The following is a 72,089-nucleotide window of genomic DNA, read 5'->3' on the forward strand; positions in this document are numbered from 1 at the left end:
AAAACAAAAAAATACTTTATGCATACCAAGTTGTAGTTTCATAAAAAAATCAAGCAAGTAAAATTTTGATTAAACTCACGCGGACTTTGGCCTGCAAACTAAATTTTACCTACATTTTACAAAATTTGTCGTTCTTTGATTTAAAATAACTACAGCTGTTTGAGAGAACAAGTTTGTTAGTTCAAAAATAAAACTTTGCATTAACTGTCCAATTTTTTGGCGTTAAAACAAGTTTGTCGATGTGGTCTTATAATTGATTTAGACTAGAGTTTGAAACTAAATGTTGTTTATATTCAGTTTTCAATCAGTAATTAAAAACAAATAGCTTAAGTAGCTTAGTATTTAATTTTTTGGACATGATGTAGTATTTTATTTAAGACATCACAGTTTATAAAATATTTATAATTAAAAAACTAAGTTTATAAAACTAAACAACAAAAATTAAACATAAAAACATTTATTTGTAATAAATTCTTCGCTTTGAGTTTGTAAAAGAAGTTTTCTAAAAAAATTAAAATAAATATTGTTTAATAGTTTATAGCGATAAACATTGGTTTCAATAAGCTTTTACCATATTCGAAGCGTACAAATAATATTTTATATAAATATACAGTTGAATGCAATTATACTATAGAATTTAGCTTTTTTATCTTTACTTTAAATTATTTGTTACTATACTAGAAAAACTAAGAGTTAAAAAACTGATTATTTTTCATTCAAAACTATACGGATGAAATTAAAGTATTAACTTTTGTCAAATTATAATTTTTATTCGAAAGGACAAATTAAACCATTCGCTTATTAATAACTTTGATTTAATACTCGCACACTCAAACAATATACAAACATTTATTTTCAGACTTTAAGGTTTAAATTTAAAAAGAGCAGGCTAAATAGATAAAGAATTTTATTAACTTGGGAATAAGAATCGAAAATCTGTCAAACATTTACATTACAAGACTTGTTGCTAAATTTTAATAAAGATGAAAGCAAATAAAAATCATTGTAAGTTAACTTTTTCATTGTTAATTTATTTATATAAAGCGCTGAATTTAATTGAACGGTTTTTATTAATGTTGAAAATTTAATCAATTTATTTTAAACATCGTTTGGATACTTCTTTTAATAAAATATTATAAAACTTTTCTATAGTTTTTAACAAGTTTCTCAAAATAACTAGTTGTGGTTTATTAATGAAAATTTATACTGTGACAGAAATAGATATTAGATTAGTTACAACAACGTTTTTTTTCAATACTACTTGCAATTTTAAGTAAAATTTCGAATTATAACTGTATGTTTATTGCACATTATATGTTACATTTTGTTATGTTAAGTATATGTATTTATTTAATTGAATTTTTGCATTCGTTTTATAACTTTCAAAATAGAATATACAACCTTAATAGTTTAACTTAAGACTAAAAGAAACACAAACTAATTCGATTTACTTGATTATTTAAACGAGTTTATTTTTAGATACTGTTAACTCAAATTTACGAAGTATACAATTTAAGTTTGTTAAATAAACTTGAATAATTCTAAATGGCCTTTAAATTTTGACTTGTAATCATAAAATACTTCTATACTCAAGATAGAACTACAAATATTAACTTTTAATTTGGAGAATTTTATGTGAAAATGTAACCTTAATTTAAAGTCAAAACTATTAGATTTAATGAATTTATATATTTGGTAAGCAAAAGCTATTAGATTTTTTAAAGTTAATTGATTATTTTACAAAAATACAACCAGTAATTATATTTGTAATACAGACAAAAAATAATAAAACTTATCAGCTTTTGAAAGCAATTGTTACTCTGTTGCATACTCTAGTAGATAACTGTTTAAATAAAATTCGATAATGAACTTTGAATTCAAAAGAAGATGTTTTTCGATTACTAAGACATAAACTTAAATTTAGAAATGGTTATTAATCATTATTAAGTTTTGATATTTTAAACTAGACATCATTGTTTGTAATTGTTTTTGAAAATTCAGTTTATTAACACTAGCTTGTTTTGTATAAGTCAAATCTGTACCTAACCAACCTATACTTAAAGAAACGTTTTTTCTTTAAAACTTTCACATGTTTTTGTTTTACCTTAAAACTGTTATAAAAGCTAAAGTTTAGGACTGTGTAAATAGTTTTAATAGTTTACAGACAAATGTTTTTAATCTTTTTCTTATTGTAAATAATACAGTATTTCATTTGAAACAATTAGCTTATTCAAGGTTTACCTAAAAATTATGCTATATGGAAACATTTACTGCAAATATCTATTAATTAGTATGCTGCTTGACTGATCTTCAACTAAATTCTGAGTATTAGTTCTCGTAAAAAACATCAAAAATATTATTAAAGTAGAGTGTTTATAGATAAAACTTTTTTTAATCTAGCGACTGTAATTCTTGTAAAAAAATAAATTATAACAGCTTTTGAATCATGGTATATCACTAGCTCTGTTCAAATTTCAAATTTCTAATTTTTGCCCATTGTTTGTTAGAGTTCTCTAACAAGCGTCATAGCATGGTTGCAAAGAATGAACATTTGAAAATTTATCTGTTGTGAGTATAATGGGTTTTTACTTTTTTACTATAGGTTGATCGTCACAAGTGTAATCTTCAAAAGTGGCGTAAAAAGCTGAAAGTTTTAAAACTGCTAATTTTCAACGAAGCTTCATTTAATAACAATGACTTGATTTAATAATTTACACTCGGCTCAAAACTGTGAACTAAATATTAAAGTAGTTACAAAACTGTACAACTGATAGGTTTGATTGAGCTTCATTTATAAATTATTTGATTTAAAAGGAAACTTAGATTTGGCTCAAAACTGTAGCTTTGGTTGACTTTAAATACTGCCTAAAAATTATTTTACTGTCAAACATATCAAATAACTAAAGAGTTTTTAGCAAATCTTAATATCTTTCAATATATTCTCAAAGTTGAATGTCAGTCTCATACGAAGTTGTATATGTTTCTCTGCTAGGTACAAATATGTATTTTATATGTATAATTTCATATACTTGTTGAATTATTTCATCGTTGTAGTAATTTTTATTATTATAGATTTACTTATGTCCTGATGAGCTAGTTCTGTTATCAAGCTAAATTTTACCTTGAAGTTTATCAACAAACATAGATAGAGGGCTTACTTTTTTGAGTTAGAACCTTTACTGTTGCCCATACACCTAAATAACTACAAATATGTCAAATGAATATCATACAACTGAAATTAAATACAACAAGTAGTAAACTTATGAAAAAATTACACAACAAAAAAGATTAAATGGTGGTTTTCAGTATTTAAATAAACTAGCTTTTGAACTTTAAAGGTCATTCTTAAAATTTAGGTCATTTTAAAACTAACATAAATGTTTGTACTATTTTTACAATAAATTTTAGTCAAGAAAAAGTTTTGAGATTAAACTATTTTCTAATTCAATCTTAAACTGTGTTTTGTATCTTTAAATCGTTTTCTAAAGTTTTATTTTACACAAGCTAAATTTTTACCTTGAAAACACCAAGCAATGTTCGAGAACAAGCTAAACTTAATTTTTTACAAAAAATGGCGGAGGTATATTTAAAAACCGAAAATTTACTTTTTACTTGAAGTTTTTTTAGTTTTACTAAGTTTAAACTTTATTAAGAACGTGTTTTTTTTTTATTACATTAGCAAACAAGGTTTATGACGAAGATTGAGTTTTGATTTAGTTTTATTCAAATAATCCTTGTTAACTGTAGTTTTTAAAATCTTAATACTATCACTCTTATAAATTGTAAGTTAAGATTTAAATGTTTGAAAATTATTTTCTTATTCTTAAAATCATTAAAAACGTACTCCACTTTCACCTTTAAGACTTTGTACATTATAGTACAAATTATTAAAGTTAAATAAAACCAACTATGATCAATATTTAGTTTGTTAATTTTACTCTATTTATAATTATTTTGTTTTAATTAAAAATTATTTACTTCAACTTTATAATTAATACATATAACTACATTTGTTTAAGAGAGTTCAAAGAAGTTTTATAGTTTATAAAGTTAGTGAAAAACTAGATTAAATATACTATTTTTCCAAGCAAAACACTTTTAAAATACTAAAAAAAATACTATTTTACAACTTGACACAAGCTTTAATAATTAAAAAACTCAAATCTAAAGAATTTATAAGTTGCATATGCTAAAGAAAACAAAAACTGTACAAAAAACAACAAGTATACAATATGTTAAAGAAATATAAAGTAGTAAAATTAGTTAAAATAATTGTATACAAAACATTTAAATGTGCAAAAAAGGTAATACCAGTGCTAATTATTTTTAGTCAGTATTTTATGATTAACTAGACATATTCTAAACAAGATATAATAAGAAATCTTAAAACAAGAAAATAATTTTTTAATAAAGAAAGTTAATACAGTCTTGTTTTCAACAATTTCGATATCTACATCTGTAGTCCAAGTAATTTAAAAACAGGTTGAACTTTTTAGTACACCATATAAAACACAAACACACAAATACACGAAAATAAAATTTCTAAAACGTGTAAAGTATTTAACTACAAAAACACACGTTAGTACAAAAAAAACAACTAAATAAAGTTCTAATTAATAGAGCGTACAAAGTAAATGGCGGACTATACAAAAAAGTCATGAAGTTAACAATAAATTACAGTTTAGTTTATTGTGCACAAATTAAAACTATAAAAGTTAATTTCGTTCTAATTGCTAATATTTTCGACATACATTAAAAAAAAATATTACATAAAATATATCGTTTAAACAACTTGATTAATTAACTGACTGCATCAGAACGACTTGAAGTGTATAACTTACAGTAACAAAATTGAATTTCAAAGATAAAACATTCCATAATATAAAATTTATTACTCTATATAGTCCTACAAAAAAAGTTTATTATGAAAAAATTAAACATGTACTCACAGAGACTACCAAGTATTACTCGGAATAAACAACTTGAAATGAAACTAGGTAAGTTCAAGTATAAACAGGTAAATTATTAATATCTTCTTCATATTTATCTTTTAATAATAATGAAATTAAATTTTACAAATAGGGTTTTTGTAGTTTAAACATATTTAAATATTTCTAACAAAATATGGATATACCAAAGTATTTATCCAAAATAATCATAATAAACTGCAAATTTAATTTAGGTCGTTTCAACTGCAAAAAGGTCACATAATATACAGAACGAGGACACATAACCAATACGTCACAATCACATGATAATGACGTCACAATCACGTGAGTTGTACGCCTCTAGTGTTGGGAAGCAGGAATGTGACCATCCCACCAGTAAGGTACACAGCAGCGTTTAGTACCAGCGAAACGTTGCAGTTGGTGAACACCCCCATCGCCAGGTTGCCTAGCAACGCTGCTACCCTCGACCACGCTGTGTGAAGTGTTGTTAATTTGAGGTTTGTAAATAAATACAACGCTGTGATTTATTAAACCGAAAAATTTGGATTACTATTTTTGATGCAAATAAGTTTTGTAGGTTTTAAACAGATTTGTAACTTTTATAACTGTTGATAACAAAAAAAAAAAAAAATAAAATGTTGAGAAAAATATAACAACTTGAAATTTTTGCTAGATTATGTGTTGATTTTAAGTGCAAAATTTTGTGATTATTTTAAGTAGTAAAACACTTTTTATGAAAAACATAACAAAATACATAGTATTAAGTTTGAAAATATAATGTTTTTAAACTTTACTATGAGTGCTAGTACCACTAAGTTTTAAGTAGAAACTCAAAAAATAAATGTATATATAAGTTTAACTTTTCTTAAATAGAATATTTCAAATATTATTTATTAACCTGACAGAAACCCGGTAGCTGAAGCCCTGATTTTGGTGTCGAAAAGTTCAGGTATTATGACGTCAATTGCGTCCCAGGCGATAGTTTGTGCGCACTGGAACGCCGCGTTCACCAGTGTGATCTGGAGAAAATAAATTAATGCGGGAAAGATTGTAAAAAGTGTTGTCTGGTGAAAATAAACAAAATACATTTCTTATTTAATGATGAAGACTTATTTTTTTGAGCTTATGCCGTATTCACCATGGTTCTCTGGTTTTAATTTAAAAAAAATTATACTGGGGGAATTTTGAAATTTAAAATTTAAAAAAATGGAAAAATATTGTAGTCTGAAAAAAAAAACTGTAATGTAGAAAAAATTTATTTGCATTAACTTTAAAAAGTATTAGTTTTGTAACGAAGACTTTATTTTATTTAGACCAAAAGGGCTTTGTTCACCGTTTCAAGCATAGTACAAAAGTTTTAATTTCATACCTTTGTTGAATTAAACTTTTTTTTTTAACTTAAGTTAATTTATAGTAAGCACTTTAAAAAAAATTTGTAGCTGATTACTACTTTGGGTGAAACTCGGTTTTATAACAAATTATGAAGTAAATGTCACAAAACAGTTTTGCAAATTTTATAATTCTTTGTTCGAATAATGAAACTTATCTTAAAACATATTTTATAAACCAATTTTGCATAATTACATTTACTACATTGTTTAATTGATTTTTTTGGTATAATTGATATTATAAGAGTTACAACTAGAAAAAACTGATATTCTATTGCTAAATAACAAATAAACAATTTTTTTATTAAAAAATATTTCAACATTATCTGTTATTGTACTAACACTATATGTGAGAACTTTAGCTAAAAATTTAAAGGTAATTTACTAAAATGTGCAAAAAAAAAAATTTATGTTGTGACTATATTAAAAATGTTTTTTTTTTCGTATTTATGATAACATGTAAAAACATTTCCAAACTTTTAAACTTTGTAGCAATATTAACAAATTCTGCAATATAACTTTAGTGAAATAACTTTAAGATGATTTCAATGTAAAGCTAGTTTTGGACAGTTTAACTTTTACCAATTTGTTTATTTTTAATTTGCTGTATAAAAGTTAAATTAGTTTATTAAAGTATAATTAAAATAAACTTGCTTAACACTTTTAAATAAAGTTAATTAAAATTAAAAAATCAAAAATACAAATTAAGTTGCATGGAAGTTTAACTTATGTTACACTAAATAAATATAAAAATTATACAAAAATAGACATGCTTTGTAAGAATAATTAATAGTTTTATGATTAAAACTAGACTTGTTTTACCTCAACTGGTTTAAATGAATAAATAAATAAACATTTACAAAAAAAAAACGACTGATTTTGTCTACTAGCCATAAAACTAATTTCAACAACTAAGAAAACTGTTTTGGTCAGTTTGAAAACCGTAGCTCATATTTTTGTTTTCAGATTATTACAAAATTATATTTTTTTGATATGAAACTCAGGATTTCACTCACTAAAAATAAATAACTATTTTCTATTAAATTGGATCAAATTCACTTAAAAATTACTGTTCATGTTTTTAGCTAATTTTTTTCGATATAATTTTTATTTCTTTAAATGTTATTTTCAGCTTCACTCGTTTTTTTTTAACGAAAATTTTTCAATCAGAAGAACTAATAATTAGATAAACCCAAGAAAAAAGGCTAAATAATTTTTAATAAAAGTATATAAAACACTATAGCAATTAAAGGTTTCTCAAGTTTAAAAGTAGTAGTATTTTTATGAAGCTAATTTCACTTAATGAAAAAATATAACCAACTTTGTATTAATTTACTTTTGAATGAATATGTAAAAACAATAAATTTATTTTAGCTTAAAAATAAAATCTTTCTTATTAAACTTAACAGAGTTTAGCTTTTAATAGATTATAATTAAACAAAGTAATTTAAAACATTATAAACTAGCTATAGTGAAACCTTTTTTTGTGAAAAAAATTTCAAAGTTACAAAGTATCGATAATGTCTGATTTTTTTCAATTCGTCTTTTGTTTTGTTAAAAAATAAATAATTAAATTAATTTTTTGGGGTACAAATTTTAATAAAAAGTGTCGACAAATTCATTGCATAGTTTTATTAAGGAGAAATATTTTTTCAAAACACACTTACCAACTACTGCTGTGTTTAACTAAGCTATAAAATATAATATTAACATGTATAAAAGCTAGATAATGGAAGTTTAAATAAAAAATGTGTATAAATAAATAATTTAAACTACGAGATTAAATAATCTCAATTAAAAATTACACGCAATACTAGTTTTTTATTTAGCTTGAAATCAATCAAAAGATTTCCATAAATTCATAAATTTATTAAATATTCTGCTGTTTATGAAATTTACACAAAAACAAGAAATGGTGTCTTCGAAAATATTTTAAAATATGTTTATTTTTAGGGTCATACCATTAGCATAATTAGCGAAACAACATTCTTTTGAAATCATAAGTTAACTTTTACCAGCCTATCAACAATAACAACTTGTGCTGAACATTTTTGAACATAGTCACTATATTCTAGCAGGCTATTAGTATTATAAGATATTTTGTTAGTGAAAATTTAAATTCTATAAATTGTAGTTTAACACTAATTTTTCTGACAAGCTTGTTTTATTTGATCTTTCGTTATTGGAAAGTTTAATAGTGTTTATTTTATTAATTGTTTTAGCTACTTATAAATGTAAAACCACCTGAAAAGCGTTTCTTGGAAAAAAGAAAAGAACAGAGCTTGCTGAAGTTGCTATGAAACCGATCACTGTGAAAAATAATAAAAAGTTGATTAAATATCATATTTCAGAATTGAAAACTTGTGTACTTCTTTTCAATAATATAGTTCTTCTAAAAATGTTTTTAGCTAAACTATCTATAAATAATTTATCATTTTAAATTAAAAAAACATGTTAATTATTTTAATGTTTGCACTAAAGCCATTTATGCATAAAAATTTAAACAGCATTTTAAGGTTAGTATAACTTCTTATCTTAGAAGTTATTTAGTTATATTATTACAGTAAAATAAATTATTATATTACAACAAATACAAGTATGATGTAATAGTTTAAAAACCAAAGTGTTTTAATTCTAAGATATAGTTTAAGCTATTATTGTTGTAGATTACTCTATTCTTACATCATATTATTGTAGATTACTCTGGGCTTAAAAAGGTAAAATACTTAATTAAGAAAAAAACTCATCGGTTAAAAAAGAAATACATAATAAATTGTAAAAAAGTCACTTAAGTACTTTAATAAGATATATTTCAATCACTCAAAAGTTATTAAAAATTTAAACGTTTAATTATTAATGGTCGTCTAGTTTAAGATAAATCTCTTCCACTATGTCGCTAAATTCTTAAGTGGAAAAATTTACTTGTTTAAATAAAGAAAGCGTACTAAAATATTTGAAAAGCTTTGTTATGGTAGCAATATATTCATATTTTAAAACTCAACTATAAACCAATAATAATTAATCTTGGTTTTGCTTCAAATCCAAACTATTACTTATAAAACATAGACTTGTTATACTTGCTTTTTCAATGACATAATGATTTTAACAACCTTTTAGAACAACCATTTCCACACAGTTTAGTCATTAGCAAACTTAAAATGGTAAAGGCCAAAACGAAAATAATGAAAACTTACAAAACATTATGAAAAACATAATTTCTAACATAATTTTTCGGGTCAAAAAACACTGCTGAAATTATTTCTAATAGTTTCTCTAATAAATATATGTTTAAACTAAATACACTAGAAGTTAATCCAACTATTTTACAGTCTACTGTTATAATTTCTTGCTTTATCAAATTCTTTTTATGTCGGTAAATATTGAACCTGAGTATGACTGAGAAACTAAAGTATAAACAGCATGAAATATCTGAAACAAAAAATATATTTTAATCACGTTTTCGTAGCCAGATGCAATGTTTAAAAGCAGAAAGTTATAAACGAATGTTAAGTATCAGTTTTCTAAGATTTATATAACTTTTACACTAGTTCTTCAAGACAAGAAGCATGACAAAAAATATAGAGCCTACAAGAGCCAGATTTGCATATTTTTGCTTTATTTTAACAACTAGGGTTATCAATTTGAGGTCAAGGAGACAACTGCTTAATTATCATTTGAAATATTTTATTCACAAATATTTTTACTCCTTGTAAAACTTTTCTTTTACAATTAAGTTGTTATCTAAGAAGAGATATATTACAGAAACTAAAACTATGGCAACTGTGATGTAAAACTGATGTAATTTCATAAAATCAACTCTCATTAACCGGGTATAAGATTGTGACTAAATGACATCCCTTAGCAGATTTTGACAGATAACATAATACTTAACATACTCAACATATTATATACTTATTCCAACCAACTCAAACTAACCGAGTATGATTTTCCCGCCAATTTTATCGATGAGCAGGATGGCCAGCAAATTGGCGGGAAGCTGCATCGCCGCCCCAATGAAAGCTTCCACGTAAATATTTCCGCTGACCGGCGCTGTAGAGTTGTGGTTGCCGTGGTCACCTTGGTCGTCACCGTCAACTGAACACAGGGATTCCCCGGTTAGTTCGGCTCTTTCAAGCATGGTCGGTATCCACATGTTCAACCCGTAACTATGGCAACGATTAAATTTATTAGCAATTAAATTTGAAAGTAGATTATTTATTAAAAACTCACCGGATAATTTATCCTTTTTTACTTAATTTAGTTATTTTTCAAATACTTACTGTCTCCAGTTTAAACCGTAATTATTATAAAAATGAAGCTATTAAAATATTTGTTAATTGAAAAGTATTTTAGTGATTTAATACAACTAGAAAATGGGCTAAAATTATACTAATTATGATTATATTAGAAAAAAGTATGAAATGTATTGAATAACATAAAGTACGAATATATTGAATTTAGGATCTGTAAATTAAATTTCTATATGTACGTGGAGTTTTGTTCAGATAACTCACTAGCACAATCTAGCGGATACATTGAAAGTTTACTAAAGATATCTGAATTATAGTTTATATAAGTATACGCTATACAGTTTTATAAACTTAAAATTAATACACTAGCACACCTAGCGGATACATTAAACGCTGTTCACATGTAACTTTAATGATTTGTTTTTCTAAACTAAACTTTATAAACTCATTATAAACTTTTGGTTCACATTGTTAACACTAGATCAGTACTTTTCAGAAAAATACTTAACTTAAAATTTTATGATGGCATTAACCATCAAAATAAAAAATCAAGGAAACTATAAGAAAAATTAAAGCCTTTTTTGCTGCCATGATTTATAAGCAGTGGGTAGATAAAATTACTTAATTTCGCAATCTATCTAAAAAGTTTTCTTAATATGAGCACAACTTTACGTTTCCTTTAGTTAGAACTTTTTTTTTTGAGAGTTAGGCAATAAAATACTAGAGAGCTCCACAATTAAGGAGCCTATATAAATATAACTAAATCTAATATTTTCGAACTACTGGCTAAAGTACTTTAGTATTTGAATTTAATTGCCTAAAAGTGAATAAAAACATGATAGAATGTATTTTAATCAAAGCTTTCTGCTTCGTGAAAGCCTAATACCAAAATCCTCATTCTTGTTGGATTACTTCCTTTTTTGTTTGTAAAAATCAATTTTCTAGATAACAAAGTTATAGCTTCTAAAAATGTCAACTATAGTTCCATAAAGTTAGCTTATAACACGAATACAAATGTAAGCCAAAAAATTAGAGCAAAGGTAACAAATCTTCAATCTAAACTTTGTAATCACCTTTTCGTGCAAAGATTTATAAAATAAGCGTGGAAAAACCAACACGATAATTTATTTTAAACTAGGGTTTAAACTTAAACAGCAAGATACATCAGTCTAAATTTTTACAAACTAACTTAGCCAGCCTGAGATCACGGAGTAAGCATTAAAGTATTTAAGTTTTATAATTAATTAAATAATTTATACAAATACTTAAGTAGAAATATTTACAAGATTTTTTGATTACAGTCTTTCAAAATTACTAAGTGAAGGACAACTAAACAATAATATAATTAAAAAAAAGAAAATAATGTGAGTTGAACTTCATTCAAATACAAAAAAAGACATTTTTAGACTTTTTTTTTAATTCAAATTAGCCTTAGTTAGCTCGAGTGGGTGGCAATTCCTTTAGTTAACAAAAACTAAAAACTTATACTCAACTCTAAAATTGCATAAAACAAAGTTTGTACAAAAATTAACATAGCAGTACAATAACAATATTCCATGAAAATTTCTCATAAAAATTGTAAATATCTCAATTAATCATCGAATTATTAAGTTAATTTTACTTATAGTGTGAACAATAATTAAAAACCAAACAAATTAAGAACACTAAATTCCTCTTCCTTTAATTTGAACAAGTAAGAAAGTAGATTTTTGGAAACACACAATTTAAAACACCCAATTCAGCTATAAGTGGGTTGTCACTCACTGAGACAAAAAAAACCTTAAACGATCAAAAATTTGTTTCAAAAAAAAAAAAAAAATTTGATAAACTTATAAAAACTAGTCTGAGTTTTGCAAAAAAAAAAATCAATTTAGCTTTAGTGTTTGGCAACAATGTAAGTATAACCAACTGCAAAACTGTAAAACATGCGAGTATCTTTTCTGTTTAAGAATGCTACAAATTGTTGAGTAAGTAGCTAAGTTTTAAGCAAACATTACTAATAATTTAACGAAACTGCTTATAAAAATTAACCTACAGAAAATAGTCGTGAAAGTTGACAAGTATTAAAACTTGCTTTTGTCTAAAATACTTAAAGAACACTTAGTTTTTTTTTTTAATTTTGACAGGTTTTTAAACAAAAGTAAAACTTGTTTTTATTAAATATTTCCAATTATGTAGCATTTGCAGTAAACTGGTTGACAATATTTTTTTTGTAGTATCAGGCTCATTTTAAAGTCAAAACTAATACTGTAATTTAATGTTTTAAAGCATTACTAAGTTATAACACTTTATAAGGTCAAATCTATCTTCAATGAAGAACAATCTACAACTCGGCTTTTAAATCTAATATTAAAGCAAAGTGGTATTAAGAATTGAAGTATATTAATTCATTAGTTTTCTATATACCAATTTTACTATTTTTTCAACGCAGACTTTTTTTCATAGAAAACACTTTTACTAACCTAGAAAAACATTAATGACTTTAAATAACCGTAGAATATGTTTACTAAGTACATTGAACAACCACTGAGATATATAATAGAAATTTTTAAATATTTGAATATTACAAACACTAACAAACATAACTTAGTTTGATATTCTGTTTAGGATTAACAGTTTCCGCTTGACCTAACATTTTAGCCAGCGTGCGTGATAAAAAGTAAAATTAACCTTAATATGATTACAAGCTGTAAATAATTAAGCAAAGAAAAACAAATGAATAATATTTTAAATATCTGAATGATAGAGCATAACAAGCCCATGATTGCCAGTGAAATTAAAACTAATTAAAATATATAAACTACGAACAATTTAAAAATAAATATATATATATTAAATACCTGAATGACAAAGCACAACATGCCCACGTTATTGCGAGCGACACTTTTCTGTTGCTCTCCTGTGAAAACATGTCTCTCCACTGCTGCTTCAATGTGGTAGTTATTATCAGTAGGTAACTGTTGAAATATTAAAACTTTATTAATTATAATGTTTTAATGTGTAAATATTTAATTTCATTGTTGTTTAAGTTAGAAGTTATTATCAGTAAGTAACTGTTGAAATATTAAAACTTTATTAATTATAATGTTTTAATGTGGAAATATTTAATTTCATTGTTGTTTAAGTTAGAAGTTATTATCAGTAAGTAACTGTTGAAATGTTAAAATTTATTAATTATAATGTTTTAACGTGTAAATTTTTAATTTCATTGTTGTTTAAGTTAAAAGTTATTATCAGTAAGTAACTGTTGAAACATTAAAAATTTATTAATTATAATGTTTTAATGTGTAAATATTTAATTTCATCGTTGTTTATGTTAGAAGTTATTATCAGTAAGTAACTGTTGAAATGTTAAAAATTATTAATTATAATGTTTTAATGTGTAAATATTTAATTTCATTGTTGTTAAGTTGAAGTTATTATCAGTAAGTAACTTTGATATATTAAAATTTATTAATTATAATGTTTTAATGTGGAAATATTTAATTTCATTGTTGTTAAGTTAGAAGTTATTATCAGTAAGTAACTGTTGATATATTAAAATTAATTAATTATAATGTTTTAATGTGTAAATATTTAATTTCATTGTTGTTTAAGTTAGAAGTTATTATCAGTAAGTAACTGTTGAATTGTTTAAACTAAAAAACTATTTTTAATATTTAATCTTTTAAGATATTTATTTTAAATGTTGCTTAAGTACTACTTATTATTAGTATGTAACTATTTAAACATTTATTATTATCATTTATTTTATTTATTTGTTTTGAAGTTAATTAATAATATTTATAATTGTTTTTCTTGGTTTTTTAGCTTAGTAGTTATCATTAGTAACAGGGTTGCAAAAGTTTATTTGTACATTTTTTCTAGGTTTTCTGAATTTCTTCCAGGTTTTTGAAAGTACAAGTTTTTTAGTCCAGTTGTAGCAAAAAATCAAATTTAAGGTAAAAAGTTGCTTTAATTAGTATTAAAATATTGAAAAGATACTGTATGCTGTAGCAAAACAGATACATTTTGTTGGACCCTCTACTACAATGCTACTTTAAATGTGTTTTATATTAAAAAAAGTTGCAAATAACACAAATTTTTTCAGTTTATAATAGATTTTTTAACTTTAATCTAAATTTCATCACTTTACTTGTTAAAATTGTTCAAATTTTAAGGTTTTTCCAGGATTCCAGGTTTTTTGGCAATCCTGTAGCAGGTAACTGTTGAAATATCTATTATATGTACTAATCATAGTTGCCACTGATAAAGCTGAGAAAATTTTCCTGACTTTTTACCAAAATTTTCCTGACTTTTCTAAATCAAACTCTTTAATTAAACTTATTCTAAAATACATAATCTAACACTTGAAACTATATAAAGCTGTTTAATATGTTAATAGAAAATTTTTGCAGTTTTATAAAGGATATTTTACTAATTTATACCAGATGAAGGCATTGGAAATAAAATTTAAAAAATTTGTAAATTTCTAAGGAATTTTGGATTTTTTTCTGACTTTGAGGACTTTTAATTAATTTTTACCATTTGAAGGCTTTGGAAAACAAGGAATTTTGTAAATTTAAACTGACAAATTCTGACTTTTTTTTAAATTTTATCAAATTTCCTGACTTTTTTCAAAACCCCCCATTTTTTCCTGACTTTTGTCATTTTTTTAAATTTTGCCTGACTTTTCCTGATTTCCTGACTTTTCCAGACCGAGTGGCAACCTTGACTAATATTTTAATAATCATGATGTGAAAATATGTTTTTTAACTTTTGCTTTATGTAGAAGTTAAAAACGGCAAATAATTGTTTGAACATTTAATCTTATTACCAGTTTTTACAAACTGTAAATTACTTTGTTTTAAAATGACATTAACTTTCAATTTTGTTTTATTACACAAGTTGTTTAAAAGTATTATAGTATATATTAAACTAGCAAAAAAATCATACTTTGTCATTGCTAACTGACTAAAGTTTGTTTTCGTTTTATTTTTAGAAATATTATATACAGTCTTGAAAACATAAAATTGCTAAACTGTTAAAATTAAAAGCTTCGTGTAAAATTTTTTTAGTCCATTTGTAGTAAAAAAATAAATTTAAGGTAAAAAGTTGCTTTAAATAGTATAAAAATATTGAAAAGATACTGTAATTCTGTAAAAAAACATTTTGTTGGACCCTCTACTACAATGCTACTTTAATTGTTTAACAGAAAACTCCAAATAGCACAAAAAAAACTTTATAGTAGATTTATTATTTGAGTTAAAACTCTAAAAAATGTTTAAGGAAGCGCAATATCTACTAACGCGCAACAACTGCCATGAATCGTTAAAACAAACATGACTCACTTATGCTTGCATGTAATTTCAAAAAGGTGTATTTATATTTATTATAAATTTAACCCACAAAAAATATACTAAAATTTAAATCAATATTGAATAGTATACGCAAAAAGTTACTCAAAAAAACATTTGTACTAATTATGCTTTAAAAACTAACTATTTACAAAGTGCTACTATTTTTTCTTTTCTTTCACAGCTTTATAAAATTTACACTTATAAATAAACTTAGATTAAGTAACAAGAGTTAAGAACTTTATACCTTAATAATTATATTTACTATAACAAAACAGAAAATAATAATAAACGATTTTAACGTTTTTTTTGTGATTAACAAAATAGTGTTTAAAAAAATAATTTTATAACTACTTAACAAATAAGTTTTCAAAATAGCTGTAAGTATATAAGTGAAAATTTGTTAAAAAGTTTATTAAATATTAAAAATTCACTAAGCTTATTTAATGTAAAAGAAAGTTATGTAATAAAAGGTAAATATATATAGCTTTAAACTTTATCTGTAAAATGCTACTTAGGTTAAATTCTTAAAATAATAAAAAACTAACTAAAACTTGAATTAATTTTTTAAATGTCTTGTAATTAAAAAACCAAAGTGAAAAAATAAACTTGTTAATGGAAAGAAACAAATTTATAATCACAAAAAAAACATATTTTTTTTAGTATAACAGTTATCATTACTATTCTATAAATTACCAAACTTTGAATTTTTGTATATTGTTTGAATCGGAATTTTTTAGGGAGAGCATTCCGTCTTCATTAAAACTAATATAAAAAATTATAAAAAAACATTTAAATATTTTGGATAAAGACGGATTTCTCCCTCAAAAACTCGAAGCAAACAACGAATAACAGTTCACACAATTTCAAACCTGATATTCAATGATTTTTTTATTTTTTGTATATATATATATACAAACGTGCGAATTGATACAATAAAACATATAAAATAATATAAAATAAATAAACAAAAACCTGCAGAGGGAATTCGGTTTGAAATGTCTTTCCGTTTTCGAATGATCATCTGTATGTATTCCGGAATACTAGAAAAACAAATGAATAGATTTTATAAACATTAAGTAAACCACGTCAAAATATCATTAAAGTATTTTGGTTTTGTTTAAACGCCTACATAAAGAGTACCAAATACTGTTCACAATTTAGCAACTTTGTACAAATTTTCGATGCTAGAGCAAGCTGATATTTTAACTAAATTTTATCTTCTGTAGTAGTAAATAGATTTATGCAAATTGTATATTTTATTCAAGACCGGTTTCGGTGGCAAGAGATTGCGACCATCTTCTGTAGTAGTAAAAATACTATGTGCTTCAATTTATTTGAAAACACATAATATTTTTAAATTGTACCGAAATTAATTTTTAATTTCAACAAAGGAGCATTATTTATTCTATAGTATGTACAAAGTCATGTAGCAGTAAAAAAGTGAAGTGAAATAAAATTTCAAACTAGTAGCATCATACACTAAAAGAACTGGTATTTTTGTTAAAATTTACTATAAAATGATAACTATATCCAGAAAAAGAAATATATAACAACTGATTTTTTATATTTTTATAAACTAAGTATAAACTTTTTAGGATTTAAACCGTTTTAAATGTATTCTTAATAACTCTTTTTAATTACCTTGAAAATTTACTTTTTCACTATTTTTATTTATATGTTAAGTTACTGTACAACTATTGATAGTTGAAAAGTTTCCTAAATTATTAATTTGTTTATTAATTAAAGTTTAAACAGCATTATTGACTGGGACATAAATTACATTTAGATGATAACAAAAGGTATATTTTCAAAGACAAAAAACAAATTGCATATTTAGATAAAATATAAACTATTAAATATTTAAATTGAATAAAAATAATCGCCAACATAAAATTTTCTTAGGGTTGGGCCAACAAGGTTTATTTAAGTAGTAAAATTATATTCTATGCAAGACATAGACTTCAATTTTATATTTTCTAAAGTAAAACTTTATCAGCGTTTAAAACTGCTGTATACTGCGCAAAACTTCTACTTTTGGTTTTAAACTGAACTAATTTAGAAAAAAAACAGTATTAACTCTATATTTTGAAGTACTAAAACATAAAAAAGCTTTTATAATAAAATGGGCTGGAGGCAATTTGATATAATAAATAAAATTTTTGACCTCAAAAATTTTGTTTTTAAAAATCTTATTTTTAATGAACTCAAAACACATTCTTGTAATAAAAACAAGATGCTAGAAAAGGTAGTCAGAAAAAACAAGAAAATAGCTTGTAAAGATTTTCAAACGATTTTTATTAGGGGAGGGCAACATTATTACAACCAAATAAAATAAATGACAAATTTTAAAGTATTTGTCATGAAATATCTAAAATAAATTTGTTTTTTGCACAACTGTTTCCAAGTCGCGGGACAAGGTACTCACCCTACCCTGGAAGTAAATAAAGTATATATGACTTCTACTGTGTGTTATAAAAACCATAAAAAAATTTTCGCTGTTTTATTAAATAAACAGCAAGATTTCTCTTTAGCAAAAACCTTGTGTTAGTAAAGTGCAATAAAAATTGCGCACCATTTAAAGTGTACGACCTTCAGAAAAATTTTCAAATTCAAACACGGACAATTGTCGGTTGTTTAAACTAACTATTTACTAACTCACTAGAACAAGTACTTTTGAAACTGTATTGTTATTTTTCAGAGGACTAGTTATTAAAAAAAAACATATAATAAATTAAGTTTTAAAAACTAAAAAGTTTTTTGACTAAAACTAAAACCAACTGTCAGTTCCTTTTTGTTCCACTTTGCCACTTTTTTCAGCACGAGGAAAGCACCGTGGGAATTCCCCGTTTTGTGGAGATAAAGTGGGCTTTCCGGCATGAGGAGGAATATGAGTGAGGAGGTGAAGGAGGGGAGGGAACAAATGAGGAGGAAGAACCTCCACGGTTGCCATAGCGACGTTATGGAGGGGGAGGGCAAAATCAGCCATGCGAGACCTGTGAAGGTGGGGAATTTTATTACCTAATTAAAAACTTTTATCGTTTACTCAGATTCTTTTAATTAAGGTATTTTTAAATAAGAAAAAATAAAATAAACCAGTAAACTATGTGCTAGACCTGCAAGAAAGTTAAAAAAAACATTTTATATATATTATTCGTTTCATTTTATACTTTAAAGAAAAAAAAGAGCTTTTTTTTTTAACAGTATAATACGTTATTAAATTTTTTATATTTAAGATTTGTTGTAAACTTTTTTTAAAAGTTTTTAAACTTTTTAACAACTATAATTTTTGTAGTAAAAATATAAAATGTTAAAAGTTGCTTAGAAGTTTGAGTTGCAGAACTTTTAATACTGATATTTTAATCAACCAATAATATCCATATTGTTTTGATTTTACTACTTAATTTATTGAATTTTAACCTAAAAACAAACAAAAAGGTGGTGCTTTATGTTTATTATGCAATTTTTTATCAACAATCTCTTTTTCGAATAGTTAAATAATATATTAAAAGAATGAATACAAAGTGGGTTTGTAACTTTTTGTTTAAAAAGTTCATCTAAAATAGTCTTAATAAAATTTAGAAAAGAATATTATAAACTATTTTTAAAACTGCTAGAAACATAGAACTAGTTATTATAATTGAAAAAATTAAAACCAAGTATTAATGTAGAAAAAACTTAATATATAAAATAATATAAAAGTAGTATATACTTGTAGAGAGTAGTCATTAAGAATTTAAACAAAAAACAAATAAAAGTAATCTAAAAACGTTTAAACGTTTAAGTAATTCAAAAGTAAAAACTACTTCTTTTGAACCAAGAATAAGTGTATAACTAAACTTTTATTTTTTTTTAAATTAGCTGTTATTTTTGTGTGCTCTATTTCAAAATAAATGTTAAGTAATAAAATTTTTATATGAATTAATAAGCTAAACTACATGTATTAAAAACTATATGAAGTAGAGTGCTCTATATAAATAGCTTAATTATTAAATATAATTTATTCAACAACTGTCAATTCAAGCTGACATTCAATTGTCAATTTAAAAAATCTCTGAAGAACCTTCTAGGTGAAACGACGTAAGCTTGAATCGACAATTGTTGAATAAATTATACTTAATAAGCTAAACTACTATAAACTAAGGCAAGTTTGAACAAGTGTTATTTTATTTATTGACCTAGTTTTATTACCTCAGTCATGTTTGAAAATATTGATAAAGAATAAAATGTTTTAAAACTGTATATTTTAGAAATTTATACAAACCAATTTAGCCTAATAAAATATATTTGACTTTCACTTTATATCTCTACTTAATAAATAGTACAGGGTTTCCACTCGTTTTATCAAAAAAATTTCCAGGTTTTCCAAATTTCTTCCAGGTTTTTAAAAGTACACATTTTTAAGTCTATTTTTAGTTTAAAGTTATATTTAAATCAAAATTTTACAACTGAACATGTAAAAATTGTTAAAATTCGAGGTTTTTTTTTGCCTAAATTGTCAAATTCCAGGTTTTTACATGATTTCAGGTAAAGTGGCAACCCTGTATGTATTACTGTACTTTATTCCATGTTAAATTGTTTTTTGTGAAATGTTTTATTAGTTGTATGTTTAGTAGAAAAATAATTTTAGTTGATGTAAGAACAAAAAACAAAATTTGAAAAGCTTATGAAAAAGATACTCATTTAGTATTGTAAGGTAACTTCATTTTATTCTGGTATAATTTCTTAATTAGTTAAAAGTTTGCATTTATAGGAAACTATTTTAGTTGTTTTTTAAAAGCTTTTTAAAATAAAGTTATATATTTTAATTTGTAGTTTTCTAACTTAACTGTTAGCATTTACATAAATTATAATTTTTAGCTTAAGCAGGTTCAATATAACACCTTTATACTGTTTTTAGATTAAACTTTAAGCTTTTAATTTTTATAAATATAGTTTTGTCTTTTAGATAAAAACTTATACATATTTTTTGCATTTACAAATGTATGCTTTTTGTAGTAAAAACTTCATCACATATATTCATAACTTAGCATAATCTTTACTTGAACGTTAAACTTTTACATATTATGTAGAGCACTTAAACGTCGTCAGTGTTTGCATACAAAAACAGTTGTTAACTTAGTATATCAAGTTAACATGAAATGCAATTTTAACAGTTATGAACTTTCTTTTTAACGTTTGTAATTAAAGTACAAAGTAGAAAATTTTTGTAACGGATATTATACAAGACTTGAATTATATATATTATTTAAGGATTTCAGAAACAAATAGACTTTAACAAAACTTACAAGTTTTAAAAAGCCAAGTGACTTTTACAAAAACTAAAAATATCATGAAACACTATTTAAGTATTGAGCTTGCAAATATGAAATAATCGTAATGATTTTTAAATTTGTGCGGCTTTCCAAAAACTGATAAAATATTTTTACCTTATATATTAGATAAAACTGACACTTTTTTTTGGCTTTATGAACAAAATTCTTCTCAAAAACTTGTAACTTAAATGCAATAATTTCAGAAACTATTCTTAATTTAAGCGTGACAGAACATTTACAAAATACAAATAAATACACATACCAGAACACGGCAGCATTATATAAATTAACAAATATTTAACAATGCGTTATTTTGCAAACACCAATTGCAGCTTTGGTGAACCAAATCAAGATAAGATAACAAACTTAATTTCTTATCAGTAGCATTACCATAAACGTGATTTTAAAAACAAGATTGGAAGCCTATTTAATTTTTATCAGTGCTTATATGTTTTTATTAAACTCACAGTTGCATTAATTTCAAACCATTTAAAATAACTCTTTAACATGCTTGTCAACATTAAGTAACTAAACTCAACCAAACAACATTCTATATAGGATAGATTTCAATGTAAAACTTGCAAAAATAACACTTACGTCATCATATTATTTCTAATATATGGTGCAATGCACACACTTTTGAATAATTAAATAGTTGTATGTTCTGTAACGAAGTGTCATCCATAGATTGCAATATACACAGTGATGGAACAAACAAAAAATCAAATTGTAAAAACTATTTTCTGGTAGTTGCATAAAACTTTTAAATTTTCTGATATTTATGAGAAAGTTTTAAAAATTGTAACATATTTTTTGTTGAAGTATAACAAATTTTTTATATTTACTAGTAAGCACATAACTCTTTATTCGCAGTATAATGTATACAAAGTTTTTTCTAATCATTATATATATATATTTAATTATAAGTGTGCCAGGGTTACCACTTGTTTTTTTTTTTAAATTTCCAGGTTTTTAAAAGTACACATTTTCGGGTCTATTTTAGTTTAAAGTTAAGTTTAAGGTAAGAAACTGTGTTAAATAGTAACAAACATTGAAAAGATACTGTAAAGATACTTTAAATATGTTTTTAATAAAAAAACTATTGAAGATGACAATTTTTTTTTTATTTATATGCTAGATTTTTTGAGCTAAATCGAAATTTTACTATTGAACATGTGAAAATTATTAAAATTCCAGGTTTTTCCAGGTTTTTTATTTTGCCAAAATTATTAAAACTCCAGGTTTTTTCAGGTAAAGTGGCAGCCCTGGAATACAGACTTTTAGAAAACTGTAAAATAAAATTTATCAACACTTTTTTAAAAACTAAGTTGTTAAAAAACTTAAAACTAAACTTCTAATTTTAAAACATCTAATACTAATTGTTCACAAAGTACATTTATTCAAGCTGCAAAGGTATATAAAACTTACAAAAACATGCTACATTTATAAAGGTTAAAAAAATAAGTCGTATTTCTGGTTTATCAAAGCAAATAGCTTATTCTTTTAAAAAAATTATAAAGTTTTCTTCTAAAATGATACAAAATATTTACAAGGTAAAAATTCCAGTTTGAGGTTTATGGATTAAAAGTTACTATTTTTTATGATAACAATTTATAAATTTTAAAGATCAAATACAACTTTAATGTCAACTATTACTATTATTGATAGATATTTAGAGGCTTAACAATAAAACAAAATATTAAAAAATTACTTGTGAAAATATAATTAGTTCCAAACTAAATATAACCACTCTAATATTTACTTTTATTCTACAAAATAAATATTTTAGTTTAATAAATTTTCAAACAGAACATCAATATTTAAAGTAATTTTAAATGTTTATTTAACGTATATTAGTGCAAAAATTAGACTTCTTTCAAAATAAAAAACTAAAAACCACAAAACCTCAAAAAAATGACCATAAAATTAAATCGCTTATTTGAGGTTTTGTAAACTTTAGGTGTTTATTCGAACGAACTTGAACTTTTGCACCGACATATGCCTTGAGCGAAACTTAAATTAAATTATAATCTTTTTGTTTTTGTGCAATTTATTTACTTCTGTAATGTACATTTGAGTCTTTGTTTCCGATTTAAATACCTAAGGATTGTAGCAATAAGTAACATGAAACAACTTTCTTATGAACTTTTCACTTTAAATAAAATATCTAAAAGGCCTTCCTAGCGAGCTCAGTGAAGATTGATTTAACTGAATAAATCTAATTCTATTTCATATGTATATTGTATGAACATATGTAGTGCAATTCATATTAATCAACTACAGTGCAATTCAATTCGAACTACAGCTAAGGATTTAAAACAATTTTGTTGTTATAATGAATCATATGTGCTTTTCTTTTTAATTTCAAATATTCGCAATAAACTATTTAAAATTCCTTTAAGTAGGCTCTGTGGAAGTTGATTTAATTTATCTAATCATATTCTTTTCTATATAAATATCTATATAATTCAAAATTTTAAATATTTAACGTAATAGCCACTTATTTGTAGTTTTCTGAATTTTAGTTATTTGTTTAGATAGAAGATCAATTTTTGTACTGAAAATTTGTACTCTACAATATTTCATAATTACGTCACAGTTTTTTTTTGTTGTTTTGTATAACTTTTGTGCTAATGTTTAGCAAAGTGCAATTCATTACGAACCTACAGCTGATAATTAAAAACAACTTTATTTTTTTATGCAATATATGTTGTGCATGGTTGCCACTGATCAAGCTGAGAAAAATTTCCTGACTTTTCCTAACTTTTTCCTGACTTTTTATAAAAATTTTCCTGACTTTTCTAAATCAAACTCTTAAATTAAATTTATTCTAAAATACATAATCTAACACTTGAAACTATATAAAGCTTTCAATTAAATTTTAATACAGGTTAAAAACAACAGTCATCAAACTATCAGTACATCACTTGAACCATCTGTGTATGATTGATGTTTGTAATAAACAGCTCTATCAGCAAAATACTTGTATAATTACCTTATAAAAACAGCTTGTCTGAAAAAAGACACATTTTTTTAGCATTTCCTAGCATAAATTTATCAAGATAAACAAACGTTCTACTCCGGAGACTTTCAACGGTTTTTATAACAAACACTCTACATTCTTTATTAAAATTTAAGATCTTTTGTTCCTCAACTAGGTCTTTTTCCCTCAAATTTGAAAGCAAATTGGATGCTGCACAACCAAGATCAAGGGCAGGTTTCAGGGAGGCTTGATCATTCAATTCAATCTTGAATAACTTGGGAAGGCTGAGGTTCGAAACTATCCCGTCTTTCATAAAAATACACAGCAATTTAATCACCAAGCACGAAATGTCCTCATGCATAAAGGCAACAATAGGCTGAGTACTCTGGTATAGTGTCAAAAAAGGTTGCATGAGAGATGCTACATAACTAAAGAAATGCATCTTCAATAAGACAAGATAATCAGCCACCGCATCCCTTACGACTCGGTAACAACTGCTGTCAGAACATTTACTCTTTGGATCTAACTTCCAAAAATGAAAAAAATAATAATGTTTGGTTAAATTTCGATGGCACAATCAGCCACTAATACCTCTCTTACAACTTATTTTATAAATTTAAACAACTTTGAAAAAATTATAAAGAGGTAAAGTAGACACATTAACTTGTTACATAAAATACTAAACTAACTGCTTAGTTATAAAGAACTCAATTGTTTACTTAAACAAAAAACACTTTGATTCTAAAATTATGGTAGATAAACTTTTGTGTATATATCACAGTTTCACTATTGAAATGTCCTTGCTACAGATCATCAATACTAAAAAGCTTACAAAATCTGCTTGTTCAAGTAGGGTACTTGTTCAATATGTTAATAGAATTTTTTTGCAGTTTTATAAAGGATATTCTACTAAATTATACCAGATGAAGGTATTGGAAATTAAATTAAATATTTTTGTAAATTTCTAGGAAAATTTTGGAAATTTTTTTCGACTTTAAAGGACTTTTAATTAATTTTTACCATTTGAAGGCTTTCGAAAACAAGGAATTTTGTAAATTTAAACTGACAAAATCTGACTTTTTTAAAAATTTTATTAAAATTCCTGACTTTTTTTCAAAACCCCCCATTTTTTCCTGACTTTTCCTGACTTTTGTCATTTTTTAAAAATTTTCCTGACTTTTCCTGATTTCCTGACCGAGTGGCAACCCTGGTTGTGTCCTTTTAAATTTGAATTTTATCAAAAACTTATATAAATATATTCTAAGTATGGAACTGTACTTTTATTTAGCTGGCTGGTTTTTAAAGTAGAGCTCTGTGTGCGGACAGACTCTAAGTTTTTATAGTTTCTTAGTCGAATACATACCAACACAAACATAAATAACATTAATTATTCCAATTTTCTGTAACAACATAGTAAAACATTTTAAGTAAGATAGTTCCATATATCATACATAACTTTTTAATTTAATAAAAACCAATATAATATTTTTTATCGCATTAACTTAGTTTATTTAGTTTATTTCATTCTATTTAATTATATTGTTACTTTGTATTTATGTTTGTATTGTGTAAAGATTTTGTTTTAAAGTTACAACATTCCCGTAAAAAGACCATTTCTGTTTTCTAAAAATCCCCTACAAATCTTAGTATTTACATTTTTTCAAAATCCTAATATATTAAATGCTTAGTAAATAAATAAATTTTCTAAATATATAAAATCTATAGTTAATAAATTATTTAAACTAAACTTACCTATATTTCATTTTAATTTAACTTAACTTTAAAATTTAACTTTTGTAAACCACATATTATTTAAAACTCATATTTCAAATGTAAATATTATTTTCATTTATGTGTGTATTTTTATTTATTTTCCAATTCATCGCCCTGTATACTTTTGTTTTCAGCTTTTTTTAGCGTCTGATGAACTGCTCTGCAGGGAAACGGCGTAACGCAATAAAAGTTTAACAATAAGTTTATATAATTCATATCTCCCACCAAGGATTGATAACTCTGTCTAGTTCTGTTTTTGTATCAAAAAAACCAATATACACATAAATAACATTAATTATTCCAAACTTCTGCAACAACATAGTAAAACATTTTAAGTAAGATAGTTCCATATATCATACATAATTTTTCATTTAATAAAAACCAATATACACATAAATAACATTAATTATTCCAAACTTCTGCAACAAAATAGTAAAACATTTAAAGTAAGATAATTCCATATATCATACATAATTTTTTCATTTAATAAAAACCAATATACACATAAATAACATTAATTATTCCAAACTTCTGCAACAACATAGTAAAACATTTTAAGTAAGATAATTCCATATATCATACATAATTTTTTCATTTAATAAAAACCAATATACACATAAATAACATTAATTATTCCAAACTTCTGCAAGAACATAGTAAAACATTTTAAGTCAGATAGTTCCATATATCATGTATAGTTTTTTCATTTAATAAAAACAAATATTCACATAAATAACATTAATTATTCCAGTTTTCTGTAACAACATAGTAAAACATTTTAAGTAAGATAGTTCCATATATCATACATAATTTTTTGATTTAATAAAAACCAATATACACTTAAATAACATTAATTATTCCAAACTTCTGCAATAACATAGTAAAACATTTTAAGTTAGATAGTTCCATATATCATACATAACTTTTTCTTTAATAAAAACCAATATACACATAAATAACATTAATTATTCCAAACTTCTGCAAGAACATAGTAAAACATTTTAAGTAAGATAATTCCATATATCATACATAACTTTTTCATTTAATAAAAACCAATATACACATAAATAACATTAATTATTCCAAACTTCTGCAAGAACATAGTAAAACATTTTAAGTAAGATAGTTCCATATATCATACATAATTTTTTCATTTAATAAAAACCAATATAAACATAAATAACATTAATTATTCCAAACTTCTGCAACAAAATAGTAAAACATTTTAAGTAAGATAGTTCCATATATCATACATAATTTTTTCATTTAATAAAAACCAATATACACATAAATAACATTAATTATTCCAAACTTCTGCAAGAACATAGTAAAACATTTTAAGTCAGATAGTTCCATATATCATGTATAGTTTTTTCATTTAATAAAAACAAATATTCACATAAATAACATTAATTATTCCAGTTTTCTGTAACAACATAGTAAAACATTTTAAGTAAGATAGTTCCATATATCATACATAATTTTTTGATTTAATAAAAACCAATATACACTTAAATAACATTAATTATTCCAAACTTCTGCAATAACATAGTAAAACATTTTAAGTTAGATAGTTCCATATATCATACATAACTTTTTCTTTAATAAAAACCAATATACACATAAATAACATTAATTATTCCAAACTTCTGCAAGAACATAGTAAAACATTTTAAGTAAGATAATTCCATATATCATACATAACTTTTTCATTTAATAAAAACCAATATACACATAAATAACATTAATTATTCCAAACTTCTGCAAGAACATAGTAAAACATTTTAAGTAAGATAGTTCCATATATCATACATAATTTTTTCATTTAATAAAAACCAATATAAACATAAATAACATTAATTATTCCAAACTTCTGCAACAAAATAGTAAAACATTTTAAGTAAGATAGTTCCATATATCATACATAATTTTTTCATTTAATAAAAACCAATATACACATAAATAACATTAATTATTCCAAACTTCTGCAAGAACATAGTAAAACATTTTAAGTAAGATAATTCCATATATCATACACAATTTTTTCATTTAATAAAAACCAATATACACATAAATAACATTAATTATTCCAAACTTCTGCAAGAACATAGTAAAACATTTTAAGTAAGATAGTTCCATATATCATACATAATTTTTTCATTTAATAAAAACCAATATACACTTAAATAACATTAATTATTCCAAACTTCTGCAAGAACATAGTAAAACATTTTAAGTAAGATAGTTCCATATATCATACATAATTTTTTCATTTAATAAAAACCAATATACACATAAATAACATTAATTATTCCAAACTTCTGCAACAATACTACCAGTCATCCACAATGCTCACTAATCATTGAAGAAACACCTGAAATTTAAGTAAACTACCACAAATCTTGATGCTGCACATAAAAATATATACTAATACATACAACATAGCTAAACACAAACAGTTTTCAATTTGCAGCAAAGATGTTTCCAGCCATCCAGAAATATATATACATAATATATATCTACACACACTATAAAATTAATTACCTGCAGCCACGATGTTTCCAGCCATCCAAAACGTTGCCAGCCCGCTGATCATCTTGCCTCTGTGCTTGTTCGGCATGAACTCGCTGAAGTAAGAAAACACGACCGGAAGTGAACCCCCTGCCCTGTTCGCATGAGAAACGTTTTAACTCTCGAAAAAAAAAAGTGTTGTATAATAATTTGCTTGAAAAATTAGATGACATTGCTTGATTAAGTTGAAAAAAATCTTAAATCGTCATCAAGTTTAAGGTGTAGATTTTTTTGAAAAAAGAAGAAGCTTGTGATAAAAAAAAATTATTTCTTGCTCTGTTAATTTTAAAAATCTTTAAACTGTGATGAAAAATTCAAGTTTTGTTTGAGGTTTAAATTGGAATAATTGAACAGAATGCTCGATTAACTTGAATACACATTAAAACTATGGAATAAAATTGAAGTTGTATGATGTGTATTTAAATTCAAAACAATAAACTGTCAAGTTTGAAGATATATTTCGAATTTTGTGGTAAAAAAATTAAAAGTTTTTCATGGTTTTATTGTAATAAATCATCCTTAAGTGAAAAAGTTGTTAATTAAACAGAATGTTTTTTAAAGTTGGAAAGATATCAAAACTGTTTCGAAATTTCTAACTTTTGTTTGATGTCTATCTAAACTATTTTAGTTTCAACTTTTCAAGATGTATATTGTGGTTTGTGGTGAAAATTTAAAGTTTTTTACGTGGTTATGCTTGAATTAAATCACTGTTGATTGCAAAACAACGACGTGTTTGCAGAAATAAAGTGTGTTTTATGTGTAGGTGTGCTCATAGAATGCAGTATTAGGTCAAAAAATTAAACTAACTTCGCTTTGTGGTAAAAATTTAGTTTTATCATTATGAAAGCTTTGCATAAGCATGCATTGAAACATTATTACTTTATCTAAAAGAAAATTAATCTAACAAATTTAATTATACGCTTTAACATCAAGTAAATTACAACGGCAACTGAAAAGTTTGCATGAATAAAAAAACCGTCTGCAAATTCAAATAGTAAGAACCATAGTCATGTCCTTAACCAAAGGCTTCTTAACACGTAATAACATATAAAAAATTAAATAGCAAAAAAACGACAACTTAAACGCTCATATTAAAGCCAAAAAAAAAAGCATTAAACTTTGTTGTCACTTTTAAAATGTTTAACATAATTAACCTGATATCGCTGAGGAGTCTGCACATTAAATATCAATGTTTTCAATACAACTAAGGATAAGTAATTTCTAATACAACTTACAAGCCAATAAAGATTACCAAATACTTACAATGCTTTTTAATACAATTTACAATACAACAATTTTAAACAAATTATTTCATACAACAAACCCGATCCCGCTGAGGAATCTGCACAACACTGTGGTCCACAAGTTGGGCATGAGGGCCGAGAGTGCGGCAAACACGGAGTTGAAGAGAAGCGAGTAAACAACAATCTTCCTCCTTCCGTAGTGGTCCGCCATCGTCCCCCACAAGTATCCTCCTATCATCATGCCTGTGACGTCACAATAAATTTAATTAAGTCATAATATTTGTACCCGATAAATACTCTCCTATCATCATGTCTGTGACGTCGTAATAGTTATTTCATAAAGTATATACTTTGGTACCCATAAGTACCCTATCGTCAAGCCTGTTTAATTTGTAACGTCATAATTAATTTAGTTACACCATAATTTAAACACGTGTTCTCAAAAAATAACCTCCTATGATCATGCCTGTTTATGATGTCAGTTTTAAGAGTTAAATAGCAGAGATAAATAACAAAAAGTTTTTACTTGTGAGCTACTTTTCAATGGCAAATAAATTATCTTAAGTTAATTTCAATTATTATGCAGAGACTCTTTTGTATTTCTAATTTATAACCTATACGCAGACAAATTATTACAAATGTTATTAAAACTTTTTTTAAATTTGCACATACATTAATATACTAGTATACACATACATTAATGGCATATACTTTTCACCTATTTACTTAACTTTATTGTGGATTAATGCTTTTTATTTGTAACCTGTATAATAAAACTTTATATGAACTTGATTTCTTTTGAAATTTTCTTTTATTCTTGTCAAAAATTATGTGACCAGTAAAACAATATTGCTGCTCACTAATGTGCATACTTTGAGAAAAAAATTAAAATGGGATGAAGGTAGTCTTCCTCTTTTGATTTTAAAGACCGGACAGGATTGAATTTTAGATAAACATAAATAAAAATGGTAAGAACCATTAAAAAAATCAGAATTGAAAATGTTTGTTTTTTAATAAACGAAAGATCTATTCTAAGTGGTTGTAAAAGACTGTGACTGATTTTTTTAATGGTTCTTACCATTTTTATTTACTTTGAGAAAAAGTGCAATAATTGCTGTGTTTGTCTATTCATAGTTAAAAAAAATTCCTGCATAGTATTACAAACTGAAAAAAATCATATAAAGTACTAACACAAGAAGCTTTGAATGAAACAAAGCTTAAACTAACAAACACACTTGATTTTAAATAAATATTTTGTAAGTCAAGGTTTTTATGATTCAAAAAAAAAACACTGCAAAAACATTTTAAAATACTTTAAAATTGAATTTCCGATTAAACTTTCAAGGTCTTTCTTGGTTTCAAATAAACCAACCAAGAAAGAGAGCAATTCCAAGAAAGAAGCATTTGAGTAAAATATATCTAAAAACCAATAAAAACATAGAATTTAAATCAAAATTAGTAAGCTAAAGGTTTTGAATGATTTTTTTAAATTTTTACTACAAAAAAAATACTTTGAAAAAGAGTTTATGATAATACCTAAAAATTTTAATTTCGTATGAAACTGACAATCAAAACAAACCAACCAAGAAAGAGAGCCATTCCAAGAGAGCTTATTTGCGCGCTGGAAACACCAAATTCTTTCATCATGGCGGTGGTCGTGTAAGATATGCACATTATTTCAACTGCATCACTGGCGTTCGCCCATCCGCACTGTAAATAAACAGAAAACTTATATTTAAATTCATTTATTTCGATTTTACTTTGTTGTTTACAACTATTTAACTTAATCAAAAGTGTATCGCAACTGTAAGAATTATATTTAAAAATTGAAAAAAATATATATTTACGGTGTCCTTTAATTTTTATTTAATGTAACTTATAAACTTATTTCTTAAATATTTCTTTATTTCAATTCCAAGTTGATATTTGTAACTATTTAAGTTAAAATTAGAAGTATAAAGTGACAAAAACCTAAACTATTACTGGGACACGTTCAAAATCCACCCAATCAAATTTGAGAAACGCTTACCGAACAAGGTTAAGGGTTAGGGGTAACAGTGATAGTAAAAAATTAAAAATAAAAATTCAAAAAATATATAAAATAAATTAGTAAATAACAAAAATGTAATAAAAATTGTGATGATTTTGAACGCGGGTGGATTTTGATAGTATACCCAATTATTACTTTGCCCAAACACACCGCAAGTATTATTTTAAGTATATAAATATTAAAAGAATTAATCTCTACACTTTATTCCTTTAACTTCAAGTAGACCTTTGTAATTATTTAACTGAAGAATTATACAGTACTTATATAAATGAGTTTTTTTTTTTGTAAACAACTGGTAGTTTACCTTTTTACGTAAAAATAAGGCTAAAGTGAAAAAGAAAGAATTAAAAAAAAACATTATTAACAAAAACGTTTTAACTTATAAAAGCTAGGAATTAGAACAGCTTAGGCACAAAAATGACTTTGTGAACTTGTGACCTGAGTTTTTTGATAGTATGTATTTCTTAAATAATTGTAAACATTTTCAAGTAGTTTAACCATTTTGCACTGATTTATACGTATAAAAATTATTTACTTCAATTCAATGTTACAACTAAGATTTATAATGTGTAAGATACTTAGAATAGTCAGCAAAACTTACATTAAATTAGGGAGAATTTTTTTTGTTACATAAAAAAGGTAACTTAGACAATGATTATGGAAAAGTCTGAAATAACCCCATATAAATTTAACCTGTCCATTAAAATGTTTTTGATAATAATGAACTAATTCAACTGCTGTATTTCAATTGAATCAGTTGATAATTATCTATAAACATATATTCAGATGTACAGTATAAACCCAGTTATACTTATCAAATGGTGTAAAAAAGAAAATAACTTTTTGTTCATCCAAATATACTTTAAATGAATGTTTAAAATTTCAGAGAATCAACTCTTTGAGGCAAAATATCTAGCTTGAGAAAAATTTTCAAAATCAATAAATACCAAGTTTTTGAACAAGTATGGTTATAAAATATCAAAATATCAAAATATTAAAATTGAAATAACTAAATCTCATTCAAAATTAAAAAAACTGGACTGAGATTTCAAAAAAATTTATAACTATCCTGACTTCATTATAAAAAAACATACTGGCCAGAGTCATCTTGAGTGTTTTTAAATATCAAACTAGCCTGAGTTATCCTGAGAATTTCAAAAAATTTAAATTGTCCAGAAATATCCTAAGTATACTAGTGTGTGGCAACCCTGTTTATAAAAATCTCTTTAAAAAAATTTAAATTTTAAAACTTGAATATTCAGCAATGACTTAATAAAAAGTATTTTTTTTTAGTTTGTTTTCAAAGGTTATTTATTCAATGAATAAGTTTTTATAGATACAAATATTAACGTTTAAGGTTTTGCATCTCTCAAAATAATCAAGTTACAATGAACAAAATTTTCAACCCTACAATAAATAGTTTTTTATTTTATTCATTGTTTTACTAAAAATCTATCACTTACCAAACTATTTCAAAACATTATAAGTTGATTAACTTTAAGTTTTAGTTTATAGCCTAAGCATAAACATCTAAACTTAAATTTAACTTTTGGATAACATGTAATTGTATACAAGTATTTATTGTTTTAATACAGCTATTTTGGTAAAGTAGGCTGACAAATTGATAGCTTTAAACTGAACCGCACAACCATCAAAAACAATCCATGTGACATTCTACAACCTAGTTTTGTTTGCACTAGGACTCATTAGGCATACATAGTCACAATGAACTGCTAACCAGCTATTTACTACAAAACAATGATTTTGGCCATTATTAGCGAAGCCAAACATTTTTCTACTATCAAAATAAACAACAATTTCACTTGAACAAGTGACTTTTTGCATAGTGAACAGAAATCCTTCAATAAATAGTTATATTTAACATATAAAATTAAATCTAATAACTTATTATTAAGATTATATAAAATTAAATAAAATATTCTCACCTGCGCCAGAAGCAGAAACTGCCACATTCCAAATCCGGATTCATCAAAGACTTCTTTGTAGCTTCCCTTTGCTTTTGATAGCTCTGTTGAATACATTTTTCATTACAAAAATGATAACTTTTAGTTTAAAAAATCTTTACGTACTTACAAACTTGCATTATTAAAAAAATAGCTTGATTGAACTTAGCTTTTTTATTGGTTATAATTAAAAGGTTTTCTTTTTCTTATTTTTTTAGCTAATAGACTTTAATTTTTTGAAAACCTGAAAAAGCCACAAATAAATGGCATTGATTTCAAATAAAAATAAGTATGAAAGTTGTTTTATATATCTGTTATGCATTTGAATAAATTAGCTAATAATGTTTGAAATTTTATGAAAGTTGAAACATACAAGCTAAGTTTTTTTTTTGTAAAACAGTAGAACTAAATGCTCTTTAAATACTTTGTCAGATTATAATCTATTCAAGCTATTTGTGTTAAAAATACTAAGACCTTTTTTAATCTTCATTTTAAACTTTAGAACATCTTTGTTTTAAGTATTTGCTTGCTACTTGGCCACATTTTACCTTTTGAATCGTATTTTACTATCCTATTTATAGTGAGAATGATTAAAATTTACGGGCCTTGTTTTTGATGATATTCAAAAAAAAAATTTTATTTGGTTTGTGTACAAAATTTTTTATATAACTTATTAAATTTCGAAAACTTAATAAAATATATTGTTGTTTAAAAAATACTTAGACTATGTACTTCAAGCTTTAATATACAAGTCAATTTTAATTTTTTAATAGTGCCTTGAACTTCCCTTATTAGGTGAAGATTGTACTAAAATACAGACTAACTAGTTTTTTGTTTACACAAAGGTTGTTTATAAATAAAAATAAAGTTTTGTTTTAAAACTTATAAGTATTTTAAAATGTTTTCACTCGGTTAGCAATCTTTGAAGCAAAAAAAAAACAACCTGAGCTCAAACTACTCTCCTGATTTAATAAAAAAAAAGATTTACACTAGCAGATTTTTCAACACTTTTTACGTATAACATATGTTGGAGCTTCTAGTACTTGTAGTAGTCTTTCAAAAAAGTATACACTATTTAAAAAAAGAAATTAATTTTAATTATATTTATTTAACTAGTGACCTTTCAATTTACAGAACATTGAAAAGAGTATATTGGGTTAAATTTTATATAACATATAACTTTAGTTATTTTAGTTTTTTTATAAAAAGAGTTATTTTTAGTGTAAGTCAAATGCTATTAGCTTATATATTAAAATGCCATTACACCTGTTATTAATTTTTTGGTAAGTTCAAACAGTGGTAAATCAAAAAATACAGAATTCAGTAAAAGAGAAATATAATAGTTTTGTTATTATAATTTATTAAACAACAAGCTTGTAAAGTTTTAATTGTTTATATAAAGGTCTGTTTGTATTAGAAATCACATAATACTAGCCTACAAAACTCTAGTCTAGAAAAATTTAGTCAATAGAGACACCAATAAAAAAACTAATTAGTTTTTATTTAAAAAAAATCAATTTTTATGTTTTTTTGGCATATAACAAGGAGTCAAATTTTCAAACCTACTTTTATGAACTCTAAATTTTTTCAAATTATTTTTCTGAATATAAACTTTTAACTCTTCTTATATTATTTAAGTTTATTCCAAAGTTTAGTTGTACATTAAAGATATAATTTTATGTATGTTTAACAAGTTTCTAATACTACTCTTTTCAGATTTTATTGATTAAAGCTAAACTATTAAAATGAAAATATAGAAGTCAATTAATTACTAGTTTGTTATAAGTTTTTACCTACTTACAAGCACGTATACTTGATGTTTTAAATTACATTATGCTTTTACAGTTTTTTGTTTATACTAAGCAAACACATTTTTTATAATAACATTGATATTTTCCCCTTTTTGTTTAGCATTGTGTTGTTTGTTGCATTTTATTAGTTGCTCTTATAGAAAGAGCTAGAAAAATGTGAAGGTTTAGAGTAGTGCTAATGGTAGACTATGGTTTTCATGGTTAATAGTGGCAGAAATGGGTTAAAAAAGAGTGTTTACCTTATGTTAGTTTGATTGTATTACTTAGTTGACTTAAATAAAAATGTGTATATAATAAATTTTATAGTATCTTTTCTGATTATAGTAAATTTAGCTCAGATCAGTGTTTACAAGCAAATGGTGTGCAGCTTAATGACAATTAGGTTTTTATCCAATCCAGCCATTGACAGTTGTGAGTGCTAACAGTCAACTATGTTTATTTTAAAAATTAAAAAATAATATTTCATAAAAATATCAAAGAAAGAAATTTAAACGATGTAAAATGTAAAAATTGATTGGTGTAGATAAATACCTTATATTTTTACTTGAAAAGTTTGTACTTGAAAATTTTAGTAAGTAGGCCTGGTGTAATACTTTACAGAAAAAAAAATTGTAAGCAATATGTTACCTTCATTTTTTTCTTTATCATCATCGTCCATAAGAAGCGAAACAGCTTCATTATTATTTGCACTAGTATTACTCACTTTCATTTCCATAGTCTACTTATTCAAATAAAATACTATATAAATCCCTTTTTACATTGTATACAAGCATCTGTTTGTTCTGCTTTCTTTAGAAAAAATTAGGTTAGGGGACTCACCTAAAAAGCGTTTAGTTGTAACGTTTTTGAGTTTATAATTGCAACATTTAGTGAAACAGTAATTATAGTATATAAAAAACAATAATAATATCCAGAACGAGTCTGAGAGAGATAAGTATTTCTGATTAAGTTTTTTATAGTTTAAAATGTCATAGTAAAGTAATTAAAAGCAACATTTTCACCGCCACAATGGCAATTATGTTCAAGAGCTTTTCAAGAAAATAATTTTCACTCAAGCGTGTTTTATTTTGTTTATTTATTTTTTTCCAAGTTTTTTAGATTAATAATATTCTTAAAAAGTAAGAAGAATTGTTTAAACAAAATTATTTCTGGCAACTTTGCTGCAGAGTATTGAATCTGTAGGAGAACTTTATTATGTCGGGTCAAAACAAAACGAACCATAAAAACACTATTAAAAAAATATAAAGTTTTGTTTATTCAAATTAGTTTATTATTTTGATCTAAAATAAATGTGAAGATCAAAATGTTATTTTTAATCAACTAAAAAATCTCTAGTTGATGGAATCTTCGAAAAAAAAGTCACATGTGATTATATAGTATAAAATAAACTTCTTTTTAAACTTTAGCAAATCAGTCTAGATTTAAAGTTCTATTTTATTTTATGACGTCACAATTAAGAACTATTTTTTAAGCTAAAACCTTTTTTCCTTTATAAAACTTTAATGACACTTCAAAAAATTTTTATTTACAAACAAAACAATTTATCTCGATAACTACGAAAACTGCTGAGTTGTTATTATTTTAGTTTGAGTTTTATATCTAATATAAAAAATGCTAAAAGCTAAAACTTGTTTGAAAAAAATTTAAAGATCCAAACTTCATTACAAATAAACTAGTAAAAATATTTTTTTCTATCAAGTATGTTATAAATTTACTTAAGTAAATAAAATTGAAATAAAGTTGTGGCCCATGTTTGTAATTATTGTTTATTTATAAAATTAAACATACTCAACAAAATAACATGTAAACAAATACAAAAACTTTATTTTTATTAAAAACCTTAGAATATTGCTATAATGTCAACACTTGAGTTATGTGTATTGTATATGTTTTGAAATACGATAAACAAATTCGATAAATCTACGTTGAATTATTGTTTCTTAAAAAATAAAAATGATAATAAAACTAACTTATAGTTCACGTTAATATTATTTAGCTTCTCTTAAAACGTGTATAATTAAAAAATACTGTATTAAGTTTAAAAAATAAGTGTCTTACCAATATAGTTTATAAAAAATTTAGCTAAATACATTTTTTTACACTTTTATGAAAAATTATTGTTTATGGGTTGTTGACAACAACTTATTGTAAATAATTTAAATGAACTTTGTTAACAAAATTTAAAGAAATTTCTATATAGTTTAAATACAAAACAAGTAGAAAATTTAAAACAAATTCTTATTATAAAAAAATATACCAATAGAAACAAGTTTAAACCAATTTTTTGATCCATACTTCCAAATTTAAAAACAAAGTTTTAACGCTGTTTATTAAAACTGTAATAATATTTAGAAAACTATGTCATTTGTAGTCAAAAAAAATCGTAAAAATAATTGCAAAACTACAGAGATTTTTATAAAGTATTATTGATAAAGTTTAATTATTTAGAATACTTCTATAGAAATTTTGGTAATAAAACTTGTAGATTATAATAAATTTTTTGTGACCTTAATTATTCTGAATATTTCAAAGACTAATTTGTACTACTAATGATGTTGAGAAAAAGTTCAAATAAACTTTAAAAAAACTTTTGGTTAATTGACCCACAAAATGCGAATTGTCCGACAAAGGTTCATTTAAAAAAAAACAGTTTTTATTTTTTTGACGTTTTTTATTACTTATCTAAATAGTAACTAAAAAAATCAATAACTAAACTTTTTTTTGTCAAACCATTCCTCCATTTAAGACAATAATCCTATTAATACAATAAATTTTTAAATATTATTTAATAAATCTTAATAAATCAATAAATTTTAATCCTATTATTTAATAAATTTTAGAGTATTCTTTTTTGTGTGAATTTTACTACGTTAACAACGAAACATACAACAAACTTCAACCAGGTTATCTCTCAAATTTAAGACGCGCAATTTTTTTCAACCTTGACCCATAGAAATTCTCGCCTCCCGTCGCTACTCACCCGTGACTGCATCGCCACTCACCCGTGACTGCTTCCAGATCACGACGACCTCATCGCCAACGGAAAACGCTTAGGAAAGAAAATTTATCTTTCACCTGCTTCGGCGCCGCCAGCACTTGCCACCAGAGGCGCCGTACACATCGCACAAGTCCTCTTCGCACGCCGCCGCGACCAGCTTACTTTTGCGGGCAAACAGCTTGTTCTTGTGGGTGACTTTTCCTTCGACCAGGACCGGCACACCAGACCGTGTCACGTGATCTACAGCTCAACGGTTTGCTTCTTCGCCTGCAGAAGCCAACGACGCCGCTCGAAACTACGACTTTGCGCTGTGAGCCCTTGCCTTGCCAGCCAGCCTCCCACGTTCCGCGTCGAACTCGTGGCGGTGGCAAAGGCGATGTCATGCTGCCAGCCGAAAGCGCCAAAGCGGTGAAAAAATCCGGCACCGACATGAAGTTGCCCGCAAAGGCGACGACGTAGAAGCTCCTAGTCCGGCAAACCTGTGACCTTCCGTTTGGCGTCGCTTACTTCAAAACGGATGAAAATGTTTTGCCCGAGTGCGGTTTGGAACTCACACACACCCTCTCGAGTAAACCGCGAACGAGCCCCGGCACCCGAGCGACGAGTTCAGAGCCCTCCAGCTTTTTTATATCGACCCTCGGCGAGTTTTCAGAAGTTTTTAAATATTCACTTGATAACCATAGGAGAAGATAGATTTCAGTAACATAATCTTCAAAGGTATTTTAGTTAGCAACTATAGTAAAAATTCTTCACTTCAGATCTTTTATATATTAGATAGTATTTCAAGTTTTATTAATATGACCTTGATGATTTTGTAGTTATTTAAATAGGTATCTGTATAAATTGCACGAGCGTAAAAATTTGCACGAGGGGACAAAACTGCCCGAAAATACTTTTGCACAAAGATAAAATTGCACGAAGATATTTTTGCACGAGGGGATAAAATTGCACGAAGATACTTTTGCACAAAGGGTCACTTTTGCGCGAAGATACTTTTGCACGAGCGGACAATTTTGCACGGAGACAATTTTGAACAGGTTTTTATTGTTTTCTTTTTTAATTTTCATAATGTTTTTTCTTTTAATTAAGTTTTTTTTCTACCACTTTTACCCCTAATCCTTACTCTCGGTCGGTAAGTTATTTTTTGTTATCTAATTTTTTTTTAATTTTAAATTTTTGTTTTTTCTTTTTACTACCATTGTTACTCCTAACCCTTACCCTCGGTCCGTAGCTTCTTTTTTAATTACTATTTATCATTATTATTTTTATTTTTTAGTAACTGTTTTTTATTTTATTATCACTGATGCCCCTAACCCTTACCTTCGGTCAGTAATTTTATTATTATTATTAATTTTTTATTAAATATTTTTTTTCCTTTTCTTTTTTCTTTATATTTTTACATACGTGCAAAATGTAACTCGTGCAATTTTGGCTTTATGCAAATTTGGCTTCTTGCAATTATGTGCACTCGTGAAATTTCGTTCTCGTGCAATTTAGACCCTTCGTGCAATTTAGTAACTTCGTGCATTTTTGTTTTCGTGCAATTTAGACCCGTTCCCATTTAAATATAGGAATTTATGTCTTAAATTTAGTCATACTAGTTTTATAAATGTTTCAAGAAACAATTTATAAACTTTAAGGCTACATTTTTATTTTTCCTAAGAATGGATATGTTTTCATTACTCTACATACTTTAATTTAAGACGACATTTTCTAAGTAAGTTCAATGTTTTATATTTTGTAAAAAGCAAATTAAATCTTGTTTAAGCTTTTATATAAAACTGTTTACAGGAGAGTTAGAATTTACAGCAACTGCTTGGGTAAGTTTTTTAAGCAGATATCTTGTTCCCTATACCACAAACCGTTTTATAAGTAAGCCATTTTGAACAGCTTAAAACAAAGTTTATCCAAAAAAGAAAAAAAAGGTAGTATTATTTGAGTTGTGACTAATAAAGAAAAACTAAAACGCTTTTTATCATATACCATTAGTTGAGACAAAACTTTATATCCTTTTAACTTAAAAAAGAGCAAAAAAAATAACGTTTTAGAAAATCTGCTGACCATGTGGTTTATTGTAAAAATCTTTAAAAATGAAAAGTTAATATTTTAAGAAAAATTATTTTTGATTATTCTCGTTTGCATACCTGAGCACAAACTTTAATAAGTATTTTAAAGTAGTTTAGTTGCTTATTAAGTATTGAATTAAACTACGAAAAAGTAGGATTTTTAGAGACTCTTGAAAGTTTAAAAAAATATAGTTTAAAACTTATTGACAAGCTTTTAATATGAATTGTTAAATAGCTTTGCTAAAATGGATTGCAGAAGCTTTCAATATTGCCGATGAATTACATGAAGTTTCTAAATTAAATAAACTTAACGGAATCAAAATGATGTTTGCATGCCAAAGAAGAAAAGTTCAGTACAATGTGACACATTTTATAGCTAGGAGGGCTTTTCTCCTGAAATTTCTGCGGCCACAACTTGCGATGAGGGTATCGCCTAAAACTACTCGAGCATGACGTTTAAGTTTTAATTGAAAACATAGAAAATTTTTAAGTATTAAGTTTTCAGAGTTATTTATTTCCGACACTACTGCTTAAAGTTACTTATAAAAGAGAAAACATAGATTATTCTTAGAATAAGTGATTAAAAAACTTCATTAATCTAAGAAATAGTAGCTATTTTTTGTTGAAACACAGGAAAGTTTAAATTATTAACATTAAACAAACTGGCATGTCTAGTTTAATTTGACGGTTAATGATTAAAAAACTTCATTAATCTATGAAATAGTAGCTATTTTTTGTTGAAACACAGGAAAGTTTAAATTATTAACATTAAACAAACTGGCATGTCTAGTTTAATTTGACGGTTAAGATATAAAAAAACGAGAAAAAAAAAATTATTTACTAATAAGCGTCATTTTTTGTTGAATTACTTTTAATAAAAATCATATAGAATAGTTTTGTACCGTAGTAAACTAAAATTAACAAAAGTAAAAAATTAACAGTTGAGTTCTTTAGTTTAAGATGCATAATAAGACAAAATCTAATTTTCAAAAGGTATTCTTCAATTCTAAAAAAAAAGTTAGAAAAAACTGTAAGTGTTTTTAAAAAAACTTTATTAAAACGTATGTCCAAATATACTTTAGAGTGTTAGAATTATTTATGTAGTAAAATGCATATGATCACGTAAAACTAGTACGTAGAATGCAAAATAAAAATTATAAATAACTATACGTCACACTACTGTAAAAATAATAAAAATAGTAACAATGATTCAAAATAGTTGAGTTTTGTAAGCTAATTTTATAGCTTCAAGCTACGGTACAATTATAAACTCAGTTTTAACTAAAGCATAAGAGCTTTAAAAAATTTAAAATTTAAATACTTAAATGTTTGAAGCAACTTAAAAGTACACCAACAGTAAAAGTTTTTGCAAGTAACACAGGCTTTACATTATAAAATAATAACATAAACGTATTCTTTGAAAAAATATTGGAAAAGATATAATTATTTCAAACAACAAAGAATTAACAAAATGCTTTTTTTTTTATACCAGTTTGCCTAGTTTGGTTTAGTTTTAAAAAAAATGTCAGTGCTTTCTATACAAGACACAAGCCTGCAAACGCTTTGTACAGAACTTATCCTATCTTGAAAAGTCTCTGGAAATTATTTTTGAAAATAGCTCGTAAAACACGTTAAAAATTTAATTTAAAAAGTTTCATAATAACTATAATTTTTCATAAGGTACTTTCAAAGTATTTAATGATGATGTAGTTATAATTGAATATACAATTGAAATAAACAACAGGTTATTCAATTGTGCTAAGTGCTAATTTTCTGAACTTAGGTTTTAAGGTTTTGCTTTTCAAAACTAAAAGTAACATAAGGAAAACTATAAAAACAACTCAAAAATCAAACAAGTTTAAACATCTCCCTGCCGCTGCTCTGTCTACTTTCAAATTTGGAAAGTTTAATAGCACGGATAAAAAAGAATACTTTAAATTAAACTATAATGTTTATAGCATCCTGATAAACACTTTTAAATGTTAAAACATATGTTGTAATAGGTAAATAATGTTTACAATAAAATCTCGCTATAATTATAAATGTTCACTCAGAAATCAGAAAACTTTTCGTATTCGGTGCCGCGGTTGTGACTGGGCACCTCGTGCTTCAAAACGTCATAACCCATCGCTCCCTCACTATTTGTGACGTCATTTATCATGGTGACGTCATCGAAGTATCCGTGGCTCATGTTCAGCAGCAGCCGGTCCTCCCTCCTTTCCCGCCATCTCCTCCGCATCAGTGACGTCACAATGGCGGCAATTAGGAGAAGCAAAAGGGAAATCCCCACGACTATGAGGAAGGCTGAGCCGTGGTGGGGAGAAGTAGGTTGTGACGTGGTTAGTGACGTGGTTGATGACGCGGTTGGCGGGAAAGTTTGTGTTTCTGGTGTGGTTGGTGTCACTGCTTCAGTTTGCACTTCTGTTGTTTGATTCGCTTCTGTTACTTCTGCTGCTGTTGTTGTTTGGTTCTGAGCTGAAATTTTTTTATTCTATTTAACGTCAATAGAGAGTATAAGTTCTATGAAAAATAGTTTATAAAGCGTCTTGGTGTGTTTAAAGGATTGAAAATTTAGCATTTCGCTGTTTACCTTTTTTTAAATTTATACTTTTGGATTTAACTTAGACAGTCAAAGTCCCTCATAAAAGAAATAGGAGGGTTTCATGTTCAAGTAATGATAACTTTAGTAAAACGTGCATGGTTCATGTCTTACATGAAAACAGTTTACATAAAAAAAGCGTAGACCATATAAAATAGTCATAATTAAGTGTATTAAAGTAAAAAAAATATTTTTTTTTGCTACAGTGACCGTTAGAAAAATGAAGCTCTTTGAAATTTACAATCGAGCACATTTATATATATAATTAAAATTCTAGAAAACTGAAAAAAAAAACAACGACATTTGAGAACACAGCAAAGTAAGAATACTAAAAGATAAATAAAAAGTTTTATTTTCTGGCTAAAACATCGGTTAGAGTAAATGTTCCAAAAAAAAAACTATTTCTAACTCAAAAATTCAAACCCCAATCCAATGATTATTTTAATTAAAGGCAAATGACCGTTTTCTAGAATTTAAAAAAAGTCTTAGTTAGCTTTTTATATAAGGAAAATAGTTGGATCTAAAGTTTGGACATTTTCTAAAAAATTCAAAAATGCTAATCGAGCTAAATTAAAATATCGTGTATAAAGTTTAAATTTGAAAAAGAAGCTTAAATGCTGTTGTAAAAATATATAGGTATATATTTTGTAGATTTTATCATAATTTAAACCGGGTTTAACTGTTAGTGATATTGTTTTTAGTTTAGTTAAAATACGGAAGTTATATGCTATTAAAGAGAACAACAATTCTTTAATTTTAAACAACTTTTCGAAACTAAATGTTTTTTTTTGAAACTCTTTTTTAATTTTTTATAAGGTTTCTTCAAGACTATTACTGTCGTCAAGTCACATATTCAACGCATTTAAATTAAACTATTACTTACAATTTTATACAAACCAAAGCATGCGTGGAAATTTTAAATAAATTTTAAATTACATAACATTGACGTAAATTAAAAACATTAATTTTTACCAAAAAGTCGTATGCTTAAGATTGCGAATAAAAAAAAACCTTTTTGTGGACAACACATGGCTTAAATACTTTTCTAACAAAGGAAGTTTTTACGCTGTAAGTCGAATTTTAAGGCCTTTTGTTAGATAGATTCAAGTCACTTTTTTAAACCTTTATAAAAGTTATGTATTGTGCATCTAAAAAGCTGTGGTGTTGTGGTTTGCAGTTTACACACAAAATTATATAAAAATATAATTTCCAGTAAAATAGTTATTCTTTATATAAAAAAAAAGCTTTTTTTAAATACTTTTTTTTCAACGACAGTAATTTTAAAATATAAAGTATATATGTTTACTAGGACAATTTTTTAATAACCTAAGTATATGTAAAAGTAAACACACGGTTGCTAAAAGTACCCTAAGAAATCAAATTATCCCACAAGTTAGCATATAACAATTCATACGAACATAGATTGAAAACAAAATCAAAATTTTATACTTTGAACCAAATTTAGTTTTAGCTTAAATAAATTATTCCCAATACTCAATCAACTGTTTTTGTGTGTTTAAAAATTTTAATTAAACAGTATAGAGAATAGAGTTAACAAAATATAGTTAACATATTAACTAATTTCCTTATATAAAAACATTAGCAAGTTTTGGTAAATATAAATAGATTCCAACTAAACAGAAAATTAATTTAGTAAATCAGCTGTTAGAAATTTTCTTTAAAGTAAGCTCTTTATAAAAAAAAACAAAGTTATTTAATACTCTACTTAAAAACGTTCACAAAATAGGAATTTAAATTTCGCTTGATTAGCTTTATATGAGCTCTAAATTTTGTTTGCCCTTATGCTTCAATTTTAAAACTTGTTTCACGTTTTACAAAGAAGTTTAACTATACTTGGCTGTTAAGCAGTGTTTCTAAAAGTGACAATTTTTTAGTTTTACTAATCAGAAGATTTAGCGAATGAATATTTACAATATGTCAGTTTTAAACATTAAACATATAAAAACTTAGAACACTATATAAAAAAGTGATATAAGAGAAATAACCTTAATATTTTTTCTAAAAACGATACTTTAGATAGTATGACCAGAACTTAACAATTAAAGTTTTAAATTTTAATAGTTTTCAAACTTGTTTTATAAACTCTAACCTTAAGTTTAATTAAATAACAATTTCCAACAAATGAATAAATATAAAAAATAAATTATATAACTCACCAGCTGAATAAGAAACTGCATTCATCAAAAGAATTAATAAGACACATTTGTTTGAACTATTCATGGTTATTATTTTAAAGTAAAAAATACAAACAGTTTTTTTTTAAATATCTGTAAAAACTTATTTACTAAACTTCCTATTTAAAGCAATATCAAATCTTCTTTTATGTAAAATTTAAGTTGATCTATAAAATCTAGATTTCAAACGAAAAGTTTTTGTTGCTAGAGTCAATTTTCGTACTTTAGTATGAATAAAAAGAGTTCAGTACTAAAAGTTTTACAAACTAAGTTTAGAAGTTTTTATGCCACAGACAACTATTTTCGTTAAAAACAAATTTTAAGTACGACTAAAATCTAAATGTATTTGTTTTTCTTTTCATTTTAAATAAGTTTACTCGGCTTGAAGGCTTTTAAACTGTTGACTTTCCTCTTTCATTTTTAATCAATTTAACAGTGAAGTTGAACATAAACATAAAAACAACAAATAAAAACCAGCTCATCTGACCACAAAAGCATTTTTGTTCAATTTCGCTGTTTTTAGGTTACATTTTAGCAAAACTTCTACTGCAACAAAATTTAATATCACCAAAAAAAACGGTTTAAATTTTACTAATTAATATTTATTAATATAAAACCAACTTTTTTATTTCAAATTGCAAGGGTTTTAAAAGCTTTAAATTTTTAATAATACTTTAGTTTCTATATAAAAAATACTTTTCCTCTTAACTTTAATTTGTAAGCATCTAAAAAATAGTTTTTTTACAAATTCACTACAACAAAGTTTAAATTTGAAGTACTCCGTGTGTTTATTTAAATGCAAAGTAAAAAACAACAAACTAAAAAACTGCTGTTTTAAAACTATTTTTGGATTTAAAATAAAACAAATCTGTTAAAAACTACATTTGTAAATTATTAATTTGTATTATTAAATAATACAATTAAAAGTTTTGTTTTTATAAAAACTCTGCATTCTTAGACGTTATTTTTCACTTAATACTTTGTCTCTGTTGATTTATTTTAAAACAAATATAAAACAAAATTTATCTTGAAGTCAAGTTTCTGACTAAAATTCAATATAAAAAGTGAATTTTTTTTACATAAGACAGTTCACGAGGTCTTCATACATTTTCTCAAGATAGCTTCAGGCCATATTCAGCAGTTTAAACTTTTTTGTCGTTCTATAGTAAGCTCGTTTTTCAGTGGCAAAAATATCAACTTAATTAAGCTTTTTGTGCTTATTAAACTCATTAAATTTTTTGTGCTTATTTTTGTGCTTGTTTTTGTGCTTGTTTTCAATAAACTTTAACATATACATATATATATAACACAAGTCTTAAGATTGAACAATTTTTTGAAAAAAAAAAAAAAGTAGCTGAAGATAAAGTAGCTCGTTTTAACAAACTACTAACAAAAAAAATCTCCCTTAGCTTCCTAAATGACTACTTATTTATAAACACTTATGTGAAGTTAAATAGATCTAAGCTTCCTCGTGAGAAATGCCTTTAACGTGACAAAAGTTTCAAACAAAAAGTGTCTAGTATCAATTTTGCTTCCCAGTTTAAATATTTGTTTTAATAACGTTCGTTTTTTGAATTTTTTTAAGTGAAAACAAATAAGCTGATAAATAAAGTTTTTTTTAATTGTAAAATTTAAACATTTTTTTATCTAAAAAATAATTACATATCTAGTACTTATCTTTGTCTTCAAAATAAACCTGTAGAAAAATGTTTAAGTTATTTTGCTAACTTTTTACTATAAGCTGGTTTGAAACAAAACAAAACAAAAGAGATTTTAAACTAAAACACTGGTTTATAAATAAAACCATTTAAAGAAATACTCACAAATAAAATTTTGATTACGTTAAATTTTCAAAAATGTTTATTTAACGCTCTAAGAATTTTTAAGATTTAAAATTTAATCATATATGCTTAATTACTTTAATCTAAACTTTCTCGTCTAATGAAAAATGTATCTACACTTCAATCAATAAAATACATTGAGACTATTTTAATTTTATAACTAACACTTTTTATAACTATTGTAGAATTTGAATAGAAAATTATTGATTATGTCTCGGTAGCTCGAACCTTTTTTATTTCAGACGCAAATTCAAATTCTCATTGATTATGACGTAGAACTTGTTTCTCTTTTCACACTCTTTCGTTTGTAAAATGCTTTTCAATTTTAATTGAAAGTTGATGATATCTAGTACTTTATGATTGTACTAACTGTTGTTTGGATATATTTCCTTGCTTGTTCAGCATAAGTTGTAATTACAATAACTAAACATTTAAACGGTGGAATTATCAATGAATTTAAAGCTAAACTTGTTTTTTAAATTCATTTTTGTATCTGATTTCGAAACTAAGTGCTTAAAAGAACTATTTATAGTGTAACAAATAAAAATTAAGCTGGTAACGTAACATATGTTAAACATTTAACTTAAAAACTAAAAAAAAAAGTATAAACGTTAAATTCAAATTAAAAAAAAAGTATTATAAATAAAATTTTGTTCAAATCATTATTTGTATACTCGCTTTAAAAGTAACGAAACACTGTTGTTCAAATTTGTATAATATAACTTATTTACATTCTAATTTCATATTTATACAAAACTGTACAAGAACTAATAAAAAAAATATTTAAGTTTTGTACCTGTTTTATTTTTTCGTTTAAACATACTTATCGACTTGATTATTTTCCACTAAAAAAGTTTGAATTTAAAATAATTTCAAAGTAAAATGTTCGTGTTTTTGAGTGAAAATGCAATAGACTTGGCTATTTTACAATTTTTTCCAAGCTTGTTGTGACAAAAAAAGTTCTAAAAAACCTAATTTGCTGTTTAAATATTTATAAATAACAAGTTTTCAGCCTTTTAAAAGGGTGGTAAGCAACCTTGAACTTTTACATAACTTTTTTTAAACTTTTAACTATATGTTAAGATGAAACTTGTTGATTGTTGCAAAATATTCATTGTATACATTCTTGCTAAAAATGTTTTTATATTCCGACGTTATCTCGAAAATCTGTTTTGTTTACAAAAATTCGCTTTGAACTTTTTTTATTAGTGAAAACTAATAAACAATCTGTCATTACATATAATAATATAAAACGTTATCAAGCTCAAAAGCCAAATCAGTTTCAAAAATAAAAACACAAACTAGAAAAAAAAATTAAGGTATACATATAAGTTTCAAATGGAAAGTATTTTTCTAGGTTCTACAAAACTAGCAACATTGTAGAGAACTTAAAATTTAATGCTATGTTCCTAATAAAAGTTGTAAAAATTGTTTTTACAGTATTAATTAACTTCAATTGAGAGTTTTTGTCGCTGTTTCAGGAATTCATTTGTTTGTAAACAGCGTTCAAAATTTATTTCTTTTATTTTCTTCAAGGTCTCAACATAATCACATTAATTGTTTAAAATCTCATTAAATTCACTTAGTAGTTACAAAACTGTCAAAAATTTCAAAAACTAAAATATGTTTCACTGAAATTTTTTAAGCACGTTTAAAATTTGGCCTAAAACTTTTCGTTACCTTACTAAAATACTCAACTCAAACTAATCTGTGAGAAAATAGTCCGTTAGTAAAAAATGCTTTAAAAATTTCGTTGTTCTTAAGTAGGGTTGGGCAACGTATTCAATCGGCAGGCCAGATCCGGAAAAATTTGGTCCTTTATCTGGGCTGGAGTTTTTCGAATTATTAATCTACCGGATTCAGTAAACGGATCCGGCCAGATAATTCCTTTTCAGATCTGGATCTGGTCGTATCCTAACTTTAAAAAACAATTCTGATCCGGCCGGATAATAGTTTTATGGGTCCGGTAGATAAGTATTTCGAAACCATTTAATTCACAAAAAAATTCTCAAACTTTTTATATGATTTGTATGAAATTTTAAGTCAATGTTTGTTAAGTATTCATGTTTCTATATTTACTATTACCCTGGGCAGAATTGATAAAAAGTTTACAAATACAATAATTTAACCACTAAAAACTACTGGAGATAAACTTTGACTTGTTAAGTTTAACATAAACTTTATAAATTCTTTTAATCTTAAACTTTTCTTTGAGGGTATTGTCACACTGAAGTTCATCGTTACACCAAACTCATTGTCAAATGAAGCTATGATATTAATGTACTTTTTCGTTGATATCACTGATTGTTCTGTATTTGCAAGTGTTGCAAAATGTGTCAAGTTATTCTTCCTGAGATGGCGAGAAAAAAGATAAAATTTTAATCTTAATACTTTTATTACAGATTAATTTGATGAGAAAAGTACACTTCCATATTAGTTTTGTATTCAGTTCGTTCATATGTTTACCATGAATGCAAAATCTTAGAGCTAATCTTTATTTTTAAATTGAGTAAAATTTTGTACTCTTAACTTTTTTTTTAAAATTGTCAAATTTTTGGTTATAGTTCCGAGACGCATCTTAAACTTTTCCTAAACTTAGAAAATTATAAGTTAAGTAAATTAACTGAAAATAGTTGTCAATTACTTGTAGGAAAACAACAAAAAACTACTTCTATTTGTATAAGTATAAACAACTCACTGTTTATTCGGGAAAGACTGTCAATTTTGACTCGTACACTTTTTATGACTGTTATTGACATGGTAGATTGCCAAAGGTAGATATATAAAATATCATATTTAGGTAAAGTAAACAATTTCCTTGGTTTAATTTGAAAAAAGTTGGAATTCCAGATGAGTTTGAACACAAAAAAAAAAGAGGAAATCGTGTTTTCATAACTACACAAAATAAAAAAATTCAGCATGTTTTCAAAGTCTAACTATAACGTTTTGTTTTGTAAAAATATAATACAACGTTCTATACAAGTTTTGTGATATTGACCTTGGCGTAATCATTTCATTTGTTTTCATCCCTGGGTCGGATTCCATTGAAACTTTAAAAACGTAAGGAGTCCGGTCTTTTCCACTTTGTGGGTCGGATCCGGCCGCGGGCCGTATGTTGCCCACCCTTATCTTAAAGTCTAATGTATACGGTATACTATCAAAAACCACCCGCGTTTGAAATCCACCCGATCAAAATCCAATCGCGTTCAAAAAATCACGCAATTTTTTTTATATTTTCTTTATTTATTAATTTATTTTATATATTTTTACATTTCTTTTACTTATTTTTTATTTACTTTTAACTACCACTGTTACCCCTAACCCTTACCCTCGATCGGTAAGCGGTTCTCGAATTTGACTGGGTGGATTTTGATCAGGTGGATTTTGAACGTGTCCCAATGTATATACAAGCTTCAAAGTTGTTGACAAAATTTTACTTATAAAGCCTTGAATTAATATATCATATATAAATCATTTATAACTCTAATTTATCTTTTTTATGTATAACGATAAAACTTAAGAAAACTGTAAAAATATAAATTTTATCAATATTTACCATCTCAATAATCCCGTTTTGCAAATAAAGTTAGACTAATGAAAAATTTTAATTTTTTGATGAGTTATGTTTTTGTTTCAAAATCTTTATTGTTTGGAAGCTTGTTTGAAAGCATCAAAGCATGTATATTCTAATAAAGTAAAGTTTTACACACTTGATTTATTATATTTTGGGTATGCAACTCGATGGCCGAGAGGTCTTTTTGTGTACCCAGGTCCTTTAACCAAAAATTTTTGAGCAATTCTTTTTTTGTTTCATGTTCAATAAGCAGTAAATATTTTTAAATATCTGTTTTGATAGTCTAAAATTAAAAACAACAAAGTTTTACAAACTTTATTTATGAAATATGTTTTAAATTTGGGTAAAACTAAGTTTGCTATCTTATTTTATCGAAAAATGACATAAGATTGCTTTTTATAATTAAAAAAAATTTAAACTTTACCATAATTCTATCTTGATATTAAAATTTAGCTTGATTTGTTTTGAAATAAAAATTTTATGTAAAAATTTGTTTTTATTTAATTGTTCATATACTATTTTCCATGACTGTTACACATCTTTCTAGATTTTTATTTAAGCACTAACGAGGTCGTTGACCGAAACTTAGTTTGCACAATAAAGTCTTGAAATAATATTTCCCCTCTAGTAGCTGAGATCTCTTTATTTGCTTTTATTAAATCAAAACATATTTGTTTTCTTAAAATGAAAATATATAATAAATAAGATTACATAAAGATATAGCATGAAATGAAACTATACGTCGTTTTCTTTTCCAAAAAATAAATTTTAGTTAGGAGAAGCAAATTTTATTTTATTTTACTCTTAAAAAGTTTCACTAGAAGCTTTTGTTGTTGTGTTTAACGAGATTTTTGTTATTTTAAACTTTTTTAAAAGTTAAAACCTTTGTTCGTTAATTTTTTAAATGTATAACTAATTTAAAATTTTTAGCAATTATTTCTTGTGTAATTTAGAGGTGTGCAAACTTTATAGTCATCAAGCGATGTTTATCAAAAATCTTGAAGTTACTATAAAAGTTGTTAATAGTGAATTATAATAATTTTACTATCTAATAAACACTAATGAGTACTAAAAAATAAAATAATAACATAAATAATTTTTTTATTAGAAAACTCAATTTTATTTGATTAGCAAAATATGCTATTAAAGTAAAAAAAAATTGCGCGGGTCAAGATTTCTGTTGGCAAGTTGTATTCCTATTTTATAGCTATTCATAATGATTTTAAATTGCAAACGTTTTTCTTTGCTATACAAAAGTTTTTTGACTATTGATTAATCAAGGTAATATATTTTACTTTTTTTTTTTATAAACCGCTTTAATTTTTCCTGCATTTTGTCTTTAACGTAAAATCCTAAGCACATAAAAGTTATGTATAATTTTTTAAACTCATACTTAATTGTTTTCATCAAGAAATATTTGATTTACTAGTTTTCTGAAACAAATTAAAAGTAAGGTTTTTTTTTCTAAAAATAAAATTTTACATATTATTCGGTAGTGATACTTGATTTAAATCTGTACATGTTAATACTTTTAATTATTAAAAAAAATTCTCACTATTCAAAAAATAAACAACTAAAACATTTTATGAAGCGTTATTTTTTATTATGAGTTAAACAAAAAGTCTACATAAACTTTAAATTGTATCATTTTTTACTTAATATTTAGATAAATTTAATTATATATATATTATTTTCATTGAACTAATTTGGCTTTTTGTTGTTTGGTAGTGACGTCACTCCAGACACGTCCATTCGTTGTTTTGATATTACAATGCATTCAATAAATGCACATACATTTACAGCAAAAAATCTTCTTAGAAATAGTAGTTTGTTAGAAATAAATTTTTTTCAACTTAGTTAATTACTTTTTAACTAAAAGGTAATGCTTCATTTCTTTTAGATTTTAATATATATTTAAACTAGGTATTTTAATACATTTTTTCTGTTAAATTCAATTGTTTTAAATCTTAATAAAACAAAAAGTCATTAATCATCCATATCATTTAAAAAAAGAGTTATGTAAAGCCTGTGTTTAAAATAATAATAATGAATTTGTAAACTTTGCAAAATATTTTACATTTAATTTATTTATTTTACTTGTCACAATAAGACTTAAAAAAAAATTGCAGCTATATTATTTTATAATTGTTTTTAGCTAACAAGTTAAACAGTCATTAACTAAGTTTATGAAGTTAAGTAATAATTGTTTTTTCAAAAGTATATATTTTTATTAATATAACACCTGTTTTATTCTTCATATTAAAGATTTATAAACAATTTTTTTACTGCAACATAGTCACATTTTTTCATTAGTTTTAGTACTCTTTTACTATGTTGCTTACTTTTTTATACAAAAATCTATCAGTTTATATTTGAATTTATGTAGAAACATTAGTTTTTGGTTATGGTATAATTTTGCTGATCACGTTTTTACATGTTTACATAAGAATCTTTTTGTCTTAAATTTAATTCTCTTACAACTATTTTCAATTTTTTACTTAAACAGGGTGGTCTGGTCATAAAATAAAAATTCATGGATTTTTTTTGATCATTTATCAATAATTTAAATTGTTTTTCATAATTGTCAGCTATGAAATTAAAATATTAAATTATCTATTTCAGATTTATTGTTAACCTCAACATTTTATAGTAACTATAAAATTATTGAACTTAAAATATAGATAAAAGAATATTTCTTACTAAAAAAGTAATAAAAACAGTTTGAAATACTTCAAGAATTCATCAAATAAAACTGGTTGTTACCAACATATTAAACTGCTGAGGTCTAATCTAACCTCTAAGTAGCAACTCTTACAAAAAAATATTTAATTGTAATGTATGGTTCTTATTTATTCTTTTCTTCAAATAGTAGTAATTGGTTGTTTTTTTTTCTGTGTTTTTTATTTTTAATATAGTGTTAAATGATTTTCATTGATTAATAATATTTAAAATTTATACCTATACCATATGGTTTTAAATTTTTTCTGAAATGGGTCAGGGGTAAAGTTTTTAAATTAAAAAAAAGTATATTAACTCAAACAAAATGAACTTGTAAATTGATAAAAATGTCACCTAATTAAATTGACATCTCCACTAACAATTATAAAGAAATTTTAGTTTTACAAAGTTGCTGTCTGTTATAAAATAATTTTTTAGCACTGTTTTTGTAAATTATAACAATAGAAAGTTGAAATTTCCTGTGCAAATGTTTTTAAAAAAGAATGTGATTACTTTATTTCAGCCAATATGTTTAATGTAAATATATTTTATAGAAGTTAGTATGTATTTTTATTCTTTTAAGAATAGTGCCACTTGTATAAAATGTTAAAAAAACAAGAAAGTTTACTTAAGAATTTATTCAAAACTGAGTTTGAAGTTTTCTTTTAAAAATCATCAAAACAAATTAAGTTTACTTAATTAAGTATACATAGGTAAATTTAGTGCTTCTTTGGTTTCAAAAATCTTTATACTATTATTTAAGTTTTATAAACATTTTTAATTTTGAATTTGTACAATTTCCAAAGTTACCACCTACTCAGGATAGTTTAAAATTGCAGAAAAATACAGGCTAATTTAAGCTCATTTAAAGTTTTTTTTTACAAAACTCAAGTTAGTTTAGACAGTTTCCCTGATTCTCAGGCTAGTTTTTGTGACTTTGAAAATTCAGAATTTGATTTAGTCTTTTTATAATATGTTTCTACAAGAATTCAAGCTATTTTTTTTTTGCTTGTACTATATTGTAAACAATTAATTTAATAAACTCAGGTTGACTTTGGTTAATATGATATAACTTAGATCAGGTTTTAATCATTCAGGCTGTATCTTTTGCTTCATAGATTAAAAATAGTCTAAAAGCTAATAAACTTGCAAAATACTAGACATCTTATTAATTGTAGAATTATTAATTTGATTTCTCTGATGGAATATGGAATTTGACATTACATTTTAGTGCAACTTTTTTAGTTATTTTTTGTACCTTACAAAAATTGTGTATATATTTTGTTAAAATTTTACTAAATCTGTGATTTAGAACTATTTATTGTTATACTAGTCACAGAAAATAAAAATTTGAACAATTCTGTTTATTAAGGGCATAGGGGGTAGATCACTTTTTTCACAATTTGATCTTATTTTATAGAGTTTTAATTAAGCTACAAAATGCTTTTTACAGATTTTAAAAATTAAAAATATTTTTTGAGATGTAGCTGGTCAAAGTTGGAGGCAACAATAGGTTCCTTATGGAAGGCACAGACTAAAATCTCCTAGGTTTTTTGAGATGAATACCTCAAACTTTCAGGAAATGTTCCTTGCAATATTTAGAAAATTCAGTTGGAAAGAATTTTCTAAAAATTGAAAAATATAAAGTTTATAATAAAATTTAAAAAAAAACATTTTTTTTCTTGTTATAACTCAATAAAATAAGACATAATTGTAAAAAACGTGATTTTCCCCTGTATGCCCTTAGTACTTCATTTTCACCCCAACTTTTACTACCTTAATCATTACCAGGCCATTTTACATCACAAAGTTTTTAATTTAATATCAATATATACATAGTAACTTATTATCATATTATGTAATACAAAAGGTTGTAATTATTGTTTTTAGAGTATTTACAATTAGCTGCTAATAAATGTTTCACCTCTTGAAAATAAATAAATAATTTCTGTGTGTATGTACAACTACTGAAAGTTTTTTAATTTTTTAAGTACAATAGAGTAAAAAATATACCACTTAGATATACACAAAAGTCTTTAAAATAATTATAAGTACAGTTTAAAATATTCAGTGTAACAAATAACACATACTCTTTGGTCAACAAAGCATCACTTTAGCATTCTAAAGTACTTAAAATTTACAGAACTTTTATTGATAAAACAACAAAAGCAGAATAATGACACATAAAAATTTACAGAACTTTTATAAATAAAACAAAGAAAGCAGAATAATGACTTCTGCAGAGAGCATTTGCTACACTCTGATCAACACCAATTCTGTGACTGATTCAGAACCCACCAATGAAGCCAAATTGAAACAGGACATTGAGAATGGAAAAATTAACAAGAAAATTGAAGCGCTTAAGAAAGTCATTCAGATGACCTTGAACGGTGAAAAATTACCAGGTAACTTGTGAAATACAATTTGTTTTGTTTCAACTTTTATTTTGATAATATTTCACATAGTTAATAATAATGTAGTAGTTTTTAATGTTGAATCTGAGATATTTTGTATATGCTTCTAGAAATATTTTTGTTTCCTTTTGGTATTAGTTAACTACAGTCATTTAAAATGTTGTTCCATTGGCATTTGAAGCTCCTTGATTTGTTTGTAAGTAGCTTTCTTAATATTGAAAATTATTTATAGTGTGTAACTTTTAATAAAGCAAATTTTATAATTACTTCTAGTAGATTTGTTTCATTACAAATAAAAAAGAATACTGGTAACTGCAAAAAAAGTTTTAAATTTGTTGCTCAGAAGCACTTAAAAAAAATTGTTATTTATATATTTTTTAGTCTTCAGTTTATTGAAAAAAAAAAAATTCAAAAGCTTTTATCTTTATATAGAGAAATTTAAAACTTTTATTGTAAAAATCTCATGGGTGCATGGTCTGTAAAACTTTGATCAATTTAAAATGAAGAAAATTAAAGAAAACCATAAAATTGTTATTGTTTTCAGATTTTGTGTAAAGTTTTATGTTTTCTACTTACTAAAGTTGTTTTTTTTTTTGGCTCAGAATTCTAAAATCGAAATGTAAAATTTATTAGTTTACTATTACTATATCAACAAACAATAATTTAATTTTAGTTTTTTATAAGTCCTCCAAACAATACTTAAAGTGTTTAACATAATTATTTTTTTGTTTTATAGAAAGTTAATTAGTTTTGTTTTAATGGCAATATTTTTTAAATTTAAAACTATTGCTTTTAAGATTATGTAATTGCATTTAAGAAGTTTTTTCTTAATGCTTAGGTTTTATAGTATTTACTTTTTATTTTGACTTTATAAAGTAATTTAACAATACAACATTTTGATACTAAACATTTTTGTTTGTTTTAAAATTAAGTTTATATTTTATCTTTAAATTTTTTTCTTGATAGTTACTATCATATTTTAGATCCTCACTATTCTTAACACTTGTAACTTATATTCACATGTGTTCATTAAGTTATTTCAGTCTTAATATTGCATTTCAACAATCAAGTATACCTAAAATTTTCTAATTAAATCTAATATTTTTCTGTCAAGGTTTGCTGATGCCAATTATAAAGTTCCTTCTGCCAAACGACAACCACATGATCAAGAAACTCTTGCTTGTCTTCTGGGAAATTTGGCCCAAAACTGACTCAGAAGGAAAGCTCGACCCCAGAATGATCTTAGTCTGTGATGCATACAGAAAAGTTTGTTTTTTATTATTACCAAAAAAATTATTTGCATATCAATTAGTCTGTGTATGTTTTTGTTTACTTACTAATAGAATTTAAAAATGACTAATTTAATTATATTTGTACTTCTTAGTTAAAAGCTTTCAAAAGCCTAACAATTAAAATTTTTTAAATAAATTAAAATGATATTTTATTATATTTTGTATATGAATGATATTTCAATTAAGTTTATAAATAATTAAAATTTTAGAGTTATAATAAATTAAATTATATTTAGTTAAAACCTAGTTTTCAGTTTTTATTTGTATTTTATTGTATTTTAACACTTTGTTTTAAAACTTATGCTACTATATTTCTATTATGTGAAAATTTAAACACAAATATGAAACATTTTAGCTATATATTTTCAACAAATAGTCTGTTAAAAAAAACTGTTAAAAAAAACAAGTATAGTAAAACTACTTAAAAAGTTATATAAACAGCATTTAAAATTCTTTAAATTTTTTTTGGAGTTACTGAAGAACAAATTAAAAAAAAGGTTTTAAGTGTATCTAGTTTTTACTCTTTAGTAGTAATAAAAATTTAATTACATTATTATAAATTTATCTGTTTTTAATGAAGAATTTTAGAAGCTCTGAAGCAGATACTTATTTTGCAATACAATATAGATAAGTAGTAAACTATATTCTTGTAGTAACTAGTTTGCTTATTGCTTACTAAATAAGTAGCAGAGCACTTAAAATGATAGTTTAGAAGTACTTTAAGAAAGTTAACAATGCTTGTTTGCAAGAAGTGATAAGAAATAAGTATATATTATTAATAGAAATTTGAAATATTTTATAATGATTTATGATTTATAATTAGAAATAAAATGAAATGAATACAAGTTTATAGCTTTTTTATTTTATAGCTTATTATGCTAAATTTTTTATTAAACTTCTGACAAAAACATAAATTTACTTAAAGTCAAACTGACTCCCTATTTTTATAAATAGTTTTACCTACACATCACGACTGACTGTTGACTAGTCGAAGTCCTTAAATATAATAAAAAGTAACACAAACACACAGGACCTGACGCACCCGAACGAGTTCATCCGCGGTTCCACTTTGAGGTTTCTGTGCAAGCTGAAGCAACCTGAGTTGTTGGAATCCCTGATGCCGAGTATCAGGAGCTGCTTGGAGCACAGGCACAGCTACGTGAGGAGGAACGCTGTGCTGGCGATCTACACTATTTACAAGTAATAATTAGAAAATAAAGTAAATTATATAAAATTATTGTTAAACTTTTATTGCGTTACGCCTTTTCCCTGCAGAGCAGTTCATTAAACGCTAAAAAAAAGCTGAAAACAAAAGTATACAGAGCGATGAAAATAAAAGCACACATAAAATAAAAATAAAAATTAAATTTAAAATATGAGTTATACTTAATATGTTGTTACAAAAGTTAAATTTTAAGTAAAATTAGTTTAAAATGAAATATAGGTAAGTTTAGTTTAAATAATCTATTAACTATAGATTTTGTATATTTTAATAATCTATTTACTGAGCGAATTAATAAAGTAAATTAGTGTAAAGTTATATACGCTGTTTACAAGTAAAAATGATGTAAGTTTGAAATCATTCAGTTCTTATAAAAAAATTATATCGTGTTTAATGTGAACTATTTCAATCGGAATGGGCCATCTTAAACTAGACAACTGTACTCTGAAAGATATATACCTAACTTAAGTCCTCTTCAAAATAAACACACATTTAATAAAACAAGTACTTTTCTCACAGGAAATTTGACGAATTGATTCCGGACGCCCCCGAACTAGTCCATGATTTTCTCGATAAGGAAAGAGACGCAAGCTGCAAGAGAAACGCATTCATGATGCTCATTCATGCGGATCAGGAAAGAGCGTTGGAATATTTGAGTTCTTGTATTGATCAGGTATGTGTTAAGTACTAGTGTTGGTATAATGCAAACTAATAGTATTAAGTTCTTGTTTAGGTTAGCTCAGACTTGTTTTGAAACACAATCTACTCATTTACATATAATATAAAGTATAATTTTAATTGACTTATCACTTTTTAAAGTTTTGTCGAAAAATACCTTTTAAAGTATGCTTTATTTTCAACAAATTACCAAGTTAGAAGTTTTCATAACAGTTTTATTTTTTCACTCCACGTAGGTGAACACTTTTAACATTATGTAGAACTTAATCTTTATTAAGTACAATGTTCTATTTAAATAAGAAATTAACTGAAGAGGCCTACTAGGCGAAACATTGTTTTGTAAATTAGTTCTCAAATTGTAGTTATGTTTTTTACTTAAGTTGGGAGAAAGTTCTGGTTACTACTCTTAAAATAAACCAAAAGTATAAAATATATCGTACTACAATTTTTTTTGTAGTAATCCAGCAGCATTAGTACGTGCAGAAAAATTTTATCACTACACCTAACAGTTTATTCAGTCTGTTATACAAATAGGCGAACAACTTCAACAACATCAAGTAGTGATAGTGGAACTTTACAAAACATTTTAATAATGCACTCAACAGGTGAACACTTTCAACGACATCCTGCAACTGGTGATAGTGGAGCTCGTGTACAAGGTGTGTTACGCCAACCCCAACGAGCGGGCCAGGTTCATCAGGTGCATCTACAATTTGCTGCAGTCCAACAGCCAGGCCGTCAGGTATCAGGCCGCCGGTACGCTCGTCACATTATCGAGCGCCCCCACCGCCGTCAAGTTAGTTTTGTGACGTCATAATAAATATGCATAATCTTTTAATGCGCGCCGCCTTATCTAATGTTCTGACAGTTATAAAGTTAGTTTTTGTGATGTCATAGTATTAATAATTTTAATTTAACGGTCTAAACTAGTGACACTGCCAAGCTTCTAATTAGGTTTTTATTCTGTAAAGCTACTTTTTCTGCATTAAGTGGAAAATAAGGAAATGTTTTCAAAGTACTGAAAGTTCTTTACCACTGTAGCGTAAGTGTTTAGTATGTCATAAGGATGTGTTTATATAGTGCAATTCACTTAAAGAGTTTTACTAATTTTGTAGAGTTTGCCTGTTTTATTAATTTTTATTACTACTTGCCCATATATTTTTCTATTAAATAAATAAAACTTCCTTCAGAAAGGATAAATAAGTTTCTGTTTAAGACTTAGTTTATTAAATAATCCTTGCTTAAATAAAACTTATCATTTTAAAATTTGTACTTTTAAGCAAACTTTGAATACTGATATAGTTTAAGCATTAACATATTAATTACACAGAGCTGCAGCTGAATGTTATGTAGAACTGATAGTGAAAGAAGCTGATAACAAATTATTAAAACTAATATATTTTATTAATTTTTTCAGAGCTGCAGCCGAATGCTACGTAGAACTGATAGTGAAAGAAGCTGATAACAATGTTAAATTGATTGTACTTGATCGTTTGTGTGATCTCAAAGATAATCCTCAACACAAGAAGGAATTACAGGTATTATTTGATTGCTTTACAAATTAAGTTTGTTCATAGTAATGCGGACTTAATTTAGTAACTTAGTTTATTCAGTTTGCTGTTTTTCTTAAGATTCTAACATTAAATACTTAGTATGATAATTTTGTTAAGGAAGAAATAATATCAACAGCTGTGATTTTCTATTTAATAAAAAAGAATTATAAAATTTAGTCGTGTTTAGTATCCATTTGAGATAGAGCAGTCAACCAAGAAACAATTTTTCCTACATAGAAACTAAAAGCTGTAACATAAATATTCAGATCAATAATAAAATCTCCCTATGTAAAAACTTACAAATAATTTTCCCCTATACAGAAACTAACGATGGACGTGTTGAGAGCACTGGCGTCACCAGACATTGAAGTGAGAAAGAAGACGTTGAACCTGGCTCTTGATCTCGTTTCGTCCAGGAACGTTGAGGAACTCGTCAAGTTTCTCAAAAAAGAAGTTTGCTTTTGTTTACCTTCAGTTGTTGCAGTTTCTGTTAATCTCTTTGAATTTTTGTAGAAACTGTGTAATAGTATATTAAAGTAGTTTGTGTAACTATTTCAATTCACATTTTTTGTTATATATTAAAGATGTTAATTAAATTTTCTTACTATTTTATTTAGCTTTATTTATTTAAACTGTGTTGTTAATTATAAAGAGTTTTTTTTTTGATAAAGTTTAAAGCTTCAAGCTTGATAAACAAGAATGAAATTGTTTTCAGATAGTAAAATTTTGCTTAATATCGAATAATAGTATTACAAATTATATTTTCAGATAACAAAGACCTCATCAGCAGAGAACCACGACTCCACGGCTCAATACCGCCAACTACTGGTGAAAACGATGCACCAATGCACTACCAAGTTCCCCGAAGTCGTATCACTCGTCATTCCATCTGTTAGTTTCGTGTTAACTTTGCTTTAATATAAATTTGCATTGTTAATTAATTTGTTATTCCGTCTGTTAGTTTTATATTTTAAAATTTATAATTAATTTTGTATAATTTTAATGTTAAAAATTGTATGTGTATAGCAATTACATCAATGATAGTTTAAAAATTTTGTCATAAAAAATATTTATTTTTAAAATTAACTATATCAAGGCCAGTTTAAAAACAAAAGTAAATATTAACAACCATTTCAATAAAAAGATTAAAAAGTGTGGACATTTATTTCCATGAAACAGAAATATCTGCAAGTTTTTCTAATTTCTCAAATAGAAATTAGACTTAATATTGTTATAAGTAGTCATACTCAATGTGTTGAACTATTAAACCAGTAGCAACCAAGATAAGAACGCTGTTTTAAACAAAAATACTTTTGACAACCTATTTTTCATTTTCTCACCATAACACCCTTCAAACAGATGATGAACTTCTTGGGAGAGAAGGACGAACTAGCAGCAGTCGATGTGCTGAAGTTTGTAAGAGAAGCGGTGCACAAGTACAAAGATCACAAAACCGATTTGTTAGACAGACTGCTGATGGTTTTCCCGTCTGTTACTACTACCAGGTTGATTGTTAACTATTAGTTGCTGTTTGCAACAACTTGACATTTAAAAAAAAGTTTTTCCTTTTAAAGTTCATCATCTTGATTTTATTAATGATAGTTGCATTATAACCAGTTCAAGTTTGAAAAAATTGTTTCGACTTTTTCTCTTACAACTGATTAACAACTAATAACTATACTTAAAAACTAAACAGCACCCTCGGGTCAATGTTATGGATATTAGGCGAAAATAATTTAAATATATATCAAGCTTACTAATAAACTTATGTTAAATAAAATGATAATAAATAAATAGTAATATCTCCAGCACTCTCGGAAGTATGTTGTGGATTTTGGGCGAGTACTGCGAGCAGCCGTCAGAAATAACCAACTTCATGCGCGCCGTCGAGAAGAGCGTGGGGGATTTACCCATTGTTGAGAAAGAACTGAAGCTCGCAGCGGGGGACGTTGAAGAGGACGAGGGAGAAAAGAAAGACGATCAGCCCGAAAAAAACAATGTTTGTAAAATTTTCATGTAAAGTAAAGTTGCAAATTACGTTTGTATTAATAGTTTGTTAACAAATTTTAAGGGAAAAAATAGCTTTTTTGAGAAATGTATTGGAGATGGAATTTTGGAAGACTAATACAATATTTAATTAACAAAAAAAATTACAAACTTATTTCTATTAAAAAAGAAAAAAAAAGAAACTTTTTTCTGAAAAAAGTAACCAATATATTGTATCAGAAAGATTTATTTAAGAAAACAGATTAATAAATAAATAAATTAGAATATATAGAAAAAGAAGAAAGCGAATGACATGGGAACTCAAAACACATTACAAGTATTGTAAAAAGTATATTATTTTAAATAAACAAGATAAATATTTTCAGAAAAAGAAGAAAGTGACAGAGATGGGAACCTACGTCACCCAATCGGCGTTCACCGCCAACAACAAAAACTCCCCGAACGCCGCCACCAAGCGGCCGCCCCTGCGACAGTTTTTCATAGACGGGGATTTTTCACTGAGCGGGCCCCTCTGCACGGCGTTGACCAAACAAGGGCTGAGGTACAACGACACCGACGTTTCACAGGAAGAAAAAAATGTAAGTATTTGTTTTGTACACAGATTTATTTATAAAACTTGTGTAGTTTTTTTGCAATTGTTTTTATGTATCTAGTGAACAGAAAAATATTTGAGCAAAATTTATTTGTTTTGTTCGTGCTTGTAAAATGGTTTGTATACTATTGTTACTGTTATTTTTAATGGAGTTATAAATATAAACTTTATATCAAATTTTTTTGTTCTCGATCTTTCCTGAGATGTATTTAACAAAATCCCAATAAATATTAATTATAAAAGTAAGCCAATGGTACTGACATGTTGAAAGTATAATTGTTTATTGTGTTTCTATCATTTAAGTTTTCGATCTTTATTTGTGTTTAGTTTTTAAAATTACTTTAATACTTTCTGGTCAAAGATTATATACTTATATATTATAGCCTAATTAATTTTACAGAAATTAAATAAAAAGATTAGTTTTTAATTTACTACTATAACTAAACAATCTCACATTAAATAAAAACTCTAAATATCACTTTATGTTGTTGACATTTATAAACACTATATACATTAAGTTGTAAATGTGAATGAAGGTGTAAAGAAATGATAATATTAATTTTTTATATAATTGAAAGTCAAACATGTCAAAAAAAAGAATGAATGAATAAATATTTACTTGTTTGTTTTCGATTGTTGTTTGAATTTAAGTTATGACTAATCAATTATATTTAAGTATTTTTTTATAAGCTTTTCAATCAGAATTTATTAAATGTAACATTAAATGTGTTTAATTATTTATGAAGTTACAAGAGACATTTTTTATTAAAAACAGTAAATACTAAGCTTTTATTTTGAGTACAATTTTTATACTTCACTTGCTACAATTTTTTGCTAATAAGTACTAGTTTTAAGTAAAACATAAAAAGAAAAATCTCATCTATTTGCAAGTAGTATCTGGTCTATTTGACAAACTTTGATTTTTTAGTAGTATATCAAGTTATATCTAAAGCATAAGAACTAAAATATTATTATACTATTATTATTATATAACGGAAATATTATACAGATTTTCATAGCTAAATGCATGAGGATACTAGCTTCAGTTTACAATTTGGGAAAATCTGGAATTCCGAAAACTCCTATTAGTGATGATGAAATTGACAGAATAACCAATTGTTTGAAGGTAAGATTATTATTGTTTTAAACTGATATACTTTATGAGATTAATTGAGTTACTAATTATTTGAAATTAAGTTGATAATTTTTCTCTTAAGATAACATTCATATTGGAATAATCGAATCACTTATTTTTTGAAAAACTTTTTTATTAGTTTAGTTGTATGAACTCTTCCATAGTGCTCAAAGTTTTAAACATTAATATATTTATTTAATTACCTTTTTATTTTTGCATTGGCTTATATTCATCCTTAAAAAAAAAAACTAAAACACTTAGAGTCTGCATTTTCGTGCTTAACAAACTTTTATACAATATAATATGATGGACATAGGCATCAAAACCTAGGGCCACTTAAACAGAAAGACACATAACGAAAAATCAAAAATGAAATTAACATAAAAAATTCATTTTGTTTAAAACAAAGATGAAAACATGTTTCAATATGAAATTTATAGATTAGCATAACATTTATTTAAAAAATTTATTCAAAAGTATGTTAAATGGATTTTTGACCAAGGTGTATGAGCTATCTTTTCTTTTCTTAATTAGAACTTAGCTAGTGCTTATTTGAAACAAGTTTACCAGAAAATATTATAACTTAAACAAACACTTTAATACATGCAATTACTAACAGGTACTTTCAACAAGGGACGAATACATAGATGACATTTTCACAGCGAAATGCAGGGACGCGCTCACTACACTGTTAGAAGCACAACTGGCTCAAGATAACAAACACAAAAATGAAGTTGAAAAAAATCAGTCCGCGCTCAATAACGCACAGGTAAATAAAAGAAGTATTTATAAGAAGAATTTAAATTGCTTCAAACACTTGTAAACAGTAAGGAAGAAAAAAAAATTGGTACAACAATTAAATTTATACCAATTTTATACATATTTTTTTTAGTCTCATGTTAACTTATAACATAATTGTATTTGTATTACAAAATTATTGACTTACAGTTTTTTTTTTCAAAATCGTTCAAAACACATAAACTTACTGATCACATTTTTACTTGTTGTATTTCACCTATCTAGCTCTGATAGCTTCAAAGTCTGAAAAATGGTTTAAATTTGTCTTAAAAGTTGTAAAATCAGTTGTAAGCTTTTTATTTGAAATTAGTTTATTTTGATAATAGCTGGACTGTCAAATCAGTTTCACATAATAATTTAAAACTTTATTATTTTATAAAACAAATAACATATATATATCATATGATGTTAACTATATTAATATAACAGCCAGACGATCCGACAAACTTCAGTCAGCTTCTCAAGGAAAACTATTTTTTTAATAATATTTATATTCTAAACGTATATACCTAAAAATGTTTTCTTTTATCAAAACAGTTCTGCCAAGTTTTTTATTCTACGCTCATTTCTTTAATCTGTTTTCAAACTTATCAATAGAATGTTATGGTTAATATATTTATTTTTAAATTTCTCTTAAATAACTAATAACCTATTATAACAGCCGGACGATCCGATAAACTTCAGCCAGCTTCTCGAGAAGTTGGAATCGGGATCGTTGGAAGATCAGTTCGAATTGAGTTTGAACGCCGCAGTTGGAGACTACAACCAGAAGAAAGACTCCAAAGACCCGTCAAGCACTAAACTTGATAAGGTTTGAATTTTACTTGTTGTCTGCTTGTTATATTTTAGATTATTTTTATTCATATGAATAGTTTTAAAGATCCATCAAGTTTAAACTTGATAAGGTTTGAATTTTATTATCTACTTAATCATATAAATTATTTCAAAGATCCATCTAGCACTAAACTTCATAAAGTTTTGATTTTATTATCTACTTAATCATATAATTTATTTTAAATGTCCATTAAATATTTAAACTTGATAAGGTGTAATTTTTTTTAGGTTTTGATTTTAATTGTAATTATCTTAATCATATAAGTTATTTCAAAGATCCATCAAGTTTAAGCTTGATAAGGTTTGGATTTTAATTTTAGTTATTTTAGTTATTTTTTTAATCATATATATTATTTTAAAGATCCGTCAAGCACTAAACTTGATAGGGTTTTGATTTTAGTTGTTATTTTCTTAATCATATAATTCATTTTAAAGATCTATAAGTATTAAACTTGATAAGGTTTGACCTAGTATTTTTGTTAATTTTCAACTTTTATACTCATCGTATAAATTATTTCATAGATCTATCAAGTATTAAATTTATGAGGTTTAGTATTACTTGCTTATTTTCTTATCAATAGTGTATAATTAGAAAAAAATATACAAAGTTGCATCAGATGCTAGACTTTATTAGTTGTTAACTGATAGTTTTTATCGTTAGATAGTGAGGTTTTCAATAAAAACTTTAACATTTTTGCAGGTATACCAACTGACAGGGTTCAGTGATCCAGTATAATATATTAAAATTTTTGCAGGTGTACCAACTGACAGGGTTCAGTGATCCAGTATACGCTGAAACGTACGTTCACATCAACCAGTACGATATTGTGTTGGATGTTCTCGTTGTGAATCAAACCTGCGACACACTACAAAACTGCACTGTCGAACTCGCTACGTTGGGTTTGTGTACTTTTAGTTGTAATATAATTAGTAATAAATTTAAATAACCAAGCAATGTACTTAACCTTTTAATAGTTCAGAGTTTATCTCCGACTGTATTATCTCCTTATGAAAAAAATTAGATTTTGAAAATAGTTAAGATATGTTAATTATCAAACAGGCGACCTCAAAATATTAGAAAAGCCAACATTAACAATACCTTTGGCCTAAAAAATAAAAAAAAGTTACATAAAAAAATAAATACAACCAAAGAACACTAACGTATATATAATAAATATTAACAGTAACAAGTACAAGCAGGAGATTTGTAGAGAAACCTTAACTAATCACATTAGCGCCTAATAATTACAGATTACAAATGAACAAACAAATGAAATTATATTATTTAAACAGGCGACCTGAAACTAGTAGAGAAACCCTCTCCGATCACGCTGGCGCCCAACGACTTCGCTAACATCCGGGCCTCCGTGAAGGTGGCGTCAACCGAGAACGGGGTGATTTTCGGAAACATCGTTTATGACGTGCACGGCGCCGGAAACGACCGCAATTGTGTCGTCATGAACGACATTCACATCGACATAATGGACTACATACAGCCAGCCACGTGTAATGATGACGAATTCAGGTTTATTTATTTTTATTTTGATTGTTTTATATTGTTTGTAATGTTTATCAATTGGCAAAGGCTTATATTTTATAAGCTGGATTTTTGTTATACTTAATCTTTTAATACTTATCATAAGTTTTTATAAATGAAAAATTGTACTATGTGATAATTAATTAGAAAATGTGCTTTTAATTGTATTTTTTTTACATTACTTTATTATTTCTTATAGAAAAATGTGGGCTGAGTTTGAATGGGAGAACAAAGTGCAAGTTAACACGACAATAAAAAATTTGAAAGATTTCCTCCAACACATATTAAAATCTACAAATATGAAGTGCCTCACCAATGAAAATGTTTGTTTTATTTTTTTATTTAGTTTTATTTATAATATTTATTAAAAAATACAAATATGAAATGCCTCACCAATGAAAATGTTTGTTTTACTTAAAATATTTATTAAAATCTACAAATATGAAGTGCCTCACCAATGAAAATGTTTGTTTTATCACTTTATGTATTACAATTTTTTGTTATTTTTTCTCTATAAAGTTTGAGCTCTTAAATAGTTGAGTAAGTTTTCTTAAAAATGTATTTTAATTACTTTTTATGTTTTTAAACGAAATTTAACGTTACCGTTTTAAGTTTCTTGATTTAATTATTAAAAATTTAGAAAATTAGATTTGCAAAGTAACATTTTGTTTGTTAAACTTTATAAGTTATAGAATTTGCAACAAGATTTAGCTGATTTAGTGTGTAATTCCATTAATTTAAATCAAATTTAAACCCGACATGCAGCTAAACGTAATGTTTTTATTTGTATAAATGTTGTCACTTTTGTTTTTTTAAGTCAAACAGCATATGTCTCCCTGACAACCATAACATCTCCATGACGTCAGAAGTAAATAGTTCTTTCTGTGTTTTAAAGCCAATGGACGCACTTGTTTTCTCAAGTTTCAAAATTTATGTAAATGAGTGCGTCCATTGGCCTAATATTCAAACATAGTCAAACTAGCTAACAACCATTTATATCTCCCTAACAACAAATATCACCATGACAACAGACGCTAGGTGGCGAGTGCGGGTTTTTGGCGGCCAACTTGTTCGCAAAGTCCATATTCGGCGAGTCCGCGCTGGCCAACCTGAGTATTGAGAAACCGGTGGGGTCCGATGACCAGCCCGTGGCAGGTCACATCAGGATAAGGGCCAAGTCGCAGGTTAGAAAATAAATTTATTATAATTAGATAATATTATTAAAAAATATTTTGATTTAAAATTTTTAGTTTTTATCAGGATAAGGGCCAAGTCGCAGGTTTGAATATATTATTTTGTTAAAATTAATTGTTATTAATAAAGTTTGTTAACATTTTACTTATAATAATTAAATTTGAATATTAAGTTTATATTGTGAGCTAAGTCACAGTCTTTTTAGCTCTACTTTTGTTGTATTTATAAGTTTTTTTAAAATAAAATTATTTAAAACTTTTTTTAAAAATGAGTAAAACAGTTATTAAGTGTGTGGTTTTTTTCAATAAAACACAAAATAATTAAAAATTCTTTAATTATTAAATACTCACTTATATAATACCAAGAGTTATTTAATAATCCTGATAATTGAATAAAAAAATTTTTTTAGGGTATGGCTTTAAGTTTAGGAGACAAAATTAACTTGTCCCAGAAGAAGTTGAAGAAATAACAAAAATTCAGAAAGTGTTTAATAATTAATTATTAAATATTAATGTTGCATTTACATATAGCACTTCGGTTTGAAAATTCAATTTTTTTATTGAATTTTTTCCATTCAGGGTTTTAAGGATGAACTTGAAAATTAGTTAGATTTTATTTTGACACTTTAGTTAAAAATTATTTATGATAGTTTTATCATATTCCGCATTCCCTTAAATAAATGCTTTTACTTAATTTAAAATTAATTTAAAAAAAGTTGAAAATTTTTAAGTCTTTTTTTAACCTGCCAAAACAATTTAAACTAAATTAGTGATTAAAAGTAAAAGTTCGGTGTCAATTTAAACATTTTTGTTGTCTACTTATTCGTTTTTACATTTCGCTTCGTTTAACATATTTAAAACTTTTAACACCACTTGAAGTAAAAAATAACACAGTTGAATCTTATTTTGTGAGCAAGTTATATGTTTTTATAAAATATGTTTTAAGCTACTTTTACTTCTAGCATTTAATTATTTATTAATTTTTGTCGTTTTTTTTTAATTGCAATAGTTTTGGTAAGTGTTTTTGGCTCACTTAGTCAGAAAGTACGAAGTTTATTGTATTTTTAGTGAATAAAATTTTATATAATTAGTTGATTTTTTTATACATAGTACAACAACTTTGTGGAAAAACAACATTTTAAATGCTAAAAAGAGAACTTTAAAACCTATACTTTAATATACAGAAATATAATATGAGGTTAAATAAAGTAAAAGTATTTTATACATTTATTTTTTTCCTTCAAAAATTCTTTAAAATGACTACTAGTACAATATTTGATAATTATGTAGTATGTGTACAAGTTCTAATCCTATATCGGATCCTCTAATTACGGTCCAGGTCTTTTTTTTTCCTTTGTAAATTCGTTTTTTCTGCAAAGAAGTTTCTTAAAAATATTTTTATAACCTATAAAAAAAAACAAATTATGTAGATTTTAACAATTTGCTCTGAAAAACTTAATAATTTGTTTTGAGGTGTTTTGAATACAAAAACTAGTGACCAATCGGCATGTTTTTAATAGTTAACCACATTCATGTTAAAAGTATAGAGTACCCATATTGCTTAACCTAATAATAAACAAGAAAGTAATTTAGTTTTATAGTTATTGAAAAACTGTTGAATATTCTTTAGTTTATATTTAATAAATTATTTAATTTCAAATAACTTTTAAACTATTTTGGCAAAGTAATTTTAAGTTTTAATAACATTAAAATATAATTTTCAAATTCAAAAATAATAAACCGCTTTTTTGTTTTATAAAGCTTTAATTATATTGTTTAACAAAAAGTTGCTATAAACAAAATTTGTCTTTAAATAAACGTAGTTCTTTAAAAATTGAATCAAGTAAGTTTGATTCTTACCACCATTTAAAACTTATACAGTTCTTTGACTGTAAATTTTCCACAACAAGTAAAGTAAATGATACAATCATCCAAACAATACATATCAACCTAGTTGGGTATGTATTTTAGTAAAAATATATTTTATTGTTTATAACACATAAAACAAGTATGCTGAACACTAAAAGTTAAAAATAGTAATGTTTAAGTAATTAATCGGTATTATTATTTGTACATGATACTTCAAAGTGTTGTTTAAAAATTTAAGATTACTTGAAAAAAAAGAAAATTTGTAAACTACTTTTACAAGAAAAAAAAAAATCGAAAAATGCAGTAAATGAGTGTTAGAATAACTTGTTAAAACCTTGGCCTTTCTAGTAGCAGAAAATAAATTTAATTTTATACAGCGTTTCTAAAAATCAACCCATTTAAATTTTCAAACACTTTACTTACTTTTTGTATATTAATCGATCTTTGGCTGGGTCTTCTAAATTTGGCCAAGTAGCCTCTTTGGGGTCATGAGTAGCAAAAGGGGTCAAAGGGGAGGCATGAGGACATAATTTGAAACTTACACTAGATATTCTAGAGTTGCAGATGAAGAGAAAAATAAAGGTCGTAGGTGTTTTAAATGGTAGTTCTGAAACTTACACTAGATATTCTAAAATTGCTGTTGTAGAGCAAAAAAAAAAGGTTTAGTTGTTTTCAATGGTAGTTTTTTGAGTAATCTTGTTGAACGGGGCCATTTGTAAAAAGTTTGGGAAACCCTGATCTATGGGTTTAGGTCTTGCAACGTCCAATTCAGATAGTTTTAAAAACTTCATTGGGACTCCTACACCATCAGGCCACAGAAAAACTATAAAGACTTTGTTTGCATTTAAAGTGTGGTAAACATGTAACTAGTGAAGACATCTAAATCATAACAACAAAAAAATAGTGAAGTATTTTAAAATGTGCACAAAAGAAAGATAATCAATGTGTTTATTTTTTTGATAAACAATATAAATTAGTTTTATTAAAATTGTTGAAAACAAAAGTTTTTTTTTTTATTTGTTACTTAACTATTCCATCAATTTTAAGGGTACACTATAAAAATCCACCCGCATTCAAAATTCACCCGATTTTTTTATCTTTTCTTTCTTTATTTATTAATTTTATATTTTTTTGCATTTTTTTATCTATTTTTTTTTTCAATATCACTGTTACCCCTAACCCTTACCTTCGATCGGTAAGCGGTTCTCGAATTTGACTAGGTGGATTTGATCGGCTAGATTTTGAACGTGTCCCAATTATAAGGTACTCAAAGCTTATTAAAAAATATAACTTACAAAACTATTTGTTGCTAGAAAATACTTAAAAATTTCAAGCTGTAT

General features: G+C 25.5%; 3 protein-coding genes across 3 annotated transcripts; 1 reads left to right on the top strand and 2 right to left on the bottom strand.

The window, feature by feature from the left end:
• Positions 1–4,185: 4,185 nt before the first annotated feature.
• On the bottom strand, positions 4,186–36,392 carry LOC145843853 (synaptic vesicle glycoprotein 2B-like). The gene is made up of 12 exons (XM_082951100.1): positions 36,262–36,392; positions 33,806–33,888; positions 31,393–31,519; positions 29,890–30,052; positions 28,539–28,660; positions 18,705–18,919; positions 16,899–16,966; positions 13,428–13,544; positions 10,274–10,503; positions 8,582–8,646; positions 5,848–5,968; positions 4,186–5,421 (listed from the first exon to the last, which is right to left on the bottom strand). Exons 1-12 carry the CDS (start codon positions 36,347–36,349, stop codon positions 5,270–5,272), a joined length of 1,551 nt encoding a protein of 516 aa, XP_082807226.1. The 5' UTR covers positions 36,350–36,392; the 3' UTR covers positions 4,186–5,269.
• Positions 36,393–41,506: 5,114 nt separating this feature from the next.
• On the bottom strand, positions 41,507–45,595 carry LOC145844237 (uncharacterized). The gene is made up of 2 exons (XM_082951611.1): positions 45,475–45,595; positions 41,507–43,173 (listed from the first exon to the last, which is right to left on the bottom strand). The coding sequence occupies exons 1-2, from the start codon at positions 45,536–45,538 to the stop codon at positions 42,749–42,751; spliced, it is 489 nt and encodes a 162-aa protein (XP_082807737.1). The 5' UTR covers positions 45,539–45,595; the 3' UTR covers positions 41,507–42,748.
• Positions 45,596–55,826: 10,231 nt separating this feature from the next.
• On the top strand, positions 55,827–69,947 carry LOC145844155 (coatomer subunit beta-like). The gene is made up of 19 exons (XM_082951521.1): positions 55,827–56,030; positions 57,154–57,305; positions 58,362–58,531; positions 59,073–59,226; positions 59,837–60,027; positions 60,649–60,769; positions 61,106–61,237; positions 61,553–61,675; positions 62,144–62,289; positions 62,594–62,783; positions 63,157–63,369; positions 64,393–64,509; positions 65,138–65,287; positions 65,978–66,127; positions 66,906–67,050; positions 67,444–67,675; positions 67,887–68,010; positions 68,719–68,871; positions 69,291–69,947. The coding sequence occupies exons 1-19, from the start codon at positions 55,856–55,858 to the stop codon at positions 69,348–69,350; spliced, it is 2,898 nt and encodes a 965-aa protein (XP_082807647.1). The 5' UTR covers positions 55,827–55,855; the 3' UTR covers positions 69,351–69,947.
• The last annotated feature ends 2,142 nt before the right edge of the window (positions 69,948–72,089 follow it).

This window comes from Thalia democratica, chromosome 9 (assembly GCF_965202585.1).
Source record: "Thalia democratica chromosome 9, ktThaDemo2.hap1.1, whole genome shotgun sequence".
NCBI lineage: Eukaryota > Metazoa > Chordata > Thaliacea > Salpida > Salpidae > Thalia > Thalia democratica.

Bases quoted from the DNA above. Each gene is read 5' to 3' on its own strand.
- LOC145844237 (XM_082951611.1), bottom strand. From the start codon at position 45,538: ATGAATAGTTCAAACAAATGTGTCTTATTAATTCTTTTGATGAATGCA. The intron at 43,174-45,474 runs GTGAGTTATATA...AAAAAATTTCAG, and splicing joins TGCAGTTTCTTATTCAGCTG to CTCAGAACCAAACAACAACA.
- LOC145843853 (XM_082951100.1), bottom strand. From the start codon at position 36,349: ATGGAAATGAAAGTGAGTAATACTAGTGCAAATAATAATGAAGCTGTT. The intron at 16,967-18,704 runs GTTGGTTTTAGT...TTGTTTTTCTAG, and splicing joins GGAACAAAAAGGAACTGACA to TATTCCGGAATACATACAGA. The intron at 5,422-5,847 runs GTTAATAAATAA...CACTTCACACAG, and splicing joins AGCTACCGGGTTTCTGTCAG to CGTGGTCGAGGGTAGCAGCG.
- LOC145844155 (XM_082951521.1), top strand. From the start codon at position 55,856: ATGACTTCTGCAGAGAGCATTTGCTACACTCTGATCAACACCAATTCT. The intron at 57,306-58,361 runs GTTTGTTTTTTA...ACAAACACACAG, and splicing joins TCTGTGATGCATACAGAAAA to GACCTGACGCACCCGAACGA. The intron at 66,128-66,905 runs GTTTGAATTTTA...AAATTTTTGCAG, and splicing joins CAAGCACTAAACTTGATAAG to GTGTACCAACTGACAGGGTT.